At 36.4% G+C, this 71,194-nt stretch overlaps 1 protein-coding gene across 2 annotated transcripts; it reads right to left on the bottom strand.

Moving 5' to 3' along the window:
• Positions 1-13,876: 13,876 nt before the first annotated feature.
• NUP58 (nucleoporin 58) lies at positions 13,877-53,617 on the bottom strand. 2 transcript variants are annotated; one of them, XM_032403322.1, is made up of 16 exons: positions 53,300-53,617; positions 48,575-48,717; positions 47,250-47,285; positions 44,619-44,768; positions 43,859-43,996; positions 41,122-41,232; positions 36,478-36,502; positions 35,328-35,393; positions 34,837-35,011; positions 30,998-31,077; positions 28,852-28,970; positions 28,340-28,422; positions 24,539-24,740; positions 19,011-19,109; positions 17,307-17,402; positions 13,877-16,028 (listed from the first exon to the last, which is right to left on the bottom strand). In XM_032403322.1, exons 1-16 carry the CDS (start codon positions 53,404-53,406, stop codon positions 15,859-15,861), a joined length of 1,800 nt encoding a protein of 599 aa, XP_032259213.1. In that variant the 5' UTR covers positions 53,407-53,617; the 3' UTR covers positions 13,877-15,858. The 2 variants fall into 2 exon arrangements, with proteins under 2 accessions (XP_032259213.1, XP_032259214.1); XM_032403323.1 differs by lacking the exon at positions 47,250-47,285.
• Between the last annotated feature and the right edge of the window lie 17,577 nt (positions 53,618-71,194).

Here is a 71,194-nt window from a genome sequence, read left to right on the forward strand (position 1 = left end):
GTGAGGGAGAAGGGGGAGTGAGTACTGATGTCTATGGGGTTTCCTTTTGGGGGGTCAAAAATATTCCAAAACTAGGTTGTGGCATTGCATAACTTTGTGAATACACTAAAAACCACTGAATGTATACTTCAAATGGGTGAATTGTATGGTATATAAATTATTCTCAGTAAAGCTTTTTTTTTTAAAAAGGATGAGTTGCATAATTAAAGTTAACAAATATTTAATTCACTATACTTGGTCAATTGCATTTTGTATCAACTTTTCCTACTCCATCTGTAAATTTTCCACAATTCCTTATATTACATTGAATTAGTGGCCTAATTCCCAGTTTTGTAAAACACTCTCAGTAACTAGTTTATGATCCATTCGATCATCTTTAAATCAAAGGGCAAGTTTTCTTTACTGAATTCAAAACATCTTGACCAAACTCACTCTAAGCCTTGTAGTTCTATTCTTAAATAGTGAGGTTCATAAAATGATAATCAGAAGTTCCTCGCAAAGTAGATATTTGTTGACTCAATGACTGCTCAGAACTGGATTTTTCTTCCTACTTCATTGGTTTCTATAACACTGGGTTTTCGAAATCCAGTTAAAACCTGTGATTTGTTGCCTGAGAGAAAAAGAAAAATAGTTTAGACTTTATTGTGACAATTATAATTGTTAATATTTATTGCATGGTTAGCTTGCACCAGACACACATTGAAGCACCTCATGTATCTTAACTCATTTTAATCCTCACAGTCAACCTGTAAGGTAGGTATTATTGTCTCTATTTCACTAATGAGTTACTTAAAAGACAGAAATAACTTGGCCAAGGTCATATATCTACTAAGTGGTGGTGAAGCAGAGATCCTAACCCTAGCAGCATGGTTCCAACACCTATGCAGAGAAAAGTCAGCAGTGAGTCACCGAATTAACCCTTTTCCCACTGCAGTATTCACTCAATTAATAAATACTTATAGAGTCCAATCAAATGAAGACATAAAAACAAAACAAAATAATAATGAGCCAGGGCTCTTGTTCTGGAATTACACAATCTAATGTGGGAGACAAATACATTCTTGAGCAACAAAAATACAAGATGATAAGCCTGTATCATAAGGTCCAAAGTCCAACCAGAGTGAAAGGTGCATATTAACTTTGCGGGAGATGGGGAAGGATGAGGAAAAATGGCACTGAGAGGCTGTTTATTCCAGACAAAAGAAGCAGAGGATGCAAATGTAAAGTGGTATGAAAAGAACATAGTGTCCTGGAATGACCTTGGTGTGTGAGAGTGGCAGAAGAGGACTGGTAAAGTGGACGCCTGGCTGTGAGGGACCCTGTATATTGGGCTAATGCGTTTGGAATAAAGAGCACCAAAGAGTAAGGGGTTTACATAATCCTATTTGCATTTTGAGGAGGTAACTAAGAATTCCGATCACTGACAAGGGTAGAGACAATGAAAGGGTAGAGACAGCAGACAGTAGGCTGTTGTAATAATTAATCTTCTTACACTGTTGGTGGGAATGCAAGCTGGTGCAGCCACTCTAGAATAAACAGTGTGGAGGTTCCTCAAGATGTTCGAAATAGAGCTACCGTACAACCCAGCAATTGCACTACTGGGTGTTTACCCCAAAGATACAAATGTAGTGATCTGAAGGGGCACCTGCATCACAATGTTTATAGCAGCAATGTCCACAGTAGCCAAACTGTGGAAAGAGCCGAGATGTCCTTCGACAGATGAATGGATAAAGAAGACGTGGTCCATATATACACAATGGAATATTACTCAGCCATCAGAAAGGATGCTTACCATTTACATCAACGTAGATGCTGAGTGAAATACGTCACTCAGAGAAAGACAATTATCATATGGTTTCACTCATATGTGGAACATAAGAAACAGGGCAGAGGATCATAGGGGAAGGGAGGGAAAACAGAATGGGAAGTCATCAGAGAGGGAGACAAAACATGAGAGACTCTTAACTATAGGAGACAAACTGAAGGTTGCTGGAGGGGAAGTGGGTGTGAGGATGGGATAACCGGGTGATGGGCGTTAGGAAGGGCTCGTGATGTAAGGAGCACTGGGTGTTCTATGAAACTGATAAATTATTGAACACTGTATCTGAATCTAATGATGTACTCTTAAGTTGGCTAGTTGAATTTAAATTTAAAAAATGCAAAAAAAAAAAAAAAAACCCACCCACAATTGACACAGATTTTTTTTAAAAAAGAAACAATTAAAAGTTAGTAATTTATTTCTCTTTTTAGGTTTATGATAAGCCATTTGTTGTCCCAGGACCATGGTTAGTACTATCTAAAGCAGTACTGTCCAACAAATATAATGCAAGTCACATATGTAATTTAAAATTTAAATTAAATCAAATTAAAATTTAGAAGCCCCATTAAAACAAGTAAGACAAACACATGAAATTAATATTTTACTTAACCCAATATATTAATCATCTCAATGTGAAATCAATATAAAATATTAATGAAATATTTTATTCCTTTTTTCGTGCCAAGTCTTCCAAATCCAGTGTGGGTTTTACACCTAAACGGTTTTCAAATGCTAAATTTGCTTTGGAACTACTTGATCTGCATGTAGATTTCATAAAATTTACAATCAAAAAGTAGACTCACATATCCAGGTTGTTCTAAACACAGTTAAATGTTGCCCAGTATTTAAATTGAATGTCCATTTTCAAATTTAAATTGATTCAAATGAAAATTTTTTTAAAGATTTACTTATTTATCTTTTAGAGAGAGCATAAGCGGGAAGGGGAGAGAGAGAAAGAATCCCAAGCAGGCTCCACACCCAGCACAGAGCCCTATGCGGGGCACCATCTCACAACCCTGAGATCACAGCCTGAGCCGAAACCAAGAGTCCAAGGCTTAACCGAAGGCGCAAACCCAGGCGCCCCTCACTAGCTATATTTCAAGGGCTCAGTACCCACACATGGCAAGTGGCTACCATTTTAGACAGCGCAGATTGAAGTACTAATTCTGAACCAAGGCAGAATGACTTACCACACACTCCTGCTTGGCTTATCTAGGTGTTCACTAAATATGTTTGTTACTATCAGAAAGCATAGGATTTAAAAAATAGAGACTCTGGGCTGCCTGGGTGGCTCAGTCAGTTAAGCGTCTGCCTTCAGCTCAGGTCATGATCCCAGGGTCCTGGGATGGAGCCCCGCATCATCGGGCCCCCTGCTCAGTGGGCAGTCTGTTTCTCCTTCTGCCTCTGCCCTCCCCCTGCTCATGCTCTCTCTCAAATAAAATAAAAAATCTTTAAAAAAAAATAAAATAAAAAATACAGAATCACTAATTCTAAACCAACTGCAAATAAAGCCGTGTATAAGATGGGAGGAATTCTTTTGGAAACCAAAAAGAATAAATGCTCAGCACATCATTGATTTTGGCTATTATTTAAAAGAACACTTTCCTTTAGACCAATCCTCTGTTCAGCTACATAGAAAATGCGAACTATGATTAGAAAGAATTATTCTGTGTTATTAATGTACCTACAAAGTAGTAAAACACACACACACAAAATAAACAGTCCCAACAGGTCAGGAAACTTACACTGTGCCTTGAATAATAGTACAAGAAACTAGCCTTCCTGCAGGAGGGAAATCATCTCCCCTGCCCCCTGCTGTCGGCTGCCCTGCACTGCAGAGCTCCAATTCTGGATTCACGGCATTCAGTGATGTCAGATGGCCAAAGGTTTCCCACAGCACTGAGAAATTTGCCAATGGTGAATACATTTTCCTTCCTAATGATGATTTGAGTGCCATCTCTGAGTAGGGAAGGCTGGGAGCCCAGCTCCCTATGAATTGGTTTCCCCACCAGTCATGGCACTAGTAAAGGAGAATGTAGAGAGGACTCCTATGACAGTTAAAGGAGAGAAAAGTAATGGACAAGGCCAGTGTGCAACAGAGCAAATGATGATATTGGCACAGAAGGTCATTCAACAAGTGGTGTGGACGTAAGAGACAGCAGGGAGCAGCAGGGACTGGGGTAAATTGGAGGGTCAATGACAGCTCCGAAAGGGCAGCTCCCTGAGCAAGTGGAGGGGGGGCCAATCACTGCTGCCGGATCTGCCCACTGTCTGTTCACAAGAGAAAGATTTGGGATTTCACGTAAAACCTGGTTTTTAAAAATCAGCAAACATCCTGTGGGTCAAACAGGTGTCTAGTTTACAACCTCTGAACATAAAGTCACAGAAGGTCAAAATAGGGGCGCCTGGGTGGCTCAGTTGGTTGAGTGCCCAACTCTTGATTTCGGCTCAGGTCGTGATCTCATGGAATCGGTCCTGTGTGGGACTCCATGGTCAGTGGGAAGTCAGCTTCTCTCCCTCTCTCGCTGTCCCTCTCCCTGCTCATGCTCTCTCTCTAAATAAAAAAATCTTAAAAAAAGAGAAAAGGTCAAAATAAAGAGCAACACCAGAAACAGAGTTAAAGTAAAAGCTATGTGAAAGATAGTTATTTTGAAGAAAGAATAATGCAAATTAGATCATAGACCAAAGAGAATAAAATCCCTGCTGGGATAGATGCAATCTAGGTCAGTTTACATCCATATCAGGAATAAGATAGATTAGTAGACTATGTACCCATAACAATTAAGTAAAGGCCTTCTCTCTAGACCTATATTTGGGGGCGCTTGGGTAGTGCAGTCAGTTAAGTATCTGACTCTTGGTTTTGGCTCAGGTCATGATCTCAGGGTTATGAGATCAATCCCTGGAAGGGGGTCCGTACTCAGTGAGGTATCTGCTTGAGATTCTCTCTCCCTCTTCCTCTGCCCCTCCTGCTCATTCTCTCTCTCTCTCAAATAAATGAATAAATCTTAAAAAAAAAAGAAGAAAGAACTATATTTGGATTAGGTCTCCCAGAATACACTCCCACTACAAAACACCTGGAAATGTTGGGTAGAACTCTTTTTTATAAAGATTTTATCTATTTATTTGACAGAGAGAGACAGCAAGAGAGGGAACACAAGCAGGGGGAGTGGGAGAGGGAGAAGCAGGCTTCCCGACGAGCAGGGAGCCCGATGCAGGGCTCGATCCCAGGACCCTGGGACCATGACCTGAGCCGAAGGCAGACGCTTAACGACTGAGACACCCAGGCACCCCTTAAACCCCAGTTTTGCCAAAAGTTTGGTTAAAGATGATTTTGTGAGCCTATTCTACTGATGGGTAGAATTTTTTAAAACTTTTTTTTTTTAAGTAGGCTCTATGCCCAATGTGGAGCTTAAACTCACAACCCCAAGATCAAGAGTTCCATGCTCTACTAACTGAGCTTACTAGGCACCCCTAAAAACACCTTCTAAGCTCATAGCTGAGCTAGCAAGAAAAGGTAAATTCTTAGAAGTCAAAAAATTGAAGTGAAAGCTTGAGGAAGGGGGAGCACAGAGGCTGGTAGCTGCCAATGATCTAGAGGGTTTAGCAGCTGCTTAGGGGATAGGCCAAGGCCCAGGGGCCTGTGCAGTCTACCAGTTGTCCCCCAGAAAACATTGTCCCCTTCTTCTTTACCAATAGGAGCTTTAGCTCAGTGCCTGACCACCTACCAAAAGACATATCCCGACCTCATTTGTAGCTATGTGACCAGGTTCTGGCCACTGTGATGTGGGCAGAAGTGACATATGCAACTTCCAGATCACACTCTTAAAAGGAAAAGAGGTGTTTTCTCCATGCTTTCCCTCTTCCCATGAGCTGGTATGCAAATATATTCCATTGTGCAGACAAGAACATGATTCTCCAAATAGCAGAACAACACTATTAGGAGTCTGGGCCTCTGAGTCTTCTGAGCAGTCACATCAACCCTGGACTGCTGCTTGGACCATCATATGAAAGAGAAATAAACTATCTTTTTCAAGCCACTGCATTTTGAGGTCTCTTAATAAAGCAGCTTTGCCTGTATCCAAAGTAATATGCGCCATACAAAGTAAGGAGATGACAGAACCCCCCACCTCATAGAACAGGGACACCAAACGTCTACACTAGGAGCCACCCTTTTCATCTAATGGACCAGAAGACAGTGATTATTTTAGGCATTGCAGGCTGTATGGCCTCTGTCCCAACTAGTCAACTCTGCCATTGCAGACCAGAAGCAGCCACAGACAATAAGTAAACAAATGGGTATGGCTGTGTTCCAAAAAAATTACTTACATAAACAGTAAGTGGGCTTGATTTGGCCCACAGGCTATCGTTTGCCAACCCCTTGTCAACATATTACTAAATAAATAAATAAATAAAGTGTCTAATAAAGAAAAGTTGCCTGTTGTAGCCTTGGCTCTCTCAAGTGAAAGAAAATTCTACTGAGAATTCATCACTCAGAACTGACTCTCAGAAGCGACTATGGTTTCAAGTCACACTATGTATGTGGTCTAAGAAAACCTTCAGAGTGAGATGTTATTTGGAAGTGGACCCGGATCAGGGGCCTAACAAAAAGCAAATGCAAGTCCTCCGGAACACATCTTCAGCCTCGAAGAATTCCCAAAGATAAATTCCTATCAAGGATGAGCTCACACATAAAAAGTATAAAACACACAAGGAGAAAGACAATCACTTCGAACAATTCAGCAGAAGAAAAAACAACAAAACCAGATTCTATTGACTTTAGATACAGGACTTATCAATGACAAACAATTTAAAATGAGTACATTGAATAATGCATAAAGAAAAGAAAGTGTAAGTAAGGATAAGAGATTATCAAAAAGTGACGAGGCATAGTATTTAAAGGACTAATGAGAACTTCCACAAAGGAAAAAAAATTGAAGTTTAAAATTAAGTGAATTTTCAATAAAATTACCAAAATGATTAAAATTTTTAAAAGATGGTCTAAACACATGAAAAAATGGTCAACATCACTGGGCATCAGGGAAATACAAATCAAAACCACAATGAGATACCACCTCACACCAGTCAGAATGACTAAAATTAACAAGACAGGAAATGACAGATGTTGGTGAGGATGGGGAGAAAGGGGAACCCTCTTACACTGTTGGTAGGAATGCAAGCTGGTGCAGCCACTCTGGAGAACAGTATGGAGGTTCCTCAAAAAGCTGAAAATAGAACTACCCTATGACCCAGCAATTGCACTACTAGGTATTTGCCCCAAAGATACAAATGTAGTAATTTGAAGGGGCACTTGCACCTCAATGTTTATAGCAGCAATGTCCACAATAGCCAAACTATGGAAAGAGCCAAGATGTCCATCAACAGATGAATGGATAAAGAAGATGTGGTATATATATATAACGGAATATTACTCAGCCATCAAAAAAATTTAAATCTTGCCATTTGCAACGACATGGATGGAACTGGAGGGTATTATGCTGAATGAAATAAATCAATCAGAGAAAAACAATTATCATATGATCTCACTCATATGTGGAATTTAAGAAACAAAACAGAGGATCATAGGGGAAGGTAGGGAAACCAAAACAAGAAGAAATCAGAGAGGGAGACAAACCATAAGAGACTCTTAATCATAGGAAACAAACTGAGGGTTGCTGGAGGGGAGAGGGGTGGGGGGATGGGATAACTGGGGGATGGACATTAAGGAGGGCATGTGATGTAATGAGCACTGGGTATTATGTAACACTGATGAATCACTGACCTCTACACCTCTGAAACTAATAATACACTATATGTTAATTAATTGAATTTAAATTTTAAAAATAATGAATAAATAAAAATTAAAAAATAAAAGATAGTCTAAAATCACAAAGACAATGAGAATAGGAAAAAAGTTAATAGCAAAGGAATTTTAGGAACCATAATGGAAAAGTAACTTAGCCGATCAAGAGGAAGGGGAGGGGCAGAGGGAGAGGGAGAATCTTAAGCAGGCTCCAAGCCCAGCAGGGGGCCCTGCTCCATCTCACAACCCTGAGATCATGACCTGAGCTGAAAGCAAGATTTGGATGTTTAACTCACTGAGCCACCCAAGCACCCCAAGAAAGCTACTGATACTTCTGCAAGTAGGGGTGAAGACGGGACTGAAAACAGAATTGACTAAAAGCTTTAAGAGGTGAAAGTCACTTCCAAATGGAGAAAAGGGAGACTGCTGCTTTTGTAACAAGGCTTATAGAAACAGTTGACTCTTTAAATTCTGTCATGTGATTTTGATAAAAAATAATAATTAAAAAATGAAAATAAATTCTGCTATTTTCAAGAGTAAGAAATTCACTAAACTAATAATTCAGTTAGAAGGGCATAATATTGATAAACAAAAATATGTCTTTAAATGTTCATATATCATCAAAAATAGGGATGACTTTCAATGATACATTTTCAATCTTATTTATATACAAATGATTTTAATTGTATCTGTACACACACAGACACACACAGATACACACACCTCACACACAATTACAGTTTTAGGGGAAAAAAAGTACAAATAAGACCACATCCACATAGGCTCAACACTACCTACATAAGGATTCTAAAAGTGGTAGTTTTTAGAAACTTCTTAACAGATTATTTCAAAAATAAGATAAAATCATTCCATCAAACAAGTGCTCAGTCAATAAGGTCCAGTTAAAAGACAGTTTATTCCAGTTTCCACAGTGGCACCTACAGTTCGCCAAGTAAGGTAAGAATAGAATTTGTCACTCATGTTGTTTATCTAAGAGTTGGTGTCAGTGAATCAAGTTATCATGTTTATCTAGGAGAAAAATTTTTAGAAAGAAAAAAAAGCATTGGCCACAGAGATTTAACTTTTCTTCTGCCTTCTCAATATGTAACTATATAGAAGGCATTAAATTTGGAAATGACACTGAGCTGATAGTGCTATCATTTAATAATGGGTTTCTAAGACTTCACTAGAACAACACTTGGGATATTGGAGTTTGAATCTTTAGCATCATCACTTAGGACTTGTATCACTTTGAGCAAATTACTTAGTTTCTTCTCTCATCTCTAAAAGAGAAAGGGTATCACCTACCTTAATGTTACTGGAATGCTCAAAAACTTCATGACTGTCAACGCGCTCTAGAAAGTGGTATGCATGAAGTCTCCTTTCAGTTCTGCGATTCTCTAATTACAACCTGGCACCAGCCACCTCGCTGAGTCTTCTAAAGACAACTTCATACAATTATGAAGTTGCAATGGTAAATAAATACAAGACTATACATTGTATAACTTAAAATGTCTTAATTCTCTTTTTTTCTTCTCATTGACTTCTCACTCATTCCCAGAAGTCATTAAAAAAAAAAAAAAAAAGACTAAAAAATTTTGGCAACATAAAAAATTAAAACTTCTCCACAGCAAAAACAAAAACAACCATAAATAGGTGAAAAGGTTAACTGTGAAACATTTGCAATACAGAAGAAATTATATAAAATATTAAGGACGCCTGGGTGGCTCAGTTGGTTAAGCGTCTGCCTTTGGCTTGGGTCATGATCCCAGGGTCCTGGGATCGAGCCCCGCATCGGGCTCCCTGCTCAGCGGGAAGCCTGCTTCTCCCTCTCCCTCTGCCTGCTGCCCCTGCTGCTTGTGCTCTCTTGCGCTCTCTCTGACAAATAAATAAATAAAATCTTTGAAAAAAAAGAAATTATATAAAATATTAAGAAAGTTTGAGAGCAACATGAATGGGGGATGATGACATAATTTTCATTTAAAAATGTCACACGGATCCAAGACTAAAGGTTTAAAATTGTTAGATTTTCCAAACATCTCTACGAATAGAAAGTGAATACCTCCAAAGAGCTCTTACAAATAATTATTTAGAAGACGGCTAATACCACACAAAAATGTTCAAACTCCCTCATAATTAAAGAAATTAATAAAACTGGATGCCATTTTCACTTATCCTACTAGAATTATTTTTAATAGCAAAAAAAAAAAAAAACCCACAATCTAAATATTCACCAAAACGAACTAGTTATTAAACAACAGTGTGGACATATATGCTATGCAGCTATGAAGAAAAATAGTAGGTATCAGAATGAAAAGAAATGTAACTGAAACTTCCTCTGGAAAGTGGGGTATCAGTTGCCTTTTATTTTATCCCTTTGTTGTTCAAATGCAAAATTATCTTTATTAAATAAACATGTGGTTCTTTAAATTCAAATTGTTAGTAAGTCATTAAAAATAAATGATATTCTGGGGCCCCTGGGTAGCTCAGACCGTTGTGGCCGACTCTTCATTTCTGCTCAGGTCACAATCTCAGGGTAGTGAGATGGAGCCCCACCTCGGGCTCCACACTCAGCATGGAGTCTGTTCAAGATTCTTTCTCCCTCTGCCTCCCCCTGCTCTCGTGCACTCTCTCTCTCTCAAATAAATAAAATCTTAAATCACTCATTGCTCAAAGCCACCTACTATTACAACTTTTTTGGAGTTTCCCCAAGCCAAATTAGTATCGCCTCTGTGCTCTCAATAATTTTCTTTGTATCTTTATCCTATCACCTTAATAAGAAGCTCGTATTGTATTATACTTATTTACATATAGTAAGAGTTAAAATCCTAGACTCTAGAAAAACAGCCTGGGCTTACTGGCCCATCTACTTACTAGTGACCATTAAAGATTACTGAACTTCTCTGCGCCTATTTTCTCATTTGTAAAAAAGAAATAATAGTACCCACCTCCTAGGACTGAGGAATAAATGAGTTCATATATGGAAAGCTCTTAAGAGCAGGCCCTTGCCTCCACTTAGCACCGGATGTGAGCTGAATCTGAGCACAGAAAATACCCTACTCAGATTTATTTTCCTCTAAACTCCCAGCAGTGACTTGCATACAGCAAATATTAACAAATGTTTACTGAATTAAACTGACTTGCTACCAGAGGATTCAAAGGGGATTGAGGATGACAAAAACAAGGTCTCTGAAAGTTAAATTTACAGCCCACTCTTGAGCACTGCAACCTTTGTGAGCCTGGTAGGTTTTCTGTTGTGCTTCACTGGCAGATTAGGTAGAAGAGGAAAAGTGCATTAGATTGAGTAGGAAAAGGCAAAAAACAATTTGGACCATGACCAATTTTTCCAGTAATCCCTACTCTTTCCTCTATCACTATCTCTGAGCACCTGAGCTGCTTGCCCATTTCCATGGTCTCCTCAGGCCAGTTGAGGTTCATACAGAGAGATCTAGTCTCCCGCAGTCTGAGCATGTAGTGCTGTCTTGGGTTCCAGGAGTCAGGCAAGCCTTCCTGGAAAGGCTTTCTTGCTAAACTTCTTACTGTCCTAAGAGTCAAATAGCCCAAATTGCTCCCCCTTACCATTTTCAAGGTGAGCAGAGCACCCCTCATGCTGGAATGACTGGCTTTTCTCTGAGCCTCTTCATAGGGAAGCAGTGGGAAAAGGTGGCTACAGGAGTGCGGCCCCTGCTTCTTCCTAACACTCTTTACACCCTCGATATGACTATTCACCAAGTCCCATAGCCCTTTGTACTTACCTTGCCTTGATCTATAGTTTATTGTATACTTGGAATTTCCCCCATCTAAATCATGTAATGTCATTACCCTCAGTGCCTTTGAGAGCTTAGGCATGGAAATCAGTGTGCTATTCCTGTTAACCACAGAAAACCCCAGCTCCAAGATTTGACAGCCATGTGACCTCCAGTAAACTGCTTAAATTAAGCCTCAGTTTCCTCATCTAGAAATTGGAGTTTTTTGCCTTATAGGATAATATTGAGATTAAACAGGGTTAAGTGTATAAAAGTTGTGAGTGTGCCGCCCAGAACAGATTACACACTCAATAAATGGGGGATACCCATAAGACAAAGGTGCCTTTGTGAATGAGATTTAAACTAGGCCCTCCGGCTCAGATTTTTCAGGACACTGACCCTGTGTTACCAAGTCCCAACGTTGCATCCCCTAAGTAATAACTTTGTGGTGTGAGCTCCAAAAAATACAGTGCAGCCAGGTTTATACACAGTGAAACTGGAACAAGGCACAGAGGAAGGGGATGCCAAAGCGAATGTGATAAAGCATTCAAAGCCAAATATTTCACACACAAAAATCCCATTACAATATTGCCAAAAGCACTATTCAAATTCCCTTGTTGCCAAAAAGCACTATTTGAGATTATTCGGAAGACATTAACTTGGGTTTACCGTACCATCACAGAAGAACAGTTAATCTGCCTCTGTAATAATGCGAATGACCTTGTACCAACTGCAGGAAAAAATCCACCCACAGAAATAAAATCAGGATGCTGTTAGGAAAAACAATTAACCAAGTATCTAATAAACACTGTAAAACCTTGCTGAAAGAATAAGAGACCTAATAAACACATGTATCATGCTATCCATATTAAAATGTCAACTCTCCCCAGATCATAATGTATTTTATTTGTATAAACCCAATCAAAATCCCAATAAGATCTTTTAAAGAAAAATAATAGGTACTCAAGTTTATTTTAAAGAATAAGTGTCCTGGGGCGCCTGGGTGGCTCAGTTGGTTAAGCGACTGCCTTCGGCTCAGGTCATGATCCTGGAGTCTCGGGATCGAGTCCCGCATCAGGCTCCCTGCTCAGCAGGGAGTCTGCTTCTCCTTCTGACCCTCCCCCCTCTCATGCTCTCTCTCTATCTCATTCTCTCTCTCAAATAAATAAATAAATAAAATCTTAAAAAAAAAAAAAGAATAAGTGTCCTAAAATAGCCACCCCACACAAAACCAAAAACCAAAAAAAAAAAAAAAAAAGAGTAAGATAGGGCAGCTTCCCCGCCAAGTACCGAAACAGAGCACCCAGCTCTAGTGATTACCAGCAGTGAGGTACTGGTGTGCAGCAAGAGCAGTCATGCTTGCAAAGCATCAGGGGCTCGATTCTATTACTAATACAACTACCCATCTTTACCAACCCCATTTTTCAGATGATAAAGCTTAAGGTCTAGAAAAGTGAATAACTTGCCCAAGATCACACAGGTTCAAGGCAAGGGTCTGAACCCAGCTGACTCCAGGAGTCCAAACTACCTCACAAGAAAAATACTAATGTCCATTATCTAGAGATCATTAAGAAAAAAAACCCTACTAAATAACCTGGTATAAAAATGGACAAAGGATATCAACATGCAATTACATTAACATGCAAACGGCTAAATATATATTAAAAAGCTCAACCTCACAAATACTTACTATTAAGATTGATAATATCTAGGGTTACAGAGAATACTTGGAAATGGGTACTCATACATGCTGCATTAGTGTATTACTTATACAGCAATTTTGGAAGGCAATCTGGCATTAATAAATACAATCTGTATGCCTTTTCAGTAATTCCTCTTCAAGCATCAGTCCCAAAGAAACACTAAACATAAGCACAAAGAGCCACGTACAAAGATATTCACTGCAGCTTTTTCTGTAAAACTGAAATACTGGAAAGAACTGAATTGCCCACGCACAGAGAATATGCTATGGGATGGTACATAAAAAGCAAATTACATGGACTGACATGGAAAAACATGGTGATCTATCATTAAAGGGGGAAAAAAGCAAATCATAGCACATACAGATTTTTAACCCATTTGTTAGAAAAAAAAGGATCTAAGAGAGAATGATAAAATGTGAGAAAACGAGAGAGAGAAAATAAAAGGGAAAAGGAAAAAATGAACATTTATACATGTTACATGGGAAACAGCATTTTTTAAAGGGGTCCAAAAGGATAGACACCAAACTATGAACAGTATATACTCAGGGGAAGAAAGTGGGATTAGGGCCTGGGAGTTGAAGGGGACTTTCACATTCTACCCAATACTCTTCTATATAACTATGTTTTTGTAATCTTGAGAAGACAAAAGCAAGTAACAAAGAACTTACTATCTTGTGTTCACTCTGTAATTTTTTAAAGAAGCAATATATTTAACCTGGTAAAAAGAAAACACTAAAAACCGACCAAAGGGAATAAAAGAGCAATAAAGAGAAAATTACGTATTAAGAACTACTGACACCTATAAAGATTCAAAGCAATTGACACAATAAATTTTATTGTTTACATAATGATAGGCTCTGGACAGAGTGAAGACAACGGGACAATGACAACACATTTAAACTCCTATCACAAATTGATCTGTTACAAATTTCCAGTGCTTCAACATATTAAAATGTAAAATATATAAAGAAAAAAATAAGAAATATAAATACTCAGATTTTTGCAGCACAATGCAACGTCCTTTTAAAAAAAAGGTTTGCTGTAATTGGGTATTTAATTCCGACAGTAATTCAAAACACAAAATCCCACATTTTCCTACCCTTCCCCAAAATATAGATCTGGGGATTGCAGTATTAGAGAAGTATGCAAAAATAAAAACAACTTCAGTGCTCAGAAACAAAGCATTTTCCTTACTTTAATGCATCAAGGCGCAAAAGTTTCAATTCCAAAAAGCCAATCATTGCTATATGCGGATAAATAAAACAGATTTAACAACACTTTAATAATCAAACCCAACTAACATTATACTAAAAATATATGTGTGTGTATATATATATATATGCAATGCCTATTTTAGAAAAAAAGGTGTCTTGGTGAAAATGATTCTGAAAATATTCACTTGATGCACATTATGTACAAAACCTTCTATATAAAAAATTAAACTATTTTCAATGAAATTCCATGTTCACATCCCATTTGAAAACTGTACTTGAAAGATAAGTAGGTCTACCTAATGGTTTCTGTCTGAAATCATGGCTAAGGCAGTTCTCTTTCCAAGGGCCCTCTTTTTCACCCACTCTATGTCACTAATACTAATATAGACAAATATTACACAGATGCAATCTGACATGCCTATGTGCTATTACCTGGGATTCTGTTCACTGTTAAAACGGGATAGTTTATAGTTGCTACAAAGAATACATTTTTTCTTAAAATATATTGTTTCTCTATTCCAAATTAAGCACTTACTTAAGACATTAAGAGGTTGATAAACCACTCCATTTGGTGTCAATATCAATAGCCCTATAAGAAAGAACTCTGTATTGGAATAGCTAGAAAAGTTTCCACTAAAGTAATAGTGCATCCTTCACCTGCATAGAATCAATTTGGCTTAATAGCTCTTTGCCCCCAGACACCAGTCTGGAGTTCAAATATGCTCTTGAAGGTTCATCTCAGATATGAGAAAACATCTCATATAGGCAATATGAGGGTATATGGGATAATAAAAGTTGTTAAAGTCTGTTCAATGATTCTTACAGCACTCCTCATTCAGAGTAGCTGTTAGAGGTTAACGTGGAAACAAAAATGGAAAAGACTGGGGGGCAATGAAGCAGAGTTGGTCAAATATTTACACCAGTAATCATTTCACTAAATCTTTAAGCAAATAACTGCAATGACCTGGTACCTCTAAGCTCATCATTCTACAAGCACTGAGGATTTGAAGCTTAAAAGGTGAAAAATAGAATACCCTTAGAAAAGGGGAACAAGTCTGAGGCAAAAGTTGTAGGTCTGTAAATATATATTTTATATGAACACACAACTGTGTGTATTATTCTGTATATATTTACATATGTATTCACAAGATGCCCTGCAGTGTAGTTCAAAAGGCCTTTATCAAGGAACAAACTGATTCTAGTATAGGACTCAAGAGTTCATACCACCTGTGTAAGAAACAAATGTGCATATATTCACATCATGTAAACCTTATCAACAAAAACATTGCTACGACACTAGGTTAAATAGGTTTTACTAATCAGTGATGTAATCAGAACATTTCTTACACTGACAATCAAAATAATGAAAAATACACAACTGGGTTTCAAATTCACAAGAAAAAAGATGTTTAGCATGGCAAACAAGAACAAAGTTCAGATTCCAGAGTAGGGAAAAATATCAAAACTTTATAAATCTCCTGGGATGCAATTTAATTACTGCATCGATTTTAGAAAAATAGACTCATAGAATGAACGATGCTGCTATGAATTCTCTCAACCACATCAACCCATATGTTTATCTTTTTCCTCTTTTGTTTCCAGCTGGAGGTTTCTTCAACTGAAGGAGTTGTCCTCCTGTTCCAAAACCTGCAGAGGCAGGATTGGACACCCCAAATGTCAAACCAGCTGATGCCGTGATGCCAGGATTGCTGAAGTTAAACCCAGATGTACTTGAGCTGCCAAAGCCTTATGTTTAGGGAAGAAAATATTCATATCAGAAGTTAAATAACAAAAACAAATATAAAAAAATGGGGATGAGAGGTAAATTTCTAGCTAAAAGAATATATAATCTATAAAAATAACAAGTATCTTAGAACCCTAACTTTGTAACATGGAATTTTACAGGAAAATAATTTAGCTAACAACTAAGAGGCACCTTTAAATAAGACAGAAATTTAGTGATCCAGGCCAAAAGAGAAACCTTAGCACAAATAACTGAACTCTACAGAAAACTTCAAGTTGTCAGATGCTTTCCTGTTAATTAAATATTCCATGGTGCCTTCCTCCTCAGCCCCTCTAGAAACATATTATCAACATGTGGAAGAGAGACTTCACAACCTTTGGACCCACTCTTGTAATCCTAAGTCCTCCAAGAAGGCCTTAACCCACGATTTTCAAGGCAATGAACACACCAAAGAGTAGTACCAATTGTTCTGATTTTATAAGAACCTTTGCAAAACTAAGATCAAGAACTAGCACTGCCTACTTAACTAAAAGTACCATATTTAGATTATAATTCTCAAACCACTGAATTCTACTGTTATTTTACTCTTTTGGAACTGCTGATTTTAAATACCACTTAATATTAAATGGAATTTCCTTAAAATTCCCTCAATTTAAACGTAATTTAATAAGTATTATGTCATTATTTCAGACATGCTATTTATTCCTAAGCACTGCATGTTAAAACAAGCCATTATTTACGAACATAGAGGAAATGGAGAAGAAATCTGGAATTTTCTACTCGAAGAGTCAAAAGATTATATACCTATTTCAAATGAACAAAGAATCCAATTAATCATCATGTCTAAGCCTGGTGTTCTTAAAACCAAAGGGACTGATAACTAAAGAACATCTCTTTGGGAGAAAAATTATTCTCCTAAATAAATAATGATAAAAACTGGGTTAAAACCTTTATAATTATGGGTTATTTTTATAATAATGAAGAGACTTGTTTAACCATGAAACTAGTCTTTGGGTTTAAAAGACTCTCTACTTAGTTAAAAGAGGACATAATTACTTATTATATCAAACTAATAAGTCTTGTTAGAAATATTTCACAAACCTTTTAGTTTATAAGAGAGATAAAACTGTATGATTTGTTAGGCTTGCATGCTTCATTCAGGGGGTAGAAACTGAATCAGGGATCATTTTTGGATACTGGAAATAACAATACTTATACTTTTAAATTAAATAATTTGCATCTTTAAATTTGCCTGAAATTCAGGCCAAAAACACACAAACCTGCACTAAGACTTCCTGAGGGTTTATTTGTTGTTCCAAATCCAAATGTGGAGGCCCCTGTGGTGCTGCATCCAAAACCAGAGCTAGTTCCAAATCCTAGTGGAAGGGTAATAGAGAAATATACAATGGTATGTAAAACATAGGTTAAAGGATACTGACAAGTAAAACCTAAAATTACCAAAGGTCTAATAAATACAGTGCTATTACAGAAACCTGTGATTTACTCTTTTGCATAAAGCTTTTGGAAGAATCAGGTTAAATCTGAGATAAACATTTTTTATGTATTTAGACTAAATTTATGACCCATCAGTAATTTTTAAAGAACAAAGCTATAAAGAACAAGATCGTATTAGTATTTTCTCTCCCAAATGGACTAGCAATGTTAGTGACCATTCAAATATGATGTCAAACAGATATAAACATAGCTACTTAGGGATATTTCATTAAAAAAAAAAAAAAAAGACTGACTAAATTCATAAATAAGCATGACATGCACAACAATTTAAATGCCAAGTACCATAAGGTAACTTTACTCTGCTTTTTACCAAAACGTTTTCACTTACAAACTTTTACCACTGAAAACTTGCATAATTACAACATAGTCAATCACGTTAAACCTACTCAGTAACGGTAGTCTCCTGTCACATACCAGCCAATGTTAACAATTGAGAAATTTAGAGTGGGAGCATTCATGGTTTTTCTCTTAATAATACTATTCACAATTTAAATAAAGAAATATTTTTCATTATATAAAGTTGAAGAGTTGATTCTGCTAAGTAAAGACTGTTTCCATTCTCTTAAAAGTCAAGTGCTCTAAAAATAAAATTCAAACTCTTAGGCTACTCTGCAACAGCTTATCTAAAATACTGAGTTTGACAGTATTATGGCCTATAACGCTAAGAAATATGATAGCAAATTGGATTATAGATCATAGGACATATGCTGTCTGCCAAAATTCTACTAATTCCAATAGAGTCTACTATATTAAGTAACCTTGATTGCTCACTGGCTTCCCTCTTACGATGATGTATTTTAGTGGAAATAAGGGAACCTTATTCATATATAATGAATGACAATACAATTGTTACAATACACTCTATTTTCAAATACCCATACCAGAGAATTGTGAATATGTTTGTATTTAGCATGACGACTTATAGAAGACTTACCTTACTAGTTAGAATTAACTTATAAAACTATTAATTGCTACATATACAAGTATGCATAAAGGCAAATATGCCAAAAATGCTCAGGAAAAGACAGAAGCCGAGCTGTTCAATTATAAAAAAATTATTTCCCCATTTAAAGTGTCATTTACAGAAGAAGAAGATAATGATTAGTAGGATGTATGTCCAGAAGTAGTTTGGACTCCAAACCGATGTTATTAAGACTACTGATTTTTTAAAGTTAATTAAATTTATTAAAACTAAGTAATTTGCAATTTCACATTTTAGCATACTGCTTTGAAAATATGAAAATCCCTACCAATTATTTTTACTACTCTTTTGTACTTACTATTCACCAAAGATGAAATGATTTTTTTAAGTTCTAAATCTAATACTAGAAAGCACTAATTATGTTTGGAGAACTGTTTTTGTCAGATGGAAACTTCACTTCAGCAGACCCTCTTAGAAATTTTTTACAGGCTACTATCAATTCAAATGTATAATAGTCCATTGCAATATTAGAAAAGTGAAAGTGTACCTCCAAGGTTTGAAGAACCTAAGCCACTTGATTGCAAGCCAGTGCCAATACCTGAGCCGAATGGCGTTCCAAAACTAACTCCCAGAGATGGCTGTGGCCCTGGTACAACAAAACAAAACAAAAACAGAAACAAAACAAAACAAAACAAAAAATGGGGGGGGAAAAAAAACAAATTTGCCTTACTCTTTCAAGATTAAAGTTTCTTTATGAAATTATTTTTTAAATAAACAGTGATTAATTTTGACAAATGCTATTTGCTAAAACTCAATTTTCAGGATGTCTCCCCAGCCTGATTTATCTATCCTAACTGATTTACCTATCCAAAACAAAATTGTTTTTAAGTGACTTGTTTGTGCCATACAATTAAGAGGCTTACCACACTGAACGATGAATGTTAATTTACCCTACTAAGTAATTTGAAATCTTTAATGTATTGTAAATTATAATTCTTTTAGTTTTACTTCTAGAATGGTTTTAGATCTCCCCACTTGTTTTCTGATGAAATTACTTGGTGTAATCAGTAAAGGTTTTTATTTTTTTTCTTTTTAAAACAAGCTCCTTATCGTTAGAGTCAAGTCTCAACTGATCAGACTGACACTAACGTGGCAAAACTATCATGTTACTTCATAAGAGTAAGTACCAAAAAACTAGGCATCACTTTTTATATGAAATATAAATAATATATACAATAAATAGATAAAAAACAAGACAATGTTTTATTTTATTAAATTTATTGTTCAGTTTAAAGCAAATCAATTACACAGTAACATGACAATTCCAACTTGTTCACAAAAAGTGATAACTGAGTTCTATTATTAAGCTCTGCTACATTACACCACTTATCACCTGATTCAATAAGATAGATAATGAACATTTACAAAGGCACCGCTGTGTACCTTGACAGATTCAATACATTCAAGATTTCAATTCAGAAGTTTCTTTCCAACATTTTGGAAAATGTACTCAGATGCAGAACAATTAGTCATCCTTTTCCCGTTTGTTACTTTAAAGATTTTGGCTGAGTTTGTTTGGCAAGAATAGCATCAAACTTACTAGCCTCTCTTTTTAACTACTTTTTTTTTTCTTTAACTAAGCAGAATACAAAAATCTAAAAATCTCTCATTTGATAAATAATTTATGAAAATTATTCAATAAATTTCATAGTACAATCTTCAGTCTTGTCTTTTTCAAGCACAGTGATCAGTGCATCTCAAAGTTGAGGGAACTGCCAAAGTAATATACAGTTTGAAATTTAAACTTTTCAAAAAAATCAAAGCCTTCAAGTTGTTCAATGAAGAATGAGGTTTGTATATTCAAAAGGTAGTGTAAAATTATAAAGCATTAAAAAAAAAAAGAGGAAACTGCATTTTGCTACACTGGGACAGAAACTGGACTTTTCAAATAGCTTCTACCCAGAAAATAAAGAATAAGAACTAATAGCAGCCAGAGTTCTTATACTATTATTAAAAAATAAATTAAAAAAGGATTTAAATTTTTACATCCAGTTTGAGATCAATTTGAGAATAAAATACCTGCCTAGCAGCTCTTTTGTAAAATGTTACTATAGGAAAAAGAAACTAAGCATATTACTCTCTTATTTCTAACAAAAATAACACGTAGAAAACACACGTCCAGTTTCTTGAACACTGAGAGACCTAAGTGTCACGTGTTGATAGAGGCACTGCTGGTGGGAGACCCTAAAGAATAATGCACACCACAGCCCTCAGCCCTACAGGTCGTTAAGAGTTACTCAAATAACATGCTTTTTGTTGTGTGTGGGTCTGTTTTTAAGAGTAACCCTAATCATCAATATTCAGGATATAGGTAATCAAGAACTCTGACAATGACAAGACTTTCCATTGCACAACAGGTACATGATACTTTGAGTTTTGTACCTTCACACAAATTCTGAAGGCAACATCATTTATAAAACTAGTAGGCAAATGTATAACATTTTTTAATATTAAAAACTCATGATAAATATCTCCCATGCCAAAGTATTAGCATATATTACACTCTGGCCACCATATAAATTAGTTTCACTATTAGAAAGCAGAATCTAAATCCTTCAGGCAAAAGTCACGTAAACAATTCAAGAAATCTGTTTCAAAATCTGAATAGTCATTCAATGAGAGGCTTAGTTCCATAAATAAAACCAAGTTAGTAGTAATATATCCCAATAATTGCCCAAAGTGAAATCTTCATGTAGAGTAACATTTTACAAAAGTTACCGTATAATATATTCACACACAACAAAATCAAGTTTAGCACTGTAATTCATATTTTCCAGAATAAATTCTACTTTCTTAAAAGTAAAACTGCATTCACAGGAAAAGGACTAAAGTGCTAAAATTTTTTAATAATTTTCAATAATACTCAAAATACCTAATGTAATTAGTATGATTATTCCTAAGTCATATTTTAAAAATAATTTTTCTTAGAAACAAAAAAATGCCTTTTCCCCAATTTGAAAAATTTTACTTACTGATTTAATGGGGAATGTTCCTTTGGTTGTTAAATACAACAAAACCACAAAACTACAAGAAACTAAAATGAAATACTTAAAGTTTCCTATTTAACACTACATCTTAAATGTCCAAACCTACACTAAAAGCTAGAAATTAGGAATTCCTAACAAAATGTCTCAGCTCTCCTTAAAAATAGCAGCTAAGTCACATGAGAATAGTCTTATTATGTAAACATCAAGAACTTTTAAAAGTGTCAAAACACAACAGCAAAACTTAATCCCAATACATTAGCTTAAAACAATCTATCCTAAGTTAAAATTATACTGATAATCCTAATGTAAATGTCTTAAGCTTTTTAAGAGGCTTCAAAAGCACTGATGGACAAGTGTACTCAAGATCTACTAATATGTCATTTATCCATGTATTGATGCTTATTTCATACATAATTAGCCTGCTGGTTTTTCATTAATTCTCTTTAGTCTTCAGAAGCAATAACCATAAATCATGCAGGCCTAATCTCTATTATATTTTTTCATTAAAAACCACCAAAGAAAAGTTAAGAAGTCACTTAAATCCATACCTCCACCTCCAAGAAAGACTACGCAGAAACCATCCTCAGAAGGTAGAAGCCTAAGAAGCTATCTGTACTTTTCACATTAATGAAGTCAAGAACTCATATGCAACCAAAAGCAAAACCCGACAACTCAGATCTTGCACAGATCAACAGTGATGTATAAAAACAGCACACCAGCTTTACCTAACTGAATCTAGATGGTCTTTAAAATTTGTTATTGGCACTTAAAAAAAAAAAAAAAAAAAAAGATGTCCTCAAAGTCACGAGACATAAAGAATAAGTCAGTGAGTACAAAGCACAATGCAAGAATTTCTCAAAAGGCTGTAACTCATGAAAGCAGTACATATCTAAGAGACCTCATCCATCTCCCTGTAGTGGTGACATGACTGGAATAACTACCATTCTAAGATGCATAAAGGAATGCACTATGGAGCTGGGGAGGCCTTCAAAGAAACAAAAGGAAAAAGAGAAGACATAATGCAAAACTGTTAATACTATTGTTTAGCTTCTCAGTTCTAAAAATCCACACAACTCAAAATGAAAACAAGGTAAGACTGTTTAAGGTTGATAAATTACAATCCTGCCAGCCGATGAGGAAGCCCTTACGTGGGTTTCAGAACTGCAGGGAACACAGAAAGCAGTCAAGTTTCCCTGAAGCGTGGCAAAAGTCACAATAAAATTAAATGAGCAAAGGCTCCTCAAGATGATTACTCTAAATCAAGCTAACATTCTCCACCACGACGGAGAGCAAACACCATACTCAACTCATATTGTTTACCTTTGTATCCTCGGAGCCTAGCACATAGTAGGCACTCATATGTACAGAACGAACTTATATCTTCATATGTCCATGAGCCCAAAATGCATGACCTCTCAAGACTGTCTACATAAGAGAACTAAAAACAACAATGCTGACAAGTGGTTTTGCTTCAAATTTAGTTGTATACCACAGAACATAATTCATTTATACCATGACATTTTAAGTAACTGACCTTTCTCAAGTTGTATTTATTAAAATGGAAATCCTTTATATTTTAAAGAATACTTAACCAAAACCCATGCTTATCTGATCTATTGTAAGATTAATATTGGCTCTAAAAAAGTAAATTGGTATTATGTTGGTTTGATTAGCTGGTTAAATAATCAGGAGAACTGATAATCACTAATTATGGGACTGATTCCTATACTGACTTGATAGGAATCAGCCACATAATGACTTTTTTTCCCTCCATAACTTGAGAATGGAATTCTACACTCCAGCCAGCTAGAGAACTACTACAGAGTGCCACTGTGAGCCACTATTCACACGGGTCCAGCCATGGAATGTGGACGATTTGGCATAAACCAATCATTAGCCATTCACTGATGGTAAGTCAATTCTGTCATCTCCAAATGTGAAGAATAATTTTTAAACTGCCGGTACTGAAAACCAGAGAATGCTTCCCTAGTAGAGGCAGCCTGAATGCAATCTAGATATGCCTGTGTTTTACTCTTTTTGTACTATAATTTACTACTGGACTATATGGAACTCTCAGAAAGACACATGCTATAGGAATAAGCATTACTCAAAAATTTATGAATGAGTAAAGTAAAAAATCAATATCCATTAAGACTACATTTTCTATGTCATACTTCAAGCCTGACAAAAAAAGAGACTGCAGAAGTAAAGACAATAATTTCCAAAAGACACAGGACCAAACTCCACATTGCAGAACTAGACTACAAAAATGTTTCTCTTGTTAGAAGTGGAATTAAACCAAGGACTAAAATTATCTGCTTTCCAGTATCTCACCAATTATTTTCATCATCTGCCCAGCTTCCCAGTTCATACTTCTTAATGTGCAATCCAGAACATCTCAAAACATCTTTTTCCTGCTCTTGCTACTGTTCTGTTCATTCTGAAAAGGTACAAATAATTCTAGCATGTACTTTCTTCCAAATTTGGTTAAGAGGACCTGTACTCTGTTTCCAGTCATTATGCATAAAAACAACCAAGTGATCTTCAACACACCTTCACTCATAACAATGTACTTCATCCTAAATGTGGGTAACTCTGTAATCACTATGTATGAGGAAATGAGAATGCACCATCTATCAGTATCATATATGAAAAATGCAATGTATGGCTGGATTATCTCTGACTTTAAAACAATAAATGATACAATCACGATTTTAGAATCTAATATTCTTAAATGTAATTCGGTAGTGAAACACCATGTTCTAAAGGGCATTTATAGCAATACAGCAAATAACATTAAGTAATTCACAATATTCAATATCCAATTGATGTATAATTATTGCTAAGACTACCCTGCATTTTTTTATCAGGTATGTTTATAATTGTGTCCATCACAATTTTTAGATTGTATTGGAACAGCTACTCATAGAAATTTCTTCAGTGCTAACACAAAAGGAAGACTTAGAAAAATGCACATCAATGTTCTGCATTTGAACAGTAAGAAGCTATAACTTGAATGCATTCAGACCTGTAGCAGGCTGTTGCTGCTGTGTAAGTGTTGCAGCCATGGCAACGGCTGCTGCATTTGGCATGCTGCTGAAAGGGGTGGGTCCAGTAGTAACTCTGGGTGCATTCTGCCACTTCTTGGCTTCTGCTCGCCTGGCTTCAAACACATCTACAGCATCTCCCAAGAACATTTTCCTATAGCCAAGGTACTGTTCTTTTAGCACCTAAACAAAAGAAAAAAGAGACAGTTAATAAGTTCTTTGTTGACTTTGGAAATATATGAATAATCTAACTAGGAAATAAGTAAGCAGACAGAGGAAAGACACTGCCAATATTACACATTCGCCCTAAGGTGCAAATCAAAGGCATGGTGTGGGAAGTGATACATGCAAGCTCTGTTACTCTCTTAAGTATTTTCTTCCCTATTTTTGTCATGTCTTTACAATAAACTGCCTAAAATATTCTGGCTCCATGACGCCCTCTTTAAAACAAGTTAGCAAAGCTTTTAAACAAGCAAAGTAATATCTAAAATTCCATTTTCAATATTCCAGTTTTTCACGTTTCCCCCTCCAACACCCAACCTTTTGATAACTTTTACATTCAAAAGGCTAAAAACTAGTAAATGCCTTCTTTAAAAGGCCTGGGTGACACGGGTTAAAATAAGAGGTTACCTTAGCAGAGAGAGGTTGGAGGGTATAAAGAGAACTTTTACTTTATCAATATTATTTGACTATTTTATAGTGAGAATGACTCATGTTGAGCTTGTGTCACCACACCAGGGGGGTGGGGATAGTGAGCTTATAATTTCAGATTAAGAAAGGAAAATTGCCAAGTTCATAAAGTGGACTGGTTCAAGCAGTGCAACATCTGCCCTGATTAAGGCCATTAACGGGAGCGATTCTACTTCACATCAGAATTACTAAATACTTTCATTAAAGGTTTAATCTAATTTGGATCAGTTTCAAACAACTTTTTGAAGAGATGTAGAATTTTCAGATTTCCTACCATTCTCAGCAGAAATTAGTAAGTACTAGCCTTTTTGGTCTTAACATGTAGAGCATTTAGAAATCTATTATTTACAGTATTTAAAAGTTATCATCCTCTTGTGTGGACATCAGTATTTGATGTTCCAGTTCCAAACTTCCCTACCTCTACAATGTATTGAAGCAGGCCTGCCAAAAACTGAAAACTATGGGAAATCCAGTCAGAAGTAGGGTATGTGATATCAGAAGAATGAATTTTATTAAAATTGATCTCCCCCTAATCCATCCTCCCTTTTCTCTGTGCAACTGTGCAATTATATGCACATACCCATGCAATGTTTGGCATCAACGGCCCATAAATTTTAGTCCTACTTCAGGTATTAGAAAATAAAGACCTGCCTTAGAGACTTGAAAGACAACTGGTTTAAGGAAAGGAAAAAAAAACAAAAAAAACTGACCTCAGCCATGATTTATATAATTACTGATACAATGTCCAATTTTGTTAATGTCCGTGAAGACTGGCTGGCTCAGGTAGTTTAAGCCTGTTTCAGCAGATTATCGCATGAAAAACAATACACAAGAAACAAAAATAAAAAAAACCCACCTCTTGTGAGATTTCTATAAGTAAGTAAATCTCGAAACTATAGCTTGCTCACTAAAAACAGCTGAAAATAAATGGCAACACAGCACATCTGCTCACAGAACATCCTTTGGTTCTTAGGAATGTGCATTACAAAAAAAAGAGTAGGTCAAATTGTCATGTCAAGTTTATCCAACATGATCAGAGGTGATTTTGTGTGAATCTGTCTCACTGTTTTATGGTCATGTTACTGAAAAGGGTAGTCTTCAAACCAGAGAGGAGAAACTGCCATTGAAAAAGCATGTATACTTACAAATGACATGTCTGGAATTTGCTTTAAAATATTCCAGGGGGAAAAAGCATCTCTGTGTGGAAAACTGATAAAGCAAGACCAGCAGAATCTTGATAATGATTGAAGCTGAGTGGTGAGTAGCTGGGCATTCATTACAATAGTGCCCTACTTTCTGTGTGTGTGTATCTGAAAACTTTCACAATAAAAAATAAGAAAAAAAAAAATCTGTACAACACAGACTTCAAAGTATCAACAGGGAATCATCTTTAGCCCTTTAAAAAACTAAAGTAATATTTATTACAGACCTATACATTTCAAGAAAATTCGATAAAAATTCCTTCTTTAAAACTAAATTATCTAAGCGCCATCTTTCACGTGGGCAGAAGAAGTTGCTGTTTAGTTTTCGTTTCCTCGTGGGACGCCGCAGAAATGTCTTCTGTGCTGTTTCTGAGCTGGAGTTGAGGACTTGTTGATTACCTCCCATTTACCAGGATCACAGCAAATTAGATTTAACTGTGACTGGCATGCGAACTATCTGACGTCAGACATGGATGAGGAATATTGCTATATAAACCACAAGCTACTGTGAATAATGCTACTATTAACATGGCTGTACAAATATCTCCTTGAGACCCTGCTTTCAACTCTCCTGGGTATATACCAGAAGTGGAATTGCTGGATCATATGAGACTGGACAAAGACTCAGAGGAGTCTCCTGATCCCGGGACCCAACCGTGAAGCAGAGGCTCTCTGATTTCATTGCATAATGACAAAGACACAGTTTTACAGGCTGAAACCAAATCACTGGGATAGAGATAGCGTGCAAAATTGCCGGGAGGGAAAGTTGCAGGGAAGGGAAGGAGACCCTGGAGAGAATGGGGACAGATGTGAGAGCTGAAGTAGAGGACAAGACAAGGGGGGTTCCAAACTATGGCAGGGGCGCCAGAATGGGGGAAAGCAGGAGGAGAATATAAACCCCAACTATTGCACAGTTTTATGAACAATGTACTGATGTATACTGTTTCTAGCCCTCTCATCAACTTAATTCAAGGCAAAGGTCTCAAGGATGGAATGTTGGAATTATAGAACTGTGCCCAGTAAACAAGAAGTCAAAATCCATGGTTTTTCTCATTACATAAAATTGTCATATTAAAGTTACAAATGTTATCTCCAAAAAAAAAAAAAAACTAAATTATCTAAAAATTTTGGTTTGGAATTTTAAATATATTAAAGCAAGGTCCAAAGTATGCTCATTTCAAACATGGTATAATTTAAATGGTTAACTTTTTAAAAAATCTATTACTATGCACCAGATTAAAATAAAAATGAAAATAATGGTAATCTCAAACTGTATTCTACGCAGTTACTAATTTATTTAGACTCAGGTTTGGATACTTTGAATTTTAAAGGTTTTTCTGACTATATAACTCCAAAAAAGAATTTAATTATATTTGCCTAACTAGCTGGAAAAAGTATACTTACATTTAACATTTCACTTAAATTTTAAAAACATTACACAAGATACAAAATATTCAGTGACAAATTATTTTATTTATATTATTTAATAAACACAAATAGCTCCCTGTATTTAGAAGGGAAAAATGTAAGCATTTGATGACCAATAAGTATTTAAAACATACGTAAAATTAAAGCAGTGCAAAATGATTTTGCTACTAAGAATGTTTATTTTCTGTAGTACTGCTTATAGTGGTAGAGATGGAAACAACCTAAATGTCCAACAAAAGAGGCCTGGTTAAGGAAACTATGCATGTATATACAATGAAATCCTATATAACTACTAAAAATGATGCTGAAGAAATATACATATTAATGCAGAAAGTTTTTTACATATACTACTGAAAAAAGTTAAAACAGCTGATTGCATAGAATACTTGGATCTTTTTGGAAAAAAAAATAGATCACTTGGATCTAGATATACAGATATGTGAACTGGTAATGAAAACTTACCTTTACATTTTCATGAATAGACTGAAGTTGTGCAGCTAAAGCTACAAATGTTTGATAAATTTTCTGCATAGCCATTGACAAATCTATAAAAGAAAATTATATTATCACACAAATATCTATGTAACACAATTGGTATTTCTCTATTACTTGAGTCCAATTTTTGGTACAGTTTAAAGCACAGGAGGAAACAACTACATGAATAGTTGCACGAATAATGAGAAGACAGCACAGTGAGCACACTGAGAGCAGGGTGTCTGCATTAGTCATCAGGGGGAAGGGAGGAAGCCCTGAGACTACTGTCCTGGTTAGCATCATAAGAATTCATAATAAAGCACTTTCTACTTACAGAGAATAAAGATCTAATCAAGGCCTTAAGGAAATTTTCTTATAGCAGCTTAAGACAACTACTAGTAGTTATTCAGAATATCTATTACGTAATGACACCTTAACCTTTCTCACCAAAAAATAGTACTATCAAAAAAAAAAAAAAATCACCACAGAAAGCATGTTACCTTGAGGGGTTATATGTGAGTTATTTGCTTGAGTGGCAAGATGGTTTTCTAGTTCTTCGATCTGCTGTCTGTACTGCTGAAGCTGTACCTCAAACTGCTGAACCAAGACTCTGAAGTAGCTACACAAAAACATTGACAAAGTCAGATCAAAGTTTTAAAAATATTCTTTTCCTTACACTCAAAATACCAAATAAATAAATATATGTCCCCATTTAAGTAGGCCTTTGACTTAGTCTGACGACCTAATGACATAGCACAGATATTATTGAAAGAAAAACTAAGTAAGTTATCAAGGTATCAAAAATAGATGCACATCCTTACTCTAATCATGAAAAATCCCAATTAAGGGATAATCTACAAAATAGCTTTATACTCTTCAAAAGAATCAGGGTCATGAAAGACAAATAAAGACTGAATGGGAGAGAGTAAGGAGAAATAACAACTAAATGCAAAGTGAATAGGATCCTGGAATCAGAAAAGTACACTAGTACAAAACAGATCAGATCCTGGAAAATAAAAAGCACTTTAGTGGCAAAGTCAATAAAATTCAAGTAAATTCTGTAGCTTGGTTAATAATATCGCACCTATGTTAATTTCCTATTCTTGGTGGTTAACGTTAAGGGAAGCAGGGTAAGGGATATAAGGAAATTCTTCGTACTACCATTTTTCAAATTTTCTTAAGGTCTAAAATAAGTTCAATGTAAAAAGTTTTTGTTTTTTTTTAAAAGTGCAATTGTCAATCAGGTTTTACAAGCAAGTACTTAGGGTTCTTATATTTATAATCTAAAAACACTATAGTGTTTACAGAAAAAACATGTAATACTATTACTATTCTGATAAATTTAACTAGAGAATGCCAGAAAGATAAAAGGGACCTTGAATAGCATGCAAAGCCTGCCGAATGTTATTCTGTAAGAAATGGAGAACTATGAAAGCTTTTTGCAGTGGAAAATGACACAATGCACCCATTTTAAAACCAGCTCTGATGGCAGCATGGAGAACAATATAGAGGGATAAAATACTAGAGGAAGTCCAGTGAGGAAGCACAGACCATGCTAATCTGAGTAAGATAAGAGGAGCATTACTGTCTTTGTTAATTTCCTGATTTTGATCATTGAACTATGGCTATGTAACAGAATATTATATTTAAGGAATACACATTGAAGTACTTTAGCATAAAGGACATCATGTCTGCAAATAACTCAAACTGTTCAGGGGGGAAAATATGTATATACATATAGAGAGCAGGGAACAAAACAAATATAGTAAAAATATTAACATGTAAGGAAACTAGATAAAAGATACAATGGAATTCTTTGTTTTATTCTTGAAACTTCCCTATAAGCCTGAAATTATATCATAATAAAAAGTTAAAAGAAAAAATAAAGTGAGGGACCAGGAATCAGATGGACCTATACCACTCACAAGCTCAGGGCTTCACCTCTTCATGCCTCAGGCTCCTCATCTCTAAGAATGGAATAGTAACAGCTGTAAAGGTTTTGTGGAAAATGAGATAAAGTATGTAAAGTGCTAAGCATACCGCTTGGCATATGGTAAGCATCTGATAAATATTAGCTATTATTATCTCTAGCAACACAAAAGGATATAAAGAAAAGAAACAAGATAGAGATCACATGGCAACTACACAAATACACAACCTACATGATGAGACTGCAGGTGGATTTTTTAAATTTTAACTTATCTACATCTTCTAACTGCTGTTCCTGAAAACTTACTACCTATATGAATAAAACTATGCAAATAAGTAAAAGGGTTAAACTATTTCTAGAATGCCTGTTTAAGGAAGGGATGATCATAAAATTATTTTTAAATTAAAAAGTCCTTATTGATAAAAATATAAGTTTCTACTACCTGCAAAATTTAATATAGTGGAATAGGCCCTGTACGTAACAGGCAAATAAACTGTAATTGCATAATAGTGGTTAAAAGCTCAGATCTTAGCTGTCACTTACCCTCCAATAAAATGAAGGTAAGAACTGCCTTCTTAGGGTTATTATGAGAATTAAATGGAGAAATACATGTTAAGTGCTTATTAACCCAGGTTTGCTACAGAGTAAACTAAAAATTCTTAGCCTGTGTATTGTACTGTTTTGCTTTCTTAAAGTGAGAAAATCTAGTAACTTACTCAGCAGGAGCTGTGTTTTCATGTTGGAGTCCAGGTGGTGTTTTCTGGGTTCTTAAAGCTATTTCAGCATTCTTTAACTCCTAATAGATCAGAGGATTAAAGAAAAAAAAGACCAGTTAAAAATACCAATTTTCTCTGGACTGAAACTTCAAACAATGCCACTCTTATGCTATGAGAACATGCTATGTTTAACCTGCTTTACAAGCTGCTAAAACCTCTTCCCAAAGAAGACAAAGTACACCTTTAAAAAATTTTATGATAAATTTACAATGAGCTGCTGATCTATTTTAAGAACTATGGACTCAGGGCACCTGGGTGGCTCAGTCGGTTAAACGGCTGCCTTTGGCTCAGGTCATGATCCCAGGGTTCTAGGATCGAGCCTCACCACAGGCTCCTTGCTCAGCAGGGAGCCTCCTTCTCTCTCTGCCTGCCACCCCCCTGCTTGTGCTCTCTCTCTCTCTGACAAATAAATAAAATCTTAAAAAAAAAGAAAAATAACTATGGACTTCTGTAAAATTCATGAAGTTAATTCATCTACAGCAAAAGACTCTGCTATTATTTTAAAATCTTTAATATACAAATACAGAAAATGCTATTTTAAAAAAGCAAGGTAATAGCAATAATAATGTTGAGGCTGATGCAGCAGGAGTTAACATTCTGGCAACTTACTATGTACCAAGCACTATGCTAAAGGCTTTATGTGTACATGGTCCATCCTCAGTAACAACCTTATAATGTATGTGACGTCTCCCTTGATACCAATGAAGAGGGGAACTTACAAGGACAGGAGGTAACTTGTCCAGACCCAAGTAGCTGGGACACCTGAGACCTGCATCAAAGCAGCCCCATTTTAAAGCTTACATACCTAACCATTCTTATATTGCCTTCTACTGTTCCTCAATGCCATTCCTCTCTTTTAGCCAGTGGTTTTTCAAGACTGATACTCTGGTTCTACCCCCTTACATCCCACACTGCTATCACCTCACTGATTTTCAACCTCTATTTAAGTTCTTATTTAAAAAAAAAAAAAAGTACCTTAACTTTATATTCCCTGCAGCAACCTCTTGCACTCATCTTACTGCCAAACTAAGTCTCTAACAGTCTCTATCTGTTCTTTCCACTTCCTTTTCATTCACCTCAGTCTTCCATCCTATCCCACTTTAGGACAAATGCCCTGGAGGGATCTGGACTATTAACTCTGAACCCTGCCTACCTCTTGCCAGGCCCAGACTCATAATCAGTGCTCCTATGATACCTAACTGCTTACAGATCCTCAAACGTGCCTATTTCGTGGCTCCATGCCTCTGCTTGGTATTCTTTCTACCAGCCTGGTGAACACTCATTATGTTCAAAATTCAGCACAAAGGTATCCTACTCTGGACAGATGATAAAAGTGCCCACTTGAGTTCTTTGTGCCTCTATCATACCTTGTACCTGGAACATGTTACCCAACTGATTTAACTCATTCTCCCTAGTATATTTTAAGTCTTTTGACCCCAAACACTTCTGTTGAAGTGCTCTGTGTATAACAGGTCCTTAAAAATGCTCACTGACTGCATGTAACCTCAACAAACCATTGGCACCTACCCTACCCAAAAAGAAGAGATTTAAATTCCTTTCTTATTTAAACTCTTGAGTTATGTAACCAAAAAATGAAGGATTTAAGAGATTTTGCTTTCATAAGATTCTGGTCAATCACAACACTGCTCCTCAGAATTGCCTGCATTTCCCAAAAAGGCTTTCTTTGAAGAAAAGGTTTAAGGGTTAAAAAAGACTGATAACTACTTCACTAAGGGAGTCAGAATATTTTCTCAACTGATAATTCACTAAACTGTAGTAGAGCAATAATTCCTGAATTAGAAATAAGAATCTTAGATCAAATTTCTTTGATATCACCTAAAAAATTTTCTAAACTCGACTTAGATGACTTTTTCCTTACAGAAACTTTGACTCATCCTCTTCTTCATTTGCCACCTTTATACTCTACCCAATCTTTTAGTATCTTTGGGGTTGGGTCTTTATCTCTGCAAGACTATTAACAAGTCTAATACATAAAAGGTATTCTATAAATATTTATGAATGGAATCATCCAGTGCTAGAGTTACAATGGATCCCATTATAGCATTCATTTCTCTTTTTCTTGAGTTTGCTTCCTCTACTACTGTGCTAATGACCCTTCCCATATAATTTATATAATTTCATATATTTCACATATGAAATTTATAATTTCATGTAATGTTTAATCAGAGTCTAAACATTGTCCACTGTCTAAAAGCGTAACTAACATTTCCTTCCTCCTAGAAAGATGATACATACATATCTGATGATGTATACAGAACGATAAGTGGAAAAAAAACATGGGAGAATATCTTAATCATATTTAACTAAAGAGTTTGTAGGCAACCAGGAAATCTGAAAGCAGACAATAAAGGCTTTGAATTCCTTTTAAACATCATAGTTTAGAATAGCTACTTTAGTAACACATTTTTATTAAAAATATCATAAAGTATTCTCTAATAGTTGACTTGAGGACACATAAGCACATACAAACTTCCAATTTTAAATCAAATAAGTCCTGGGGATTTAATGTACAGCATGGTGACTATAGTTAATAATACTGTATTGTATATTTGCAAGTTGCTAAGAGGGTAGATCATGAAAGTTCTCATCTCAAGGGGAAAAATTTTTTTAACTAAGTATGGTGGTAGATGTTAACCAGATTTGTTGTGGTCATTTTGCAATATATACAAATATTGAATCATTACATTGCACACCTAAAACTAATATAGTTTTATATGTAAATCATATTTCAATAAAAAAGGATATATGAGCACCTTTAAAATTTTTACTTAAATTATTATCACTTTATGAAGAGCATAGCACTCTGATAAGCCCATGTTTTAAAAAGGCATATAACAGGGGCGTCTGGGTGGCACACTTATCATGAGATCAAGCCCCACATTGGGCGCCCTGCTGAGTATGGAGTCTGCTGGAGATTCTCTCCCCCTCTCCCTCTGCCCCTCCTGCTGGTAAGCGTGCACCCTCTCTCTCTCGTTTGCTCTAAAATAAATAAATTTTTAAAAAGGCATATCACATAAAGTTCATTAATAGATGAGGGAAAACTCTAGGGAAAGATTTCTAGACTGCCACAATCAGATCAAGCATATTTTATAACTGTGAAATATAAAACAAATCATCTACCATCAATCTTCCCCAACAATGTAGATAAGAACTATGTACTATATATTTTAAATATATTATACCATAGAAACAAAAAACAAGTACACATGAGTGACAAAAAACATGAGCCTCATTAACATTTTTAACTAAGACATAAGACTAGTAAGTCATCAGAATTATTTATAAAGCACGATACAGTTTTTATTTAATCGCTGACAGATTTTTAAAAACATATTTTTCTGCCCAGCTTGTATAATATAGCAATTTAGCCAGCAGGCACTCTTAGGAAGCAAACTAGTTAAGAGTATCACCTCTAGAGTTGGATTACCAGGGTCTGAATCCAAGGTCTTCCATTTATTAACAAAGCTCTCTGCCCATTTTCTTATTTATATAGATAAGATAAGAGTGCCTACCTCATAGACCTGTCATGAAAACTAAACTGGACTAATAAATATAAACTGCTTAAAATACTGCCTCATAAATAGCAAGTACTCAATACAAACTAGTAACTACTATTATTAAAGCAACTTAAAAGTACACAAGCTATATGGTTTTCTTATAGTATATCTGTATCAAGTCTTATAGTCTATAAAAGAATGATTTCCACTTACATAAAACAAAACAAAACTCTACAATAAAATGACTGTAATTTAGTTTACCTGGGCAGTTTCTATTTTCAACTTGTCAATATTGAGGGTGTTTCTCTGTAATCCACTGGCAGCCAGTGACAGAAGCTGCTTCAGAGCTTTAATATCTTCTTGTACTTTAAGCATGGCTTTTGAAGACATTCTACTAATTTCTTCTTGTACCTGCTTTTGTTCCTTCACAAATTTCCTAAGAAGATATATAAAACTGACTTAAAAAAATACACTTTTGGTTTCCTACAGGAAAAAAGTACATTTACAACAGGTTGGTCAGAGTCCTAGTGTTTTAAGAAGGAAATATTAAAAATTCATCTACAGTTCACATGCTTTTTTCAGAATGACAGTAAAAAAATTTTAATTCCTATTATTCTGCTTTCTCTCCATTTATAAAAATATTAAAATTTTTACCCAAGTTAAAATGTTTAAGAGGAAGAAGAGATGTTCCCCCTAAAATTTATTCTAACATTCTTCAACATGATTTATCTAATTATATTTTACACACTTACTGGAGATTTTCAACATCCTGGCAGATGACAGGAGGTAGATTTTCATCCTTCAGTGCTTTACTATCCCTAAGAAAAATGCCACAGATGTATTAAAGCCATTGAGATTATAAAAAGCTAACAGGTGAGTTCCACTAAAGTATGTGTTAAAGCGGAGGAAATAAAGCAAATATTGCCCATTTATAGCTTTCACGGTTGATTTCAAATCTCTTTATAAAAAACCGTAAGTTTCCTGACCTTTAAAGTAACTTTACCACTTCATCTGACAGGGAGATTTCTTTTCTAAAAAGACTGGCATCTATTGTTAAGTACACATAAATGCATCTGACCAAATGTTTAAGAAAAAAATTAGAAAATACAACAGATTAGATTAAATATTGAACTAAGTTCCCCTGGCTCAAAAATTCTGACTGACCTTTTATTCAGTTTAAAAATATTAAAGCATTCATTAAAGAAAGTCTACAAAACTTCTCATAATGAGATGCTCACTATATTTTAATAATTTCAATTTGTTCTTCAACAAAATAAAAACTAGGAATAGGCTAAGGGAATCATAAATATTTAATGAGGATAGGAATAGGTGAAATTTGGCATGCTGTAATGTAATTATGAGTTAAATTTCAGTCACACATCTGCTACTACTTCCTTGATACAACCCTAAGCAAACCTCAATCTCTTCCAGCTTTCTCATTTATGTAATAGGGCTAAAATATACACAAGATGTTTTGGAGGCATGAACTTGATCATTTATTTACAAATGTTTTATTTAATGTAATACAAATTAGGTGAGAAAATATAAGTGGTAGTAAAAATAGTGATCTTCAAACATATATGATGTATATGGAGGCTTTTCTCCCTCTTCATCATAAGAAAATAAATGGTACTGGTATAGTAATTTACATATAAAAGGTATATATATGTAAAATTGAGCATAAAGCATTCTAGAAAGAATTGGTTATAAATTTTCCTAATAATTAAAAATTAAAGATTTGACCTTCCAAAATCTTTGCATATGTTTATTATTTTATTTTAGACAAAAACTGATTAAAAGAATTTTTCTTCTAAATGCCTATATGGTTTCATTTACTTCCAACGATACCACTTGCCTATAAATTAACAAATAAAATTCTTCAATTAAAAATTGCAAACTTACTCTGGTCTTGTTCCTGTTTTATCACCTAGAAAATTCAAGAAGCTTCATGTAAGAACAGGTCATTTAACAATGTATTCCAAATTCAAGTTTTAATTTAACACAAACTAGGGTATAAATAGAAACTGCTAAGCATTTTTTAGACTGCCTCTTATACATCATGTGAGGTCATCAGTTGTCATAAACTCCAAACAAAACATGTTATGGAGACATGTTTGTGTACATATAAATAGACAGTTATGTAGCTGATTTGTATCTATTTCTTTAAAGGCAAGAATCTTCCTCTTTCAACTATCTTCCATGAAAAAGATTCTTGCTTAGCGCAGTTTAACTCCTGAGAGTTTTACTTGATGCTTTCTTAGGTTCTATCAGTTTACAATACTAAAATATGTCAGATTACCTGGACGTCTCTAAATATTTTACAAAAGCAGCAATTTTTTTTAAAGATGAAGTTATTAATGTGTGCAGATGTATCAACTACTTTCTCACTAACACCTATTTAGTGGTTATCATTAACAGTATACGTCTAAAAGTAGAAAAGAAAAATTTTCCGTCAGCAAAATGCAGTGACTCCCTTTCTCCTTTTCCAAAATTTATTTCACACTACAAAATAAGACCTGCTTAATTAAGAAAATACAGGAACACACAAAACTTCATCCCACCAGAGAACCTTAATGGTTCCTCTTATAACCTATTTCTGCACTTACACACACATTTTTAAAAGCAATCAGGATGATTATAAGTTATGCTAACATATTTTCTCAGCATGTTGTAATTAAGTCTTTTCCAAGTCACGTAACATTATTTAAATGACCACAGAATACTGATGACATAGCTGTATCAGAACCTTTATGTCCAACCCTCTTCTTAACATGAGCATTCGCTATATAAACAATGCTGCTATAGTCAATGTCTTTATCTCCAAATACTTGTGCATGACTTTATTTGTATTCCAAAAAAAGAGGAATTTATAGGTCAAAGATTACATCAGGGAACGCCTCTGACATCAAACTGATCCTTTAAAACAATTGTTCCACTTTATCTTCCCACCTACTATGAGTAAGAGTACTTTTTCCACCACACCCTCAACAACAATGAATATTTTTTTAAAACAATCACTGCCAGTATATAGGTGAAAAATGCCACTTCATTATAATCTAAATTCGTATTTCTGACAGTACTAAGTAAAACATTTCAAATGTTACTTAGACAAGTACATTTCTCCTTTAGTGAACGGCCTATTCAGGCTATTTGTACATCTTTGAGGTATGCTTCTCACTGACTTCTAAGAGCTATTTCAACATTATGCATATTAATTCTTTGTCTAATATATATATTTCATGTGTCTATTTCTAAAATCAGACCCTAATTTTAAGACACATCTCAATTTCAGAGGTTAAAATGTGAAAAAATAAGCATCTAGAAATCAAGTATTTTTCTTCCAATTTGTCATTTACCTTTTGCCTTTGTCCATGGGGTTTCTTTTGTTTACCTCTTTAATCTAACTATAATTTATTTCTCCATATTTTGTATTTCACTGATTCTAAGATCTTTCTCTTTCATAGTTTAACATTTCTGAAATTGGTACCCATGTTCTACAGATGGGGGTCTTTGATTGGATGAGACACAGTTAATATAAAGTAGGAATTTAATTTTTTTTCCAAATAATTCAACTTTTTTATTCATTAATGTACTATTTTGCTCTTTCCTTGATATTCCATTTTTATTATATTCACAGAAGTTTATACAGACAAACCTGTGTACATAAAACTTAGGCCTGTTTTTAGTCTCCCGTGGGCCCTGACTAGTCTATCTAGCTTTGCATCTGTAATACCTGTGGACTGCTCTAAAAGCTCCCTAACAGCACTCTGTAACTGTTCTTGCCCTCCTTCACATTATCTTCCACATGGCTGCCAGAATGCTCTTCTTCAAAAATGTATCTCAGAGCGCCTGGGCGGCTCAGATGGTTAAGCGTCTGCCTTCGGCTCAGGTCGTGATCCCGGGGTCCTGGGATTAAGTCCCGCGTTGGGCTCCCTGCTCAGCGGGGAGCCTGTTTCTCCCTCTGCCTCTGCCACTCTGTCTCTGACTCTCATGAATAAATAAGTAAATAAATAATCTTAAAAAATAAATAAATAAAAACGTATCTCATGTCACATTATCCACATCAAAACCTAGCAGGTCTCAACTGTCCTCCATGTAATTACAAAACTCCTTAAAGTGGCACACACGGCCCTTCCCTTTATGATGTCTGGAATCTGATCTTCCCGTGCTGTAGCTCGCTGGTCTTCCAGCAGTTCTTCAAAAGAGTAAAGATCATCCTCATCTCTAGATCTTGCTCTATGCTGCCCCCACTTACAGAACATTGCTTCCTACCACTCTTCATCTATTAAACCCAATACTGTAGGTCCAGGCTAACTGATATAGCTACTAGAGAAACAGAGAAATCCTTTACATCAAAAAAAGAATCCCTTGACATGTATAGCAGGTTAAATGGAACTGATGTGGTACATCAGGTCATGTATATTTATTCTACATATTCCTTTTGTTCAACTCTAAGGTATAACATGAGAGGAAGACAATGGGGGAAGGCGGGGGGGAAAAAGAGGGGAGATTAACTCCTTATATTTCTCTTACTCCTTTGCCTCAATCAGCTCTTTCACATAGAACCTAAATGCAATTACAATAAAAAGAGAAACAGTTTCATAATTAAAATCAAAGTAGTTGGAGGGTACCAAACTGCTCCAGCTGAGTAAAAAAATAAGCTGCTAAAACATCTAAGATAATTTTTCTAATTTTGAAGTTGCTACAAAGAAAACTAAGTAAAAACAAGAGATAGACCCCTATGTTTAAAAATCAGTCAATTTTCATTCAAATAAAAATAATCCCAAATTTTCTAAGTTTAAAAGGATTTTAGGATAGCCAACTTTTAAAACAGTACTTCACCCTAGAATAGTATCTCTATATAATAAAAACCATGTCCAAAACAAAAAATTCTTACATAGATACATGGACACGGCATATTTTACACCTTCATCTATTACCTCATTCTAAGTTCTTCAGAGGGGTTCAATGCAATATGCATATATATACCCTACTGAAACATGCTTTCACCAGAGGCATAAGAGACATTGCAAGGCAAAACAAAAACTCATGCACAGGGACAACAAAACTAAAACACTTTTTTTTTTTTCTAAAGATTTTATTTGACAGAGAGAGAGCACAAGCAGGGGGAGCGGCAGAGAGAGAAGAAGCAGGCTCCCCGCTAAGCAGGGAGCCTGATGTGGGACTCGATTCCAGGATACTGGGATCATGACCTGAGCTAAGGGCAGACACTTAACTGACTGAGGCACCCAGGCGTCCCTAAAACACTTTTCAAAATGAATCTAGACTGGCAATTTTTAAAAAGAATATTCAGCATGGCAAGAACACAGCGAGAAGGGCATTTTCATACTGGCTGGTGGGAAATAGATTGGTAAAACCTTTCTGAAAAGTGATTTCACAATATATACCAAGGGTCTCCAAAACTGTCCCTTTCTTTAAGCCAATGATTCAGTTTCTAAGTATTTGTCTTGAAAAAATAACCAAAAATATGAATGAAAATTTATAATAAAAGCAAACACCTAGACAGCATCTACTATGTGCCTGGCTCTGCTGAAGTCTTATAATTAGTAATCCTCAGACCAACACTGTCAAGTAGGTACTATTATTTTCCCCCACCTTACATAAAGAAACTAACGCACAGAGGGATAAATAACTTGAATAAGGTCACAGAGCTTGTAAATAGTTGGGGGGATTTGAAACCAGATGATTTCAGCTCAAGTCTATACCCTTAAACTACAATACTATTTTGCCTCTTTCTATAAAGATGCTCAATATGTTGAGCTTCTACTTCCTAGAATAAATGAACTGAAAACAAACACTAACAATAGAATGATGGTTGATTAATGATATATCAATTCATAATGCTGATATTAAGCAGCAGTAGAATACCCCTAAAAGAATTACTGAACTGACAAATACTTGTGATATAATACACGAGAAAGAACAGATTACAAAGCAATACAGTTGACCTTTGAACAATGCAGGGATTAGGGGTCCCAACCCCCCAGGCAGTTGAAAATCCGTGCATAATTTTTGATTCCCCAAAATCTTTACTAATAGCTTACTGCTGACCAGAAATTGTACTGATAATATAAAGTCAATTAACACACATATGTACTATTGGTATATGTACTATATACTGCATTCTTACAATAAAATAAGATAGAGAAAAGAAAATGTTTTAAGAAAATCATAAGGAAAACACATTTATAGTACTCCACTGTTATTTATTGGAAAAAATCCACATATAAGTAGACCTAAACAGTTCAAAGCATGTTGTTCAAGGGTCAACTTGTATACCCTATATGTGTGCATGATCCCAACTTAAGAATATATATTAATACACACATTAAGATAGCTACATAAGACATACGCACATACAAAACTGTTTTTTACAAAAATAAAATCTTAAACACACAATACACACAAAATTTGTGAAACATAAAGCAAACAAATTTAAAAGTAAAAACTTTACTACTGAATATATAATTAAAAATCTTCCTGACATAGGAATTTAAGTTACTGTTAGAATATAACATTACTTACTCTTTTTATCTGATGAGCTACTAAAATCTATACCACCAAGACCTTCATTGCCTGCAGTTGAAGTAGCTGCTGTGGTTCCCAAAGTCAAGCCTAAAGCATTCTGTCCAAGTCCTACAAATAAGCCAAATATAATTTACAAAGTTCACTGAAAGTCTTTATAATGATTTTCCCTTAATGACCAAAGCTCTCAAATGCTTTTAAGTTGGATCCCGTTTTTCTTCATACTTAAGTAAATAACAAGGAATAAGTCTGGAGTGAGTCAATGGTATATATAGTTTGGATGATGTAATTTTAACTTCTTTACTTTTTAGGTCATTTTTTTAAGTGTAGTTGACACACAATGTCACCACACAATGTCTCATTAGTGTACAACAGTGATTTGCCAAGTCTACACATTATGCTATGTTCACAAGTGTCACTACCCCATCTGTCACCGTACAACCTTATTATAATAACATTGATTATATTACCTAGGCTATACCTTTCATCCCAGTGACTTACTCATTCCGTAACTGGAAGCCTGTACCACCCCCTTCCCCCTTCACCCATTTTGCCTGTCCTCCCTACCCTTTCTGGCAACCATCAGTTCTCTGTATTTATGGGTCTATCAATTTTTCTTTACTAAAAACGTCAGAGCGTATCTGTTAATTCAATAAATGTGAACGTGCTACTTATTGTTTTTTTAAACCCTCCTAAAAAAGCAGTTTTAGTTTGTGTATTTTCAGGTGAATACTTCTTGTCTTCCAGTCATGCTTTGGAATTGTATACTTTTAAAATAATCTAATATTGGATGTGTTAATTAACTTGACGGGAATTTACATTGTGCATGTATATATGAAATCATCATGCTCTACACTTTAAGTATCTTACAATTTTACTTCTCAATTATACCTCAATAAAGCTGGTGACAGATAAACAAATAAATAAATAAGTAAAATAATCTACTAATGATTTATAAGATTTCAGTATAACATAAAGCAAATAGTTTTACTATTAATGAAATTTAAAGAACTGAGAGTTGGAAGCCTTACAGTTCAAACATCATCAAAATTTTATACTCCTACGTTTTCTTAACAAAACTTTAATGAAAGAAGTAGACTTCATTTATTTAAATTCTACCTCACTGACAAAAGGAACTGAAGGGACTAAACTATAGTTACTCCTAAGTCATTAATGTATGCTTGTGAATCAAGTAGCAAAATTTTAAAAAGACGTGCATTGGTAAATCATCTAAGTCCATGCATTCCCAAGCTGACACAACTGTGGTTCTTTTTGGACAGATGCTATTTACTTTAGAAACAGAGGAAACAGTAGGATGTACTGGATAAGAGCATGGGATAACTGAAAACCGGATTTAAATACTGACAATGTGTGACAAAAAATATAGCTAAATAAAGGTCCATTTTTTTAAAAAAAATCAATGGCATCTTTAGGTTAGCATAACCATAAATCAAGCACTGACGCGTGTCTAGAGCCTAGCAAAAATTAGAACAGGCCTAAAAACTCATTAGCGAGACACAAAAACAATCCTCCACCTCCCCTTTCTGCTATTTTTGTGTTTTGCTCTCATAGGAATCTTTGGGAGAGATGTTTAAATACTCATCCTGCAAAGAACGTATGTTATAGTCATCCAGTGATTTGGTTATTACGAGACATTTTGAATACCCACAAGGTTAGACAATAGTGACAAAGATAAGTATTTGAAAGATCAACGCAAACTTAAATGCTACAAATTTTTACAGATTATCTTCACCATCTCCTTTTTTCCCCTCCCATTGACCAAGAGATTCTTCATTAAATTTAGTATCTGAATAGAGTACATGAAAGAACCGTTTAATAGAAAACACCAGGTCATACTCCTTCATCTTTCCCACACAACCAAGTATTAGACACCTATAGGTGTTCAGTAAAACTTCTGAAATTAAATAGCCATTATAAATGAACATATGTATTATTGGAAATTCTGTGATTTCAACATGTTCAATGTTGAAAAACATGTTTTTCCTAACTCATAAATTGTTAAAGAGAAATTCTTGATGTGATATTGCTATTTGAGATAATCATACAATGTTTTCAAGTCAGAGGAAAGCTTTTCTCACTCTTACATTTTATTACATTATATTATAGTATCATGTTTCCTCTATTATTCATTCCCAATATTCAAAACATCCATAGAATCCTTAACATGAGGCTAATTTCAAAATAAGCATGTAATGAAAAATCAATCCAAGATAAAAAATATTAAGTATTCTCTGCCAAGTGAATTGGTACTTTAGTATTTTGCCTGACTATAATAAATTTAATACTTGTGTTCTAAAATGTTGTCTTCAAAGCATGCCAACCCTTTCCTGACGTCTGTAATGGAAAGCCATGCTTAAAACCAGGGCTTAAAAGGTCAAGTTGTTTTACAATGAACTTAGATACTAAATGATCCAAAACTATGCAACTGCCATTTATTAAAAAGGTAAGTTTCTCTAGAATAGTTTACAGGCTCCTTAAACAGGCCCTTCTTTGCTTCTTTATCTAGTCAGTCAATATTGAGAAAGAGAAAAATTTATTTCTACAATATGGCTAAGATGTCCAATTATGTATGAAAAACAGTATTTTATAATTCAGTTTTCATACTAAACAAAAAACATACAGGTTAAAGAGACAAAGTGGTCTGTAAAAGGTCAAAATATAAAGTAAATTTAAATATAAATATTTACTATTTTGGAAAATGAGTATCATCAATTACCTGATGTCGCTGTATTTGAACTCTGGAAAAGCGACCCTCCCAAACCAGCTAAGGCTCCCCCTAAGGAAAGGCTTGTTGATGCAGTGGTAGTTGTGGCTGTTGTTCCACCCAAATTATTTAGGGTAAATCCTGTAGATGCTATAAAAAGTGAAATCGTAAGGCTTTACAAGGAAACATTTCTAAGAACACCAGAGAAAATGCAAAACATTTCCAAAAAAAACAAAAAAAAAACCCCTCATGTCCATGATAAAATTCACTCTTAGGAAAAATTACTCACTAAAGATAAAATTATATATACTTAAGAATAAAGACAAATAGTACCTTAAAGCAAAAGCTAGTGACAGAAATAAGAGTTTTGGGTAATACTAGAATGGTATCAGGTAACTGATTCCAGACAGTAATAAAGAGTTTTCAACCCAGGACACCAACTTCGCCTTCAAAAGCCAGGCAAGGTTTAGGCAAACTCTTTATCCTTCCTTGTCACCAAAATGCTCCTTGGATATTAATAGTTTTACATTTTTACCTCTCACCCTGTCCCTGCTTTGCTCTGTAAATAGAGACCAGCTTCTAGGATGGCCCCTGCTGCTTTAAAGCCCAATGATGACCTTCACAAATCAGCAATTTTATAGGTCAAAACTGCTGATTAAAATAAAAACTTTCCAAAACTGAAGTTACCTAATAAAGGTGGATACCTATATTCACTAGCCAAAAACAAAATAAAATTCAACCATAAAACGTGACTTTTTGCATTCTGCCTCACCTGCTGGAGTTGATGTCAGAGCAGACGAAAGAGTAAGACCACTAGCTGAGGTAGAAGTAATAGGGAGAGCAAACGGTGTGGCAGATGCGGCAGGTTTAGTGAATCCTAAACTGAAACCTGTTGTAGACGTGGACGTAGTAGCTGGCGTTCCTGTGTCAGACAAACAAACAAACAAACCCTATTTTACCATAACTGTGTATGTATTATATCAGTTTCAATCAGGATCCCTAAAAGTTTGTGATCCTACTTTTGTAGATAGAAGGATATCTGGATATATATGAAAAAGGAAAATATAGAAGTTGGAACCAAATCATGGTGAATACTTAAAAGAGGACCCTATGATTTAAGAAAAGCAAAAGAAAGTCCAATCAATGTGGTAATATTGAAATCCAATTTCAGTTCTATCCCTGGATTTACCTAAAACAACATTTATCCTTCCTTTTCTTTATACTCAGAAAAACATCCCTCCCCTCCAAGGCTATTTAAACCAGCTTTCTCTACTGCTTCCACTTCCTTCTGTGTTTCTGTCAGCTCCTGCTACGCCTTTCAATCTGCTTTTGTCCATCTCCTTCCTCTGTTCACTTCTTAAATGATACTGCCTATGGCTCCAGACCTGCTTCCATACTTCCCAACTGCAGAATTTCCACTAGGGGAATATGGGTCTAAATCTACACCTACCGGAGTCTCCCCTGGTTAGTTCCACCTGGATGTCCCTTCCCTTTGCACCTCGTCTCCCTATACAAAAACGTTCCTAAATCCCCTGCCATGGTCCACTTGGTTGCTCAAGCCAGAAACCATAATCACCCCTGATGTTCCTTCTCTCTCCTGCATTCTATTAGTCACAAATCCTATTGATTCTACTGCAGAAATATCCCTGGATTACAAGCAACCTCAAAACCCTTAGCTCAGGTCATCTCCCTCTCAAGAACAATTACAATAACCTCTTAATTTGTTTTTGTGCTATCAGTCCTTCTAAACTTTAATCTATTCTTCGAATTACTTCAGTTACTTTAAAAATGAGAGAACACCACGAAAAAATAATACCCCGGTGATTCTCCCTGACTGAAGGCTCCCATTAGCTCTATACTATCTCTACACTGGAGTCAAAGGGCGTGGCACCCACATGCTCCTCACACCCCCTCTCCCTACCATTCCCACTTCTGAATCCTAAACTCTAAGAACCAAGTACTTTTCCTATTTCCCTGGATCCCTTTATGATTGGGCCTTTCCACTCCTCCATCAGGAATGATGTTTTCTGCCACCCCAAATAAACTCCTACTCTTATCTTCCTCTGCCTTCCTTGGTGCCTTTCATACATCTGTTAGAGCATTTACCAGATCACACAAGAACATATTACTACACCTGCCAGTCACCTTCACCTCATAACCCACTGAATGCCTTGCTCATGCACTCAGCAGCTGACATCATCAGTACCATCCTCCCCACCAGTACCATCACCACACCAACAGCTAATACTAAATGTTCAAAGCATTATGTATACCTAAGGCCACAGAGTTAGGAAGTAATAGCTACTCAAAAATATTAAATAAAGAAATACATAACGACTTGCATTTTGGCTTCTCCTCAAGGCACTGAGAGAAGCAGCTGCCAGAAATTAAACTTCTGGATTGCCCTTACCACAACCAGAAATTCCTGCCAGAGTACAGTGCTTTGAAATCCTGTATGGGTTCTCCAATCTCAGAAAATAAGAGAATCCAACTGCTTGCCCTTGAAGCCAATCCTGTCCAAAACTCTGGTAGTAAACAGATGTGTTACACCTTCTGCTGGTAACAGGTGAGTAGCATCCAAATGAAGAAAGTCCACCAATCTTTAGTTTATTTAAACTTTTTATTTAATGTCAGTTAAATTAATAAATCTAACTTTAACTGAGTTTCCTCACTGTCCTCTCATTCATTCATTTCCTTTGACATTATTAACTGCCATCCTACTTCACTCACATTCCCTTTGGCATATCATTACAGAGAACTATGATGTTTTTGAGCTGGAAAGGAATCCAAAAACGTTTTAGTCCAATACACCCCTTTTATAGGTAACTAAAAGCTGCCAGATACTCTATGACCACCTAAGACCTCACAATGATTTGGAGGTACAAGCAGGGTTTAATTCCAAGACTTCTGGCCTATAGTTTGTTGCTTTTTTTCACTAAAAGGATTCAAATGACTACAAAATTCAGTGTGAAATAAATCTCCACAGAAAAACCATATCTCTATTTTTTTTTAAGATTTTATTTATTTGACAGAGAGAGACACAGCGAGAGAGGGAACACAAGCAGGGTGAGTGGGAGAGGGAGAAGCAGGCTCTCTGCTGAGCAGGGAGCCCGATGTGGGGCTCGATCCCAGGACCCTGGGACCATGACCTGAGCCGAAGGCAGACACTTAACGACTGAGCCACCCAGGCGCCCCCATATCTGTATTTAAGGGTTTTTTTCTGAATTAAAAAGTCATTGACTTTTTTAAAAACTCCAATACTGAAAGGTTCTGTGATGAGTCAGTGTCTGTGATCTATATTAGGTTCCTTACATGCTTCCTTCTATACCCCAGCTCTGTGAGATATTAAGAAAGAGAAGAGTAGAAAACCACAGATCTGGGATCTTTCCTCAAAAATTCTTACCCAGAGTTAATCCTGTAGTTATAGTTGTTGCTATTCCTGGGGACAAAAAGAGAAATAAAATTTAATCATCAATGGAAGATGACATTTTTCGGAGTTTATCACAAGGGCAAGACTTGGGAGTCATCCTGAGGGTGTGATACAACAACAACCAGTATTTTCTACCATAACCACTAAAACAAACATTCTTCCTATAGCACTGGTTTTCATATTACAGGCTGTATATAATTTGATATATTAGGGAATAAGATTTATAAATGCAAACAACTAATGCTTATAACAACACTAGGCAAGAAGTAAAAAAGCTACTCCAAGCAAACACTGGCACACAGTGTTGTCTCAAGAAGCTCACTGGCTGCTCTCATATTTACTCCTGCAGTTCTTACATTTTCTATGTATTGCTGTGAAAAGCTGCAGTCAAAGCTGGAAGGTCAATGCAAAAAGTGGTAACAGAGACTAAGAGTCCCTGAGGGTAGAGAATAAAGAGTAAATAAAGAAGTAAACTTTTTAAACAGCAGCACCAGTGAAACATATTTTTAACTTAATAATAACCAAATGTCTGTAAGTATTAAAAAACAAACAGCTTTTTATTATTGAAATGTCTACCAAAAACCTTGACCTCTTGCCCTTTTGCCATCGAAACAACTGTTTTAATAATACAAAAACTTAAAACATCTCTTAGGAAGGTAAATGATAATGTTACAGTAAGATAGGATGCTGACTGTCCCACATATGTGGCTAAATTAATGTCCAAATTGGTAAACTTGGCTTATCTTCACTAAGGTTAAACACTGCATTATATAATCTAATATAAAAATTAAATTAATTCATTATATTTAAAGAGATGTGTATCTTCTTTGTGTGTTATTTAAAAAAAGATCTTATTTCTTTAAATGTGTTTTCCTTCCCTTTTTTTAAGATTTATTTATTTTTGAAAGACAGCTCGAGTGTGGGAGGGGGAGGGGCGCGACAGGGGGATAGGGAGAAGAGAGAATCTCAAGCAGACTCCCTGAGGAGCCTGAGGCCCAAAGAGGGGCTCATTCTGCAACCATGAGATCATGACCTGAGAGGAAATCAAGAGCTGGACCCTTAACCAACTGAGCCACCTACCCAGGCACCCCTAAATGTGTGTTTTCCTTTACACTAAAATACATCATAACCAATGTTGGGCCCTTAATCCCACATCCCTATATATTTTTTCATCTTAGTATTTACCATTTTTTAGGTCTGTCACCAAAGACAATCCCTGTAAAGGGAAGAGATATAGAACAGAACTTGAAAAAGAATATCCCATACCTACTCCCTGAAAATGTGACAATCCTCCTTACCTGTATTTGTTCCTCCTAGAGTGAACCCAGTGGTAGGTTTCGATCCAAAGAGCCCGGTGCCAAAACCACTTGAAGGAGCAGATGTAGTTGCAGGAGTTGCAGTGCTTCCAAGAGTTCCAAAATTGAGCCCCACAGAAGGGTTGCTTGTTTATAAAAAACACAAAACAAAGTCTACTAGAACCAGTATTTCCTTAAGAAAAATAAAAATTAACTCTTCAAGGTTAAGTACTTTCTTTCATTTAACGTATTCAATATATTACCATAGGATACAAAAGGAACTAACTATTTTTAACAAACCAAATTCAAGTATTTTCCTGTTCTCTTTAAAAAAAAAGTCACAAACAAAAGATTTCAGATCCCAAGTATCACATATTCTACTTTTATAAGTTTTATTGAAAGCTAGCATATTTTAAAATGGCCATAGAGAAATCCTATGAATGTGGATCATTTTCCTCTTGAATGACTCATGTATAGTTCACACTTCTAAATACATTTGTTCTTCCCCAACTACTAATAACATAAAGAAAAATAAAACATACTCAGAAATAGAAAAGTTATTCTAAGTTGTCTTCACCACCTCTCTGTTGCTATATCACCATATTTATGGAGTTGGGCGGGGAGTGGGGGATGCAGTTAGTTTTCTCGCCACCAAAACAGCAATAAGAACTGGGGTCGGTGTGGGAAGGGGAAAAGGACTAAACATAACCTGGCAAGAGTAAAATACAAAGCAAAACTACCCTCTATCCAGATTATGTGTTCGTTCATCAGCAGAAATCCTCTTCAGAGTTCTTGAAAGCTTAAAAAGAACAGCTGATAATAACAAGGGATGTGAACAAAGTTCACAAATTTCAACTGTTCTTATCAAAACTCAGGAGCTCATATTTGCTATCTATAGGTGGGAGAGCAAATTATAAAAATAAACAAAAAATCTTGACAACTTGACACTCCAAAAATTGTGTAGGAGAGTTAAGAAAGATTATAACACATAACATAATGGGAGCTCCCATTCATCCTATATAGGTATCTTTATTCCATCTGCCTGCCCTTCCATACAGACACAATCACCATAAAAGCCAAGGTCAGTTTTAAAAAGCTTAAAAGTCTGGGACATTTCAATTTAAGGAGGCAACAGTGTTATGGCTGGGTTCTAGTACCAGCTCCCCAATGTCCTGGGACTTGTGTGACATAACTTAGCCTTTTTGATCCTCTATTTCCTCATATGCAAAATGGGAATAACAGTGCCCACTTAACAGATTTTTTGCAAAAGATTAAGAGATTGTGCATGGTGAATTAACTTCACTTAATAAATGTTGTTACCACTGTCATCAGTAGGAACTTAATAAATTCAACTAAACACATTATGTACAAGGTATTATACCAGCCCATCACCATGAGGGGAATAGAACCTGAAATCAGGCATCAACACTGAGTAGGGGGGAAAAAAGGGAGTGTACCCTACGTCTTAGTTTATCACTGATTTTAAAATGATCTCTAGGAGCATAGGTATGTGAAGTACAGAGGGTTGGCAGAACAGGGTTGCAAGGTCTCACCAACAAAGCACAAATCTTTAAACACTTAATCAACTGAAATAAAAAGGTATTTTAATAAACGTTATTGGCAAATTTTGAAGACCTCAAATTAAGAAAATGGTTATTATGCTCTCCTCCCTCCTAAATAATTCAGTGATCCCATTTGGTTTTACTGCTATTCCATAAATATACAAAAGATGTACAGTGAAATTACGTATTTTTAGACAATTAAAATATTTAAAATTTTTGACAACTTAAGATAACTGAAGACACAATGAAGTGTTTCATAATTAAATGTGAAAACATTACCAAAGAAATACATCAAAGTGGTATCTTCTTACTCAAGAAAGCAAAAGAGAAATTTCTTGCGGAAGAGAAATTCACTTAGTTTAACAAAAGCTACCCCAGACAGGACCAAGTTTTGCCTCAAACCACTATTATCTGCCAATGACTCATCAGGATGTGTTACAGAAAAGCCAAGTTGTCTCCAACAGGTCAGGAATATTGTTTTAACTTCTCCAGCATGCCCTAATGTGGACTTAGAAAGTAACATTTATTGAGCACTTACCAAGTGCCAGATATGATGCTAAGTACTTTTACATGCTTTACCTCATTCAACAACTCTGTGAAGTAAATATATTATACCCCTTTTCCAGATGTGGGAACTGAGGCTTGGAAAGTAACTTCACTAAAATGATTTACCTAAAGAGACCAAATCAGCAGATGGCACTAGGGGAAGTCAGGTCTCCAAATCAGTACTCCACCAGACAAATGTTAGACTGTGTCTCCTTTCGTTCATTTATGTAAGCCCTTCTAAAGTTTATTTTATTCATCTCTACACCCAGTGTGGGGCTTTCACCATCCCGAGATCAAGAGTTTCATGCTATTCTGACTGAACCAGCCAGGTGCCCCTTATCTAAGCCCTTCTAAAGACTGTGTACATGTTTCTAGCTGATCACTAAATAACTCCTTTACTCAATCAACAAATATTTATTAAAGCCCTCTTCATGTGCCAGGAATTGTCATAGGGACTGAGGATGGAGTGGTAAATAAGACTCAGATCCAGTTCAGGAAGTTTCCAGTTAAGTGAGAGAAAGAGATTACTCAATCATTCATTCATTCAAAAAATGTGTATTGAGCTCCACTGTGTCTACTAAAAAAAAAAAAAAAACAGTATGAAAAAGTCTTCACTGTCATGGAGCTTCTACTCTATTGCTGGGATCAGAAAATAAGTCAACAAAAAATACAACGAACTGATTACAACCGTGATAAGTGCTATGTTAGAGGGTACTATGAAGATGGAAACCTCCGGTACACTTGCAGATCTAAAAACTGCCTCTCTGGAGATGTTAACATTTGAGTCCCAAAAGTAGACACTAGCTTGACATATGAGGCAGGAGGTGGTAGGGGAATTCCAATCAGAGGGAACTGCTCCCAAGTGGGAAGGGGTTTGGCCAAGCCTACCTGAGGAACTGAGAAAATGCCCAAGTTGCTACAGCAGTATTTTTCAAACTAAGATTAGGAGTATAAAGTCAATTTAGTAGATCACAACTGGCATTTTAAAAAATGAAATGGAACAGAACAGAAAATATCAAAGTGCATCACATAAATTAAGGGTAAATATCTTCCTTTGAAACTTTGCTTCAGTTATTTCTTTGCCTGTCGTTTTTTTCATGGTAGGTCTGAATCACTGAATTGTAGCAAACTGAAATGACGAGTTGGGCTCAGGATGAGTCTGAAGAAGTTCCAGATTATTTGGATCTTGTGGATCATGGTAAAATTTATTTTTACTTCATTCCAAGGATAATGACAAATCATTAGAGGAAGGCAATGGGAATTTTAAAAAATGACTCTGATTATGTGTTAAAAAGGGCTTGACATCAAAGTAGATTTTTGAAACAGCAATTACGATTCCACTGAACAAATCAAAGTAGGAGATGATGGGAATAGTTTTCATCAAATATGAGGAGGGTTACTGGTTGAAAACCTGGAAGAAATCCTAAGTATTTTCATAAGAATGTAAGCTTCAGGAGAGCAGGACCCTTATTTATCTCACCACCTAAAACAGAGTCTATTATATAGGAGTGTGTTCAATGAATATTTGTTCCATGAATGACAAGAGCTTGCAACAGGATGGTGGCACTGGAAGTGAAGCAAATGGAAACTGAATAATTAAAATTATCAGGCCTTGCTGATTAAAGGTGCAGAGAGAAAAGGAGGTATTAAGGGAAATTCCCAGATTTTTTACTTGACTATGTAGTCTGCCCCCCCCACCTTCTAATACAAGGAAGATATTTTTGCCTTTTTAATCTACAATGACATCCCTCAACTTCAGGAGATACCTTGTAACACTTTCTATGCACACTTCTTGATTTCATTAACTCCTCCACTTTTACCTTTTTAAAAAGACTGAGTTCTAAACATTAAATCTCTCATCATGAAAATGACGTTTAACTATTTTAACTGTCTCTTTCTGGACCTCTGCTAGCTGTATTTCGTCACCGCCTGAAGTGGTGGTTTAGCAGGTTGCACAAAAACGACAAATATGCTATACCTACATTTTTCAGTGTAAGCAAAAGACAATGTGAGTCATTACAACACAACACTCACGTACACTAATTTGCACATACTGTTCAAAATTATCACCAATAAATTCTACAACACGTATTTAAAACAAGAAACTACAGTAACAAAGGATAGGGTTCCATGAGGTACAAAGATGTGAGCTCGTTTAAAATGCCACAAAGTCATTAAAGCATTGGAATGTCCAAAACCGTATATCCTGCAATTGAATCTGAATTATCAGAGATAAACTTGTAATTGTCCTCCTTAATATTTCCTATTGTCTTTTTCTGAAACTCCAGAGTAGCCACAATGTCGTTCATTCGTTCTGTGCCTCAGACTGCCGCACTGAGAGGGCTCGGCGTGAAATCCCAGGCCCTTTCACCCAGCCAGACCCCACTCGGTAGGGACACTGTGTGAACCATCGTGGATTCTGGGGACCTCACAACCCTGTGACCATCCTCCCCATCAGGCCGCCAAACGGCAGAACTACGAGGCTGGCGCTGCGCAAGTTTTTGTTTTTTTTTTTCCAGGCCCACCAGAAAGGAAGCCAGCGGGAAGAGAGAGGGACGGGCCCACCCACCGGAGTCTCGCGGGGAGGACCCGGGCCGGGAAGGCGAGGAAGCGTGGTTACCTAGATGCTCCCGTCCCGAAGGAGAAACCGCCGCCTGCGCCGGTCCCGCCGGCGGCTACGGTGGTGGAGCCCAGTGTGCTGGTTCCGAAGGAGAACCCCGTGGACATGGCTGCCGGGGCTCAGCGCCGTCAGGAAGCTGCAAGGGGTCTGGGACGCTCCTCTCTCCTCAAAGCCAAGGCGGGCCGGGCAGCATCACTCTCGCCCAGCCGCGACCTGGCGGGAACTTCAAGCCCCAGTGGCCGAGAAGACAAGGCCGAAGTGGGTGGGGCAACCACCCGAGAGAACGTTCCGGCGCCCGCCGCGCGCACGTAACCCACCAGGAGCGAGCCCGCCGCGCAAGGCACTCTGGGATGGGGGTGGGTTGCGCGGCGCGCAAAGCATTCTGGGAGGGAGTGAGCTGGGTGAGAGAGAGAAAGAGAGAGAGCGCGAGAGGATGAGCAGGGTTAGAGGCAGAGGGAGAGGGAGAAGCAGGCTCCCTGCTAGCCAGGAGCCCGACGTGGGGCTCGATCCCAGGACCTTGGGACCGTGACCCGAGCGGAAGGCAGACACTTAACCATCTGAGCCACCCAGGTGCCCTCTTAAGGGGTAGGCGCCTAGCGTTAAAGACGAGCGAAACCGTTTCCTTTAGTTCTGTATTGGCATATGCGTTGACGTAATGTGTACTTTATAGCTGTAGAATCTTAATTATTGCTTACGTCTTTCCCTACTGCTAAAAGGGATGCGCGAAATCCCAGAGTGGGGAAGGCCCTATTGAGCAATCCAAGCCCTGCTATAGAAAAGGAGGCGCGCTCAGCCTTCGGTTGGCTGCCGTCCCTTCCCGGAGAAGGACGGGGAGCTTCTCTGCTCCCAGACGGTTCGGAAATCAATCGATAATAATTCATTCATCCGCTCCACAGCGTTTGGAGCCCGTTAAGCGCAGTCATTGCGAGTTGCCACCCAGGAGGCTCAGAGAGCGTCCTTTGGTGGGGGGTGGCCGAACTTGGTGGTGGTGCTGTGCATACCCCTGGACGTCAAAGGATGTGGTCAAGTCCACGAAGTTTTGCAGCGTATCCTGCTGGGTAGGAGTTTGGGACCCCCGGCCCATCGCGGGAGGTCCCCCCGATGGCTGCATTCTGGCTTTGGGCTTTGCATTGCTCTGACGCCCCTTTGCTACCTACCAGAGGAACTGCAAAGTGGACGGGATAGTACAGAAACAAGCACAATATAGTGCGGAATTTAAGGGTTCCATGAGCAACCCCTAAACATAAGAAAAATGTAGATTTAAGGAAGAGATCCCGTCTTGTAGAAGGATCAGGAAAGGCTTCGTGTCAGTGGTGCATATGGGGTGCTGTCATCATAATGTGGGTCTTTATTCAGAGATTGTTACATTACTCCCGCAAATGGTTTTCTTACCTGTGATTTCTTCCGGTAAAATTCATCCCATAAGCAACCACCAGATTTGCTTTCCTAAAACAATTCTCACCATTGCACTGCCTTGATGGAACACTCAGTGGCTCTTTAGCATTCATCCTCCATATGACAAATCTTTCTAAGCTCAGGTCTCACAACTCTTAATGCAGCACTTTCTCCTCTGTTGAGGTTGGGCATTGCTGCCTCCTGTAGACTGAATTGTGTCCCTCCAAGATTCATGTGTTAAAGCCTTAACCTCCAATGTGATGGTGTTTGAAAAGAGGGCCTGTGGAACGTAATTAGGGTTAGATGAGGTCATGAGGGTGGGGTCCTCATGATGGGATTAATTCCCTTCTAAGAAGAGAAATGAGAGAACTCTTGTTTCTCCACTTCAGAGGACACAGCTAAAAGGCAGCCTTCTTAGGCAAGAAGAGAGCTGATGGGCACCTTACCTTGAACTTCTCAGCCTCCAAAACTGAGAAGTAAATTTCTGTTGTTTAAGCCACCCAGTCTGTGGTATTTTCTCATGGCAGCCTGAGCAGTTACACATCACCTCTGTTTGTTTAATTAAAAAACTAAATAGCATTTTAAATATTATGGAAGTCACCATAAGAATAATAAAAAAGGGACATATTTGAACTGTAGTATAAAGAAAAATTTCATAGTGATTGAACAGGAGAAGAAAAAATAAAATAAGGGTTTTAGAACTTCAGTGATCTAGAGAATGCTATTATCAGTGATGCTTTATAAGATGGTCAATAAGAGGACTATGGGAAAAAAATCTAGGGTACTTTTGTCTGGAAAAGAAAAAGAGAGATGATTTTTGGAGGAAGATAGAATATGGCTCCCTACATCTTTTAATCTCATTGTGTATTCTTTCCAAAACTTTTGAAGAATATCAACCTAAAATTAGTAAGATCAAAATGCTTGGCACAGGGTCACCTGGGTGGCTCAGTGGGTTTAGCGTCTGCCTTCCACTAAGAGCCCCAAGTGGGGCTCTGTGCTCAGCGGGGAGCCTGCTTTTCCCTCTCCCTCTGCCTGCCGTTCCCCCTGCTTGTGCTCTCTCTAGCTCGCTCTCTCTGTCAAATAAATGAATAACATATTTTTTTTAAATGTTTGGCACATACGATTTATATGTTAATTAACAAAACGTAAGATTAGCAGGAAGGAAAGAGGATGTAAAAATGTAGTAGGGACTAATATAATATTTCATAATAGGGGAAACTGATGTGGGCTATATAGGAATTATCTTTGCAATCATTTTGTAAATCTAAAACAATTTTAAAAAGAAGTTTATAAGGGGCACCTGGCTGGCTTAGTTGGTAGAACATGCAACTCTTGATTCTCAAGGTCATGAATTCAAGCCCCATGTTGGGTGTGGGGTCTACTTTTTAAAAATGAAATAAATAGAATAAGTTTATAAAAGAAAGTAGTGAGAAATATGACTTAGATAAAAGTTTGTGTATTGGGGGAGTCACTCAAATTGACAAACTTTAACTTTATAAAAAATTTTAGTATGGCATTTTTGTCTTGTATCTGGCAGAGTAGTTTAAATTATGCAGCAGTAACCCCCAAGATGCCACAGAGAGGAACACTGCAGAGATGGAAAGTGGACTACTCAACGAACAGCAGTATTACAATCTATTACATGCCTCTAGATACACCGAGTGTAAAACTGGACCTCAAAGACCTTTTCTCATATAGCTTCTTCTGTTGTCCTATTAGCAAAAAGAAGACACTTTGCATCCTTTGTTCTACAGAAATAAAACTCCAAAGAAAGCAGTTACTATAAGCCAGTTATTTGGTTATTCAGTGGAAAGCTTGAAGTAAAATGTCAACATAAACTTCATGCCTATTTAAGCCTAAAGCCTATGCAGCCAGGCAAAACCATGGAGCACAGGTATTTGGCTTAACCATCCTTATTTAGAGTAACACATTGTATTCCAAAGGATGTTTCAGATATTCCTCTTTGACATTGTGGGACCTGAACCCATGTATCAATTCTATGTGAATTATTGCTTTCCAAGAATGAAGCAAATGATTCAAATTCTAAATTATGTAGCAAACCACTTTGCTTCCCCTTGTTTTTTATATTATGAGAATCATGCTAAGAAACCCCATCTTTCGCTGATTTACTGGCTGTATGGTGACATTTTTTTTTTTTAAGATTTATTTGAGAGAGAGAATGAGAGAATGAGAGAGAGAGATAGAGCACATGAGAGGGGGTAGGGTCAGAGGGAGAAGCAGACTCCCCGCCAAGCAGGGAGCCCGATGCAGGACTCAATCCCGGGACTCCAGGATCATGACCCGAGCCGAAGGCAGTCGCCCAACCAACTGAGCCACCCAGGCACCCCTGTATGGTGACATTGTTAATGTCATAAACTGAATTATCTGAAAGGCAATAGCACTGTAAAAAATTTTAACTTGCATTAAAATGTCTAAAGAGGCTTGTTTCCGTGGTGTATTCAGATCAGGATAACTCAGAAGGAAATTGGAATCTTAAGTCTATTTAAGAGGAGCTGCAATATGTATGGTCTGATCCTCTGAAATATCCAAGAGAGAAGTTGTAATTTAGAGCCTATATATAACCAGATGACCTCTGTCTTGAATTTATTCCTGGGAATCTATTGACTTTAAAGATTTAGATAGTGTCCTTCCTTTTTAAACATCCTATTAAATTTTCAAAAGATCCAACAACAAAATTTATGGAGAGAGAGATCAATAATGAAAATGTGACAAAATGTTAATAATTGGTGACTCTACAAGAAAGATATATGGATGTTCATTGTACTGCTCTCTCAGCTTCTCTATAGGTTTGAAATTTTTCATAATAAAAAGTTGGAGCCTAAAGCTAAAACAAAAGTTTCCAAGAATAGGTCCAGTAGTGATCTGTTTCCTGATAAAATTTTCACCCATCACCCAAGAAATGAAAAAAAATGAAAAGCAATATAGGGAGTTTTACATGAAGCTAATTTTATTTATTTATTTTTAAACATTTTATTTTTTTAAGTAATCTCTACACCCAACGTGGGGTTCAAACTCACAACCCCACGGTCAAGTCACATGCTCTATTGACTGAACTAGCCAGGCATCCTGAAGCTAATTATATTTAATTTAAAGTGTAGTCATTTGTTTTGAAATTGTGTCCTTCCTACTGGTGAGTGTGGGCGATGGGACATGAAAAGGTTGCTTTCATGACCTGATAACAATAATGAATAAGAATAAGATCAGGAAAAGAAACTTGGCAATGTCAGCATAAAATAAATGAGGGAAGCTATCTTGTTGCCATTCATTTTCGTGCTTCTCTTTTTCTCTAAAAAAAAAAAAAAAATCCCGATTTTGTTCAATGTGGCACACATTTACCTGTGGCCAATTAGGTGTATGTGGGAGACTTGAGATGAGACTCACCTCATGTATGAATATGACTCATTTAAAGGAGTAGCTGCCGAACATCTCTTTTGCCATTCTCCTCCTTCTTTCCTGCTGCCTGGGACTTAGACACATGGCTGGGTCTCCAACAGCCATCCTGGTCTGTGAGGAACTTAAGAATGAAAGTTATATGCTAAGGAGGGTGTAGCAGAAAAATAGTATCATAGAGTCATATCAGCCATGATTTGCCTACCTTCAGACTTCTTTTACTTTATTTATTTATTTATTTGAGAGAGAGAGCAGGGGGAGGGGCAAAGGGAGAGAGAGAAGCGACTCTACCACTGAGCAGGGAGCCTGACACGGAGCTCGATTCCAAGACCCTGGGATCACGACCGAAGCTGAAGGCAGATGCTCAACCAACTAAGTCACCAGGTGCCCCTTCAGACTTCTTTTAAATGAAAGAAAAAATCAACTTCTGTGTTAAGTTATCATAGTTGGGGCTCTGTTATTCATAGCTAAATTTAATATACCAGTTTAAGTAGGAACCCACACTAAAAGATAAATTTTACATGTGTTACTGAAGAAACAGGAAGTATCCAAGATGAACCAAGGTCAAGATTATCTATAGGACTGGAATATAGTGATAAAGGCAACGACAAAATATCCTGTTATCTAATTGTTTGGAAACATGATAGCAGAGGGCACAGTCAGGTTCTAGTCTCAAAAACATGGGAGCCAAAGAGGGAGAATGTATCTGCATTTATTCTCATATTTTAAGGAAACAAGTCACTGTACCTGATGGACTCAGTGTCCACTGTCATGAAGCTGAAATACATTCATAAGACTGTTCCATAGCATGCACAAAATTTCCCTCAATTCTCTTTGATCAGTTTTCCCATAGCTTGATTAGACCTCTTTTGATTACAAGGAATAGAAATCCGCTCAAAATAGTTTAAGCACAAGTGTGTATGTATGTGGGGGAGACGTGGGAATACAAAGTTACTACTGATAGGTCTTGTTTTTGAGACATGGGAGACAGACATGGAATACAGAGAAGTTTCAAGTGAATCTAGAAGAAAAGGAATAGCCAGGCCTCAAGTATATCAGAAAGCAACTGCTCTCTCTCTCCCTCTCTCAAATAAATAAATAAATAAATAAATAAATAAATAAAGTAAAAGAAGTCTGAAGGTAGGCAAATCATGGCTGATATGATGACTTTATGATACTATTTTTCTGCTACACCCTCCTTAGCATATAACTTTCATTCTTAAGTTCCTCACAGACCAGGATGGCTGTTGGAGACCCAGGCATGTGTCTAAGTCCCAGGCAGCAGGAAAGAAGGAGGAGGAGAATGGCAAGAAATGCTTTCTGATTGCTTTCTGCATCTAAGAAATGAACTGGAGAGGGTTGCACTTATTTCGGAGAACTGAGAAGATCTGGAGGTCCCAGAGGATGGGTGAAGGATTAACTAACTGATTGAGTGCCCAAGGGAGACAGAAGGGCATTCAGGCATCTGCCACACAAAAATCTGAGACCTGACTCTCAAGGAGCAAAGGCTAGTAAGCAAGCGGGGAGAAAGTGAAACAAACTTGGCAAAACAGATCCCTCCCTCCACCCCATCCCCACCTCCAACCCCACTGTTAACAAACTAGGGAGGTATAGGGAAAAAGAAGCTTTGAATAGGATAAAGGGGCAAGTTTATATTTATGTTAAAAAATCAGATTTTTCTAAACGCAGAGTAATCGGTACAAAGTTATCAAGAGAGGTAAAGGGAGAGCCAACAAAGCAGCCTTAAAGGGTAACTGTGAAGAAAAAGCTGCTGCCTGTTTCACCCTATAAGAATCCAGTGTTCAGTGAAGGGATTACACAGAATAGAGCCCGACCGACCACTGTATCAACCAATGTTAACAGCCTGTGTGAATGGACAGAAAGATCAGACATGGATACCACTTGGGTAAATCATCAAGATCTACTCATCTAAAGGATTCAGAAAGTCACACAATCAGGATACAGTGAAAAATGATGAGTAATTTTCTTTAAGACAGAATGAGGAGCAAGCCTCCAAACCCTAAAAATCCTGAGAGAATGAGAGTCATACTAGCCTTCTGGAAATACAATATTTCTCCCTCCCAGTATGAGACTGAGGCATATCGGCTAACTTGGCTATGTGCACTTTGCTGGGCCAGGTGCACATCCTCACCTGCAGTTATAGAATACATAATGTGATCACTTGCATACAGCGTACAGTCACTCAGGTAAGAACAAATCTTTCCTCCATCACGCATCCTCCTCAAATGAACACAGCCTGATCCAAATAAATTCCTAAACTCAATGCTGAAGAGTTAGAATGAGGATCAGCAGGCATGCAGACGTCTCCAAGGATTCTGGGATGCATTCTTCTTAAAATGCATGTGCACACACCTATTATTTATTGAGCATTCATTGAGGCCAGCTACTAAGCTTGAGCATTTCTCTTCATTATTTCATTTAACTGACACAAATAATTCAATGGAGAAGATGATGGTAAGTACTACCACTTACAGATAAGTAAACCAAGAGTTAGAGAAATAATTTTACTAAACTCACACAGATAATGAACAGCAGAAATGAGATTTGAATTTAGATAACTTTGGTTCCAGAAAGAATTCTGATCATAGATTTCATCTTCTGCAAGAATATACCTAAAAATAAAAGCTAAGAAACGAGTCAAATGAAATATTCTTGTTCTTTTAATGACTTATGTTTACTTAAGCACCCAAATTAAGAAGTATAATTGCTTTTACATCTCATTAGATGGCAAATAGTAAACATAACTATAATTATAAAAGCATCAACATTTACTTTTAAAATATGAAATGTTATCTCACATGACAATCATAGTATCAAACACCTCTTACACATTTTGTAGGGGAATTAAGTGGTTTTTTTTTAACAGTGTAAAAACAAACATTAAGCATCAGGGAGAAATGAATGCAGGAGATTCTGATTCCTTATTATTTCAAAACATCATGATTGTTTATTTAATGCTTTGTTGTGTATTTTTTATTTTTGATGCAAAAAACCACCATCTTTAAGTGGAAGTTCAATTAAGAAAATGCTATTTAGGGCGCCTGGGTGGCTCAGTTGGTTAAGCGACTGCCTTCGGCTCAGGTCATGATCCTGGAGTCCCTGGATCGAGTCCCGCATCGGGCTCCCTGCTCGGCAGGGAGTCTGCTTCTCCCTCTGACCCTCCCCCCTCTCATGTACTCGCTCTCTCTCATTCTCTCTCTCTCAAATAAATAAATAAAATCTTAAAAAAAAAAAAAAAAGAAAATGCTATTTAATTAAAGTCATCAATAATTAGTCACATCACTATTGTAAGTGGTTTTCGTAAGCACATATAAGGCAAATCGAGGTGTCCCCTAAAACTTGGATGAAAAAGGAAGTTATAACTATACACATCAAAACAAAACTAATCATGGGTGCCTGGGTGGCTCAGTCAGTTACACGTCTGCCTTCGGCTCAGGTCATGATCCCAGGATCCTGGGATCAAGCCCCACATAGGGCTCCCTGCTCGGTGGGGAGTCTGCTTCTCCCTCTCCCTCTGCCTGCCGCTCCCCCGGCTTGTACTCTCTCTCTCTGTGTCAAATACATAAATTAAAAAAAAAAAAAAGTAATTAAAGCACAAACATTTAAGGACTTCACAGAAAGAGAGCATGGTGTCTAGACCATATCTTGATATGAACTTAGTTGGCCGAATGGCATAAAGAAACAACAGGGCCCTCAGAAGGAGGCTTTTTCAGCAATAAAGCCTAAATTAGGGTTACTTGATATATCCCTATAATAATAAACCTTCAGGGCTGCCTCCAGAGGCTTACCTGGCCCAGAAACACTACTATATTGTCCTGCAGTTGATACATCCCAATAGGATTTACAGATGCATCAAGATTTTGACTAAGTGAGAACAGCCTATCACAACATTTTTTCCCTTGCTCTGAATTCGTCCTGACTAAGCAAACTTCTCAACAGTAAAGTGTCTGTATAGCTTTATAGGAAGAGAATATGTTGACCTCATTACTGTCTGCTTTAAACTCTATTTCTCATGGTCAATGATTAAGTTGGTATTTTTATATTCACCAGTCTAACCCTAAGAAACAGATTTCTCCTTGGCGGTCTGGTCTTCCTTCAGGTTAGCCTCAGTGGACTTCATTGAAAACTATAACTGTTATAAGTGCCCTATTTGCATAAGCGATGAGATGAAGATAGCAGGAAATACTTAATCTGATTAATTTTATTGTGCTCCCACTTTTTTAGGGAAAGAGAGGATTTAGGAACACTGGTGCACATTGAAGTCCTCTTAAACTGGACCATATGTTTGATGAACATTAATAAGAACAAAACACGTCTAAATGAATGAAACTCTTTTCTAGTGTCTCTTTATTTCCCTTGAGTGAACCACCCCTTTGTAGTGACAGAGGAATTGGGGCTCTTTGTTTCTTGCAGTAATTGCTGGGGGTAGAGCTACTGACAGAGAAGCAAATGGTCTAGATCCTTTGGAACCTGTGTATGGTGCCTAATTGGGGCTTCTACTCAGTTTCTGCTACTCCTGCTAACAAGACATCCGTTCCCAGACTTCCTTGTGCCCATTCAAATGCACAGTCCCTTCAAATAGTGATATGGGAGATCCCCCACAAAATGCTTACCTCATCGTTCTATAGCTTGGCTTGCCAATTGTCAAACTCTCCTACAAAGATTGTTTCTAATTAACATTTTATTTCTTGAAAGGATGGTCAAAGATCATCAGATATTAAAGAACAGTTGTGACATGAAAGTCAGAAACCAAAACAACAAACCTAGAGGGAATCTAGAGGGAATAGAGATAATTTGGGAAGCAAAATAAATAAATAAATAAGTTTATTTTTATTGTATCTCATACCTGGAGATATGAGATCCACAAAATCAGAACCAGGTGCTACCAAAAAAAAAAATTGGAAAAAGGAAAATGTATGTAACCAAATGAACTCTTAGCCTGGAAGGAACAATATTCCAGTAGCAATAGGCACACCTAGTGCTCAGATCTTGGATTCTAATATCATTCCAGGTAAAAGGACTAGATCTCCTTGGAGAAATGGTTCATTATAAGAGCTGGGGTGGAAAAGATGCAAGATGAGCCTGGAGCATATTATAGTGCTAGAAAGTAAGGAAGTGCTCAAAAACAAAAACAAAAACAGCCCCACCTATGTTGATGAGATATGTCAAAGGGACATAGGAGCCAAGTGAAAGATTTCCTGATGGCCAAAGCTGGAACAATTCGAGTAAGAAAATAAGGAACTCTGAGATTATAACCAAAAGTATAAAATGAACATCCATGAGTTCATACTGATGTAAACAAATGATAGAATGAATGAATGAATGAATAAATAGGGAAGAATAGAAAAATATCTTGTGCTGAAGAATTCCAAATAATTTATGTAGAAACACTGCCCTACAAGAGGGAAAGAACAACTTCCTACTCTGTAAGTGTAGACTGTGAACAGTGATCTCTTTCAAAAGAGGACACTATAGAGATGCCCGGGTGGCTCAGTTGGTTAAGTGCCTTCAGCTCAGGTGACCATCCCAGGGTCCTGGGATCCAGTCCCGCATTGGGCTCTTTGCCCAGCAGGGAGCCTGCTTTTCTCTCTGCCTGCCACTAACCCTGCTTGTGCTCTGTCTCTCTGACAAATAAATAAATAAAACTGTTAAAAAAAAAAAAAGAGGACACTATAGAAATGGGGAAATAGTACCTTTATGGAGGAGAAACTTGACAAACATTACCTCAATCAGGTGATTAAGGTGAACATCAGCAGTGATTAATCATGTTAGGTGTATGTACCCTTGACATGATGTGATAAAAATGGTATTTTATCTCTGTGATCTTCCTCCTCTAAACCCTGAACCCTAGTTCAACTATGAGAAAAACGTTAGGCAAATTCCAACACAAGGGCATCTACAAAATACATGACCAGTACTCTGCAAAACTGTCAAGGTTATGAAAAATCAAAGAAAATAAAAAACTGTCATAGTTGAGGGAGACATGACTCCTAAAAGTAATGTGATATCCTGAATAGAATTCTGGCACGAAATGGGACATTAGATAGAAACTAAATAAATCTGCATAAAATGTGAACTTCAGCTAATGATAATGTATCCATATTGGTTCATTAATGTAACAAATATACTAATGTAGGATACTAACAATAGAAGAGACTAGATATGAAGTATGTGGGAACTGTCTGCATTACCTTTTCAATTATTCTGTAAATCTAAAACTGTCCTAAAAATAAGGTCTATTTAAAATTTAAAAAGAGCTCTTGGAAATTAAAAATATAACTGCAGCAATTAAAAAATATTAGAAACAATGGACTATAAAGTTATAAGAATTTCCCAGAAAGTATATTAGAAAGACAAAAGCCTAGAGAATAGGAATAAAAGGATAATAAAATTAGAGTCAGACCAGGAGTTTTCACATCTGATAAAAGAAAGAAAGGAGAAAGGGAGGGAAATAGGAAGAACAATGAGGAACAGAAGAAGAAAGGGAGGAAAAGAGCAGAAAAAAAAATAGAGAAAAAGGAAGAAAAAATAATTATCTCAGAAATAATACAAGAAAATTTCCTAGAACCAAAGAAAATGTGTTTTTAGATTAAAAGAGCTTAGCATGTGTGTAAACACTAGATGGGAATAAAGGAGAAAACCAAGTTTCCTTATTTTAAAGTTTCAGATCATGGGGGAAAGAGATCCAAAAAGCTTCCTGAGAAAATAAAGCAGGGATACCCACAGGGAAATGAGGAAGTCATCAGATTTCTGAACAGGTACATTGGAAGTTAGGATGTGTTTCTGGGAGCTCTCATAATCCTAAGAGAATTTTTTTTTTTTTTCCAGCACAGGATTCTAGACCCAACCAAACTATCCATCAAAGATTTGCCTTTCACCTTACTTCAGGAAGTCAATAAAGAATATACTCCACCAAAACAAAACAGAACAAAGTAAGCAAATCAAGAAGAATAAAACATAAGATCTAGGAATTCAACACAAAAGACTTATTAGGACATTTCCCTGGCTGATGGTGAAGGGGAGTCCCAAAGATAATATCTGTTTGGTAGGCCTAGAGAACAACTAGACCAGACTGGAACAAGAGAAGTAGAGGTTCCTAGAGATACCTAGGGACCTCTAGAAAGATGTCTCAAGGAAAAACAATGGACCTGAGAAATTATCTGCCAGTGTTAGCCATGAGGAGTATTGTATCTAGTGTGAGACTAGTTAACACGAGAGTGAAAGAAGACTAAGCAAATTACTCCAAGAGGCCACTGAGCCGGAAAAAAAATTTCAATTATATAAGAAAGGAAACGTAAGTAGTGTACTTAATTTGGATTAACAGTGAGCAGTATATAAGAATAATAATGACAATACGAATGGGCATTTAATTTTTTTAAAGTGTTAAAACTCTAGGAGGACAAGAGGAGGGAGAAATGTGAGTCTGGGAGCAGGGATGTTGCAAAATAGCGAAATTCTGACCTTCAGTTAAGGAAGTAAACAGATTATCTAAAACTGAAAAAAAAAATCAAGAAAGAGTCCCATAACTATGTTACTTAGACATATGTAAGTGAAAACAGAAGAAATAGACAGAAATCAAGATGAGTGCTTGGGGGAAGTAGGAATAGTGATGAAGCATTGGATAACCAAATTTTGTCATAAGCTTTATACTACTCTTGAACTTTTAAAACCATTATATTATTTTGGAAAAAAGTTCAAATTTCCTACTTCATAGACTTTTCCCAATTGTGAAAATATCATACTTGCAGAAGAAGGCATAAAGTATATAAGTACTGTTTACAGGCTAGACACCCTCATCTCTAAACACCACATTGTAACTACCACTCACATCAAGAAACTGAGTGCTGTAAGCAATTTAGAAGTTAGAAGCCCTTCCTCAATCACACCCCAATGGTAACCATTATCCTAGCTATTGTAAGGATATATTCTTTACTTTTCTTTATAGATTTAACACCTACATGCTCACCCCTAAACACAGTTGAGTTTTGCCTATTTTTGAACTATAATAGAAATGGAATCATACCATATGCATCATTTTGTGCCTTGAATTTTTTAAAAATTATTTTTAAAGTAGGCTCCACACCCAGCATGGGGCCCAGAGCAGGGTTTGAACTCACGACCCTGAGATCAAGACCTAAGCTGAGATCAAGAATCAGATGCTTAACTGACTGAGCCACCCAGGTGCTCCTGTGCCTTGCATCTTTTGCTCAACCTTATGTTTAAATTTTCATCCTTGTTACATGTAACTGAAGATTGTTCCTTTCCATTGCTGCATAGTATTCCATGTTTTGACTACATCACCATTTATCCGTCTCTTTTACTGTTGCTATTGTTTATAGTTTTGGGCTATTAGAATGGGGCTGCTATAAACATTATTATACATGTATCCTATGCATATGCTTAAGATTCTCTAGAGTCCACATTTAGGAGTGAGCTGATGGTTCCTAGGCTATGTACATGTTCCATTGGATAAGGGGATGATAAACTGTTTTTGAAAGGCTTTGTAACAAATTACACTGCTACAGCAGCCATCATCTGAGAGTCCATGCTGTTACATATCCTTGCCAAAACATGTTACTATCAACATTTTTTAATTTTCCTGATTAATAATAAAGTTAAATACTTTTACATACATTTATTAAACTTTTGGCTATCCTATTTTGTTAAGTCCTGTTCAAAGGTTTTTCCCATTTTTCTGTAGAGCCTCTGCCTTTTTCTAATTTATTTGTAGGAATTCTTTATATTTTCTGAATATGAATCCTTTGTATATTATATGTGTTAAAACTGTTTTACACTTGGGGCACCTGGGTGGCTCAGTTGGTTAAGCCTCTGACTCTTGACTTCAGGTGTGGTCATGATCTCAGAGTCCTAAGATTGAGCCCCATGTGAGGCTCTGTGCTCGGCGCAGAGCCTGCTTGTCCCTCTCCCTCTGCTCCTTCCCCCTACTTGCTCTCTTTCCCTTTCTCAAATAAATAAATAAAATATTTTTAAAAACTGCCTTACACTCTATGGTTTGCCCTTGTACTGCCTTATTGTTGTCTTTTTTCTTTTTTAGGAATAGAAATGTACAACTTAAATATTGTTCAATTTATTATCTACAATGTTTTTATGGTCTGTTTTAAATATTATTCTCTATAATAAAGTCATGAGAATATTCTCACCTACCCTCCAAAAGTTTATTATGCTGCTCTTCACATTTGGGTCTTTAATCAACATGGGAATACATAGTGTGGGGTAAGGATCAAATTTCATTTTTTGACCCACATAGATAGCAAATTTTCTCCCCATTTACTGAAAAGAGAGTTTCCCCACACTGATCTGCAATATCACATTTTTCATAAATCAAATATCTACATATATGTGGTTTTATTTCTGGACTCTCATTCTGTTTGCCTATTCTTGCAAGACGCCACCTTACTTATTGTAAATTTATAAAGTCTCGAAAATTCCTTTGGGAAGATCTTGTCTTCTCATTCTTCCTCAGAATTCTTCTTAGCCCTTTACATTACCATATATGTTGTAGAATCAGCTTATCATACATACATACTGACAACTCCCCTGCACCTCCAAAATATAGACACACACCAACCTGTTAGGATAGTGATTGGGAATACATTGAATTTGTAGATAGATTAGTTTGGGAAGAATTGATATATTTTAAAATTGAGTTTTCTATTCCATGAGCATAGTGCATCCTTCCATTTATTTAAGTGTGTGTGTGTGTGTGTGTGTGTGTGTGCCTGTGTGTTGGGGGGAGAGAGAGAGAGATTGAGATTGATCTATCTCAATATATCTATCCATCCATCCATTTATGGAGTTTTATAATATTCTCTATAAATATCTTATACATATTTTGTTAAATTTGTTCATTGACATCTGATATTCTTTTTGTGCTGTGGCAAATACACTTTTTAAAAATTCCATTTTCACCTTCTACTAAATTGGAACTTATATGCGGTTTCTATTATTTTAGCAGTTACCCTAGCAATTAAAACATATAAACACAACTCTTTTTTTTTTGAGAGGGAGAGAGAGAGGGATGGGGGCATGGGGGAAGGGGAAGAGGGAATGGGAGAGAGAGAGAGAGAGAGAATCTTAAGTAGGAGAATCACAACCCCGAAATCATAACCTGAGCCAAAATCAACAGTCAGAGGCTTAACTGACTGAGCCACCCAGGCGACCCTAAGCACAACTTTTAAGACTGCATTCCTACTCTTAACCAAGATGATGCAAGGATCCTAAGATACTTTATTTCACTCCTCACTCATATATTTGAATTGTTTTTTCAACTTTACAGAACTTTATTATTATTGTTTTATGCAGTCAGTGTTTATTTACATTTACTCATTTCTTTATATTTAAAAAAATCTTCATTTCTTTTGTATCTTAGATCTTCCATCTGTGATCATTTTCCTTATTCTAAAGTATAATTTAGAATTTGCTTTAATATGGGTCATGGCAAACTCAGTCTTTTGTTTTGTTTTTTGGAAAATGAGTTTTTCCCCCTACTCTCATTTTCTGAAAGATATTTTTTTCTGGGAAAAGTATTTTATTTATTTATTTATTTATATTCATTTTTTAAAAGATTTTTTTTCTAAGTAATCTCTACACCCAACATGGGGCTCAAACTTACAACCCGGAGATCAGGTGTCACATGCTCTACCGTCTGAGCTAGCCAGGTGCCCCTGGGAAAAGTATTTGAGATTGTCAGTTGTTTCTTTCTGTATATGGAAAATACCATTGCAATGTTACATGGCTTCTATTGCTGATAAGAAGTCAGCTGTAAGTTTAATTGTTGATCTACTGGAGGTAATTAGTACTTCTATTCTGGATGATTTTAAGATCCCCATTTTTGTCTTTGGTTTTGCCATAATGAATTCATCATAGTGAATCTGTAGTTCACTATTATGTGTCTGGAGATGGATTTCTTTTTATTTATCATACTTGGGATTTGTTGGCTGCTTTATTCTGTGAATTGATGTCTTCCATGCATTCTGAAAAAAAAATATCAGGCATTATCTCTTCAAATATTATCTTTGCCCCAGTCGCTCTCCTTCTCTCTCTTATTCTTGTGAAACTGTGATCAGGTTTATTATAGGTCTTTTGAGTCTATCCTTCATTTTTCTTAACTTCTTTTCATATAATCTTTTTGTCTCTCTGTATTCCTTTCCTTTGTGGATAATTTTCTTTTAGTTATTTCTGGTTTTCTAATTCTTCTTATTTGTCTAATCTATTAAACCCATCCAATGAGCTTTCCATTCCAATTTTTGTATTACATTTGTAGAAGTTACATTTGGTTCTTCTTCATATTTGCTATATCATTCAAAAATCATTTTCCCATATATTGCAGACATTTTAAATATCTTTCATTTATTTAAACACAACAGCTGCTTTATAAACAAAGCCTGATAATTATAAAATCTTTTATTGCCATTATGTTGTAACTGCCAATGATCTCTTGAGAATTGTTTCCTTACATACTAGTTATTTTTTTATCGTGATGAATTATTTTCCTTTGAAAACTAATTGTGAGAATTATTTGAAACCTATTGTAGAGGGATAGTCCAACCAAAAAGGATTTGTATTTGCTGTAATAAGATTCCTAGGCACTACTAATTCCAAACACTTTCAACTATATTCATAGCTTGACATTTGGGGGAAGTTTTTTAGGTGGTAAGAATCTAGGCTGTAAATCCATTTATTAAATTTTTTGTGGTTGTAATATATCCAAGACAGGCAATTTCTCAATATCAATGCAAATTTTCTGACGTATTCTAGGGGTTGGGTTGGTTGTGTTTCCATACAGCTCTGGCTTTATGTGGGAAGAGTACCTCATTAGACTCCCCCCTGGAGTGGGCCCTAGATTTTAACTTCTGAATTTCATGTCCTGTAAGAAATGGAAATTGTCCTCTTGCCACAATTTCACTATCCTGCTTACCTCTGTGGGTATACACTTTCCCTTATAGTTTGCACTTGTACATTCTCACTAACTTGTCAGTTACCTGGTGCTTTACAGAACTTGATTTCTACTTTGTTATTTTAGTTTTTTTTTTTTAAGGCAGGGTCATTTCCTAGCCTATTATATTATCATAAATGGACCTTCTATATGGATTTTGAAAAACAAATCAGTGTAGAATAGCTGTTAAGAAAACAGACTCTAGAGTCAGACTGTCTGGCTTTACATCGTGGATCTAGGCTTTATCTTCTCTGCGATATTGGGCAAGATACTTAACTTCATTGTATTCCACTTTCCTCATCTTTAAACTGAGGGAAGGAATAGTATTTTCCTCACAACACAGGTGATGTATTTGGTATAATTTCTGCCTCCTGATAATCACTTATTACCTCTCTGTGAAAATTGGTGAGAGAGAAAAAAGTGAGAAATGACAAGAGAAAAGAGCGGGAGAGGATAACCTGGTATGTGAAGGCAAACTGTAGGGGAACAGGAAGTGGGAAAAATGACAAAAATGTGGGAGAAACAGTATACAAAGAGGTTTTATTAAAAAAGTCTTGATGTATGTTATTCAATATAATTCACCCTATTTTGCTTTCTCAAAATATCTTCAGTAAGGACCTACATTAGTTTTCAGTGTGTGTTTTTTAAAGCAGGATTTGTGTTTCTTTGGGGTGTGATACTGTACCAAGACTGCTGTCTAGGTGGCTCGATCTTATTCTTATTTCATATATACCTACAGGAGTAAGAAATTTCATCACAAAGACTGCTGTGTTAAATAAGCGCTTGCTTTGCCAATCTGTCTGAGGCAGAGCAGGCTTTAAAAAAAAAAAAAATCCCAAACCAAAACGAACCAACACCAAGACAAGTTGAATTAAATAAGTGAATGAAATGCTGGCAAATTTTTAATTAGAAAAGAAAACTTAAGATGTTAGGCCTTTGTAGCACCAAACACAGCAAAGAAGTGATGTAAAAATGATGACAATGTTTTACAAAGAGCATTTTCTAGTTACAATAAGTGAAACTGTTTAGTACAGAAGCCCTGGGAAACATAAAGCAGGGTTTCTCCACCTCTTCACAGGTGACTTGTCGGTCTGGTAATTCTTCACTGGGAG

Source organism: Phoca vitulina, unplaced genomic scaffold (assembly GCF_004348235.1).
Source record: "Phoca vitulina isolate PV1807 unplaced genomic scaffold, GSC_HSeal_1.0 scaffold5, whole genome shotgun sequence".
Taxonomy (NCBI): Eukaryota; Metazoa; Chordata; class Mammalia; order Carnivora; family Phocidae; genus Phoca; species Phoca vitulina.

Bases quoted from the DNA above. Each gene is read 5' to 3' on its own strand.
- NUP58 (XM_032403322.1), bottom strand. From the start codon at position 53,406: ATGTCCACGGGGTTCTCCTTCGGAACCAGCACACTGGGCTCCACCACC. The intron at 44,769-47,249 runs GTAAGAATTTTT...TGTCTGACACAG, and splicing joins AACTACAGGATTAACTCTGG to GAACGCCAGCTACTACGTCC. The intron at 31,078-34,836 runs GTAAACTAAATT...CTGATCTATTAG, and splicing joins TGAAAATAGAAACTGCCCAG to GAGTTAAAGAATGCTGAAAT.